The sequence below is a fragment of the Carcharodon carcharias genome, chromosome 8 (genome assembly GCF_017639515.1).
Source record: "Carcharodon carcharias isolate sCarCar2 chromosome 8, sCarCar2.pri, whole genome shotgun sequence".
NCBI lineage: Eukaryota > Metazoa > Chordata > Chondrichthyes > Lamniformes > Lamnidae > Carcharodon > Carcharodon carcharias.
In genome coordinates, this window is record NC_054474.1 from 145224270 (window position 1) to 145296358 (window position 72089).

Consider the following 72089-nt stretch of genomic DNA (forward strand, 5'->3'; position numbering starts at 1 on the left):
TTCACTTGCATTGTACACAGTCCCAATGGATCCAAACCCCTTCCCATTCACTCCCCTTGTACACAATCACAATGCAGCCAAACGCCTTCCCATTAACTCTCATGTACACAATCCAAATGGATCAAACCACTTCCCATTGACTCCCATTGTACACACTCTCATTGTACACACTCCCAAAGGATCAGATCCTCATCCCATTTCAAATCCATTGTGCACAATCCCAGTGGAACCAAACCCCTTCACATTCACTCTACTTTTATACAACCCCAATGGATCAATCAACTTTGCCTACACTCCCGAAGTACAAAATCCCAAAAGAGCCAATGCCGTTCCCATTCACTCCCATGGTGCACAACCCCAATGGACCCAAACTCCTTACCATTTGCTCCCATTGAACAAAATCCAAATGGACACAAACTCCATTCCCATTCACTCCCATTGTACACAATCCCAATGGAGCTAATGCCTTTCCCATTCACTCCCATTGTGCACAACGCCAATGGACCCAAACCCCTTCCCATTCACTCCCATTGTACACAATCCCAATCGACCCAAACCCCTACCCATTCACTCTCTTTGTACCCAATCCCAATAGACCCAAACGTCTTCCCATTCACTCTCATTGTACACAATCGCAATGGCCAAACGCCTCCAATTTACTCCCAGTGTACCCACTCCCAATAGACCCAAATCCCTTCCCATTCACTCCCCTTGTACACAAACCCAATGCACACAAACCACTTCCTATTCACTCTCATTATACACAATCCCAAAGGACACAAGACCCTTCCATTTGACGCCCTTTGAGCACAGATCCAATGGAGCCAATCCCCTTCCCATTCACCCCCATTTTACACAATCCCAATGGATCCAAATCCTTTCCCATTCACTCCAATTGTACACAATCCTAATGGACCCAAAACCATTCCCATTCACTCCGATTGTGCACAATCCCAATGGAACTAAACCCCTTCCCATTCACTCCCATTGTACACTATCCCAATGCACCCAAACCCCTTCCCATTCAATCCCATTGTACACAATCCCAATGGACCCAAACCCCTTCTCATTTACTCTCATTGTACACAATCCCAATGGACCCAAGACCCTTCCCACTGACTCCCATTGAGCACACACCTAATGGAACCAAAACCCTTCCCATTCACTCTCATTGTACAGAATCGGAATGGACCCAAACCCCTTCCCATTCACTCGCATTGTACACAATCCCAAAGGACACAAGACCCTTCCCATTCACTCCCATTGAGTACAAACCCAATGGAGCCAAACCCTTCCCATTCACTCTCATTGTACACAATCCCAATGGACCCAAGACCCTTTGATTGACACCCATTTTACACAAGCCCAATGGACCCAAACCCCTTCCCATTCACACCCATTGTACACAATCCCAATGGACCCAAACCCCTTCCCATTCGCTCTCATGTACACAATCCAAATGGATCAAACCAATTCCCTTTGACTCCCAAGTATAAACTCCCAATGGATAAAATCATCATCCCATTTCCCATCCATTGTGCACAATCCGAGTGGAATGAAACCCCTTCCCATTCACTGCAGTTTTATACAACCCCAATGGACCAAACCCTTTAGCCTTGTCTGCTGAAGTACAGAATCCCAATGGAGCAAAGCCCTTCCCATTCACTCCCGTTGTACACAATCCCAATGGACCAAAACCCCTTCCCATTCACTCCCATTGTAAACAATCCCAATGGACCCTAAAACGTTCCCATTCACTCTTATTGTACACAATCCAAATGGAACCAAACCCCTTCCCATCCACTACCATTGTACACAATCCCAATGGACCCAAACCGCTTCCCATTCAATCCCATTGTACAAAATCCCGAGGAATCAAACCCCATCTCTTTCACTCCCATTGTACCCAATCCCAATGGACATAGACCCATTCCCATTCACTCTCGTTGTATACAATCCCAAGAGACCCAAACCCCTACCCTTTCACTCTCATTGTACCCAATCCCAATGGGCGCAAACCCCTTCCCATTCACTCCCATTGTACACAATCCCAATAGATCCAAACAACTTCCCATTCGCTCTCAAGTACACAATCCAAATGGATCAAACCAATTCCCATTTACTCCCATTGTTTAAACTCCCAATCGATCAAATCATCATCCCATTTCCCATCCATTGTGCACAGTCCGAGTGGAATGAAACCCCTTCCCATTCACTCCCGTTGTAGACAATCCCAATGGACCCAAACACCTTCCCAATCACTCCCTTGTAAACAATCCCAATGGACCTAAAAACGTTCCCATTCACTCCCTTTGTACACAATCCCAATGGAACCAAACCCCTTCCCATCCACTCCCATTGTACAGTATCCCAGTGGACCGAAACCCCTTCACATTCACTCCCATTGAACACAATCCCAATGGCCCAAACCGCTTCCCTTTCACTCCCATTGTACACAATCCCTATGCATCAAACGCCATCTTATTCACTCCCAATGTACCCAATCCCAATGGACCCTGGCCCGTTCCCATTCACTCTCGTTGTATACAATCCCAAGAGAACCCAAGCCCTACCCATTCACTCTCATTGTACCCAATCCCAATGGACCCAAACCTCTTTCATTCACTCTCATTGTACACAATCCCAATGGACCCAAACCCCTTCCCATTCACTCCCAGTGTTCCCACTCCCAATGGACCCAAACCCCTTCCCATTCACTGCCCTTGTACACAATCCCAATGGACACAAACCACTTCCTGTTCACTCCGATTGTACACAATCCCAATAGACCAAATCCCATTCCATTTCAATCCCATTGTACACAATCTAAATGGATCATACCATGCCTCATTGACTCCGATTGTACATAGTCCAATGGAATAAACCCAACCCCATTCACTCCAATTGTACACAATCCCAATGGATCAAAAACTTCCCATTTCACTCCCATTGTACACAATCCAAATGGATCAAACTCCTTCCCATCTACCCCAATTGCACACAATCACAATGGATCCAAACACCTCTCCACACACTCCCATTGTGCACGATGCCTCAGGGATTGAAGCAGTTCACATTCATTCCCATTGTACAGAACCCCAATGGATAAAAAACTTTTCATTTAGCACCATTGTACACAACCCCAATACAGCCAATACCCTTCCCATTCACTCTCATTGTACGCAAACCCAAATGAACTAAACACCTTCCCATTCACTCCCCTTGTAAACAATCCCAATGGACCAAACCCAATCCCATTTGCTCCCATTGTACACAATCCAAATGGAACCAAACCCCTTCCCATTCACTCCCATTGTACACAGACCCAATGTATCTGGACTCTTTGCCATCCACGACCATTGTACACAATCCCAAAGGATCAAATCCCTTCCCATTTACTCCCATTGTACACAATCCCAATGGATCAAAGACCTTCCCATTCAATCCCATTGCAAACTGTCCCAATAATTCAAAACACATTCCCATTCATTCCCATTGTACACAGTCCCATTGGATCTAAACTCATTCACATCCACTATCGTTGCATACAATCCCAATGGATCCAAACCCTTCCCATTCACTCCCATTGTACACAGTCCCATTGGATCTAAACTCATTCACATCCAATATCGTTGCATACAATCCCAATGGATCCAAACCCTTCCCATTCACTTGCATTGTACACAGTCCCAATGGATCCAAACCCCTTCCCATTCACTCCCCTTGTACACAATCACAATGCAGCCAAACGCCTTCCCATTAACTCTCATGTACACAATCCAAATGGATCAAACCACTTCCCATTGACTCCCATTGTACACACTCTCATTGTACACACTCCCAAAGGATCAGATCCTCATCCCATTTCAAATCCATTGTGCACAATCCCAGTGGAACCAAACCCCTTCACATTCACTCTACTTTTATACAACCCCAATGGATCAATCAACTTTGCCTACACTCCCGAAGTACAAAATCCCAAAAGAGCCAATGCCGTTCCCATTCACTCCCATGGTGCACAACCCCAATGGACCCAAACTCCTTACCATTTGCTCCCATTGAACAAAATCCAAATGGACACAAACTCCATTCCCATTCACTCCCATTGTACACAATCCCAATGGAGCTAATGCCTTTCCCATTCACTCCCATTGTGCACAACGCCAATGGACCCAAACCCCTTCCCATTCACTCCCATTGTACACAATCCCAATCGACCCAAACCCCTACCCATTCACTCTCTTTGTACCCAATCCCAATAGACCCAAACCTCTTCCCATTCACTCTCATTGTACACAATCGCAATGGCCAAACGCCTCCAATTTACAACCAGTGTACCCACTCCCAATAGACCCAAATCCCTTCCCATTCACTCCCCTTGTACACAAACCCAATGGACACAAACCACTTCCTATTCACTCTCATTATACACAATCCCAAAGGACACAAGACCCTTCCATTTGACGCCCTTTGAGCACAGATCCAATGGAGCCAATCCCCTTCCCATTCACCCCCATTTTACACAATCCCAATGGATCCAAATCCTTTCCCATTCGCTCCAATTGTACACAATCCTAATGGACCCAAAACCATTCCCATTCACTCCGATTGTGCACAATCCCAATGGAACTAAACCCCTTCCCATTCACTCCCATTGTACACTATCCCAATGCACCCAAACCCCTTCCCATTCAATCCCATTGTACACAATCCCAATGGACCCAAAATCCTTCTCATTTACTCTCATTGTACACAATCCCAATGGACCCAAGACCCTTCCCACTGACTCCCATTGAGCACACACCTAATGGAACCAAAACCCTTCCCATTCACTCTCATTGTACAGAATCGGAATGGACCCAAACCCCTTCCCATTCACTCGCATTGTACACAATCCCAAAGGACACAAGACCCTTCCCATTCACTCCCATTGAGTACAAACCCAATGGAGCCAAACCCTTCCCATTCACTCTCATTGTACACAATCCCAATGGACCCAAGACCCTTTGATTGACACCCATTTTACACAAGCCCAATGGACCCAAACCCCTTCCCATTCACACCCATTGTACACAATCCCAATGGACCCAAACCCCTTCCCATTCGCTCTCATGTACACAATCCAAATGGATCAAACCAATTCCCTTTGACTCCCAAGTATAAACTCCCAATGGATAAAATCATCATCCCATTTCCCATCCATTGTGCACAATCCGAGTGGAATGAAACCCCTTCCCATTCACTGCAGTTTTATACAACCCCAATGGACCAAACCCTTTAGCCTTGTCTGCTGAAGTACAGAATCCCAATGGAGCAAAGCCCTTCCCATTCACTCCCGTTGTACACAATCCCAATGGACCAAAACCCCTTCCCATTCACTCCCATTGTAAACAATCCCAATGGACCCTAAAACGTTCCCATTCACTCTTATTGTACACAATCCAAATGGAACCAAACCCCTTCCCATCCACTACCATTGTACACAATCCCAATGGACCCAAACCCCTTCCCATTCAATCCCATTGTACAAAATCCCGAGGAATCAAACCCCATCTCTTTCACTCCCATTGTACCCAATCCCAATGGACATAGACCCATTCCCATTCACTCTCGTTGTATACAATCCCAAGAGACCCAAACCCCTACCCTTTCACTCTCATTGTACCCAATCCCAATGGGCGCAAACCCCTTCCCATTCACTTCCATTGTACACAATCCCAATAGATCCAAACAACTTCCCATTCGCTCTCAAGTACACAATCCAAATGGATCAAACCAATTCCCATTTACTCCCATTGTTTAAACTCCCAATCGATCAAATCATCATCCCATTTCCCATCCATTGTGCACAGTCCGAGTGGAATGAAACCCCTTCCCATTCACTCCCGTTGTAGACAATCCCAATGGACCCAAACACCTTCCCAATCACTCCCTTGTAAACAATCCCAATGGACCTAAAAACGTTCCCATTCACTCCCTTTGTACCCAATCCCAATGGACCCTGGCCCGTTCCCATTCACTCTCGTTGTATACAATCCCAAGAGAACCCAAGCCCTACCCATTCACTCTCATTGTACCCAATCCCAATGGACCCAAACCTCTTTCATTCACTCTCATTGTACACAATCCCAATGGACCCAAACCCCTTCCCATTCACTCCCAGTGTTCCCACTCCCAATGGACCCAAACCCCTTCCCATTCACTGCCCTTGTACACAATCCCAATGGACACAAACCACTTCCTGTTCACTCCGATTGTACACAATCCCAATAGACCAAATCCCATTCCATTTCAATCCCATTGTACACAATCTAAATGGATCATACCATGCCTCATTGACTCCGCTTGTACATAGTCCAATGGAATAAACCCAACCCCATTCACTCCAATTGTACACAATCCCAATGGATCAAAAACTTCCCATTTCACTCCCATTGTACACAATCCAAATGGATCAAACTCCTTCCCATCTACCCCAATTGCACACAATCACAATGGATCCAAACACCTCTCCACACACTCCCATTGTGCACGATGCCTCAGGGATTGAAGCAGTTCACATTCATTCCCATTGTACAGAACCCCAATGGATAAAAAACTTTTCATTTAGCACCATTGTACACAACCCCAATACAGCCAATACCCTTCCCATTCACTCTCATTGTACGCAAACCCAAATGAACTAAACACCTTCCCATTCACTCCCCTTGTAAACAATCCCAATGGACCAAACCCAATCCCATTTGCTCCCATTGTACACAATCCAAATGGAACCAAACCCCTTCCCATTCACTCCCATTGTACACAGACCCAATGTATCTGGACTCTTTGCCATCCACGACCATTGTACACAATCCCAAAGGATCAAATCCCTTCCCATTTACTCCCATTGTACACAATCCCAATGGATCAAAGGCCTTCCCATTCAATCCCATTGCAAACTGTCCCAATAATTCAAAACACATTCCCATTCATTCCCATTGTACACAGTCCCATTGGATCTAAACTCATTCACATCCACTATCGTTGCATACAATCCCAATGGATCCAAACCCTTCCCATTCACTTGCATTGTACACAGTCCCAATGGAGCCAAACCCTTCCCATTCACTCTCATTGTACACAATCCCAATGGACCCAAGACCCTTTGATTGACACCCATTTTACACAAGCCCAATGGACCCAAACCCCTTCCCATTCACACCCATTGTACACAATCCCAATGGACCCAAACCCCTTCCCATTCGCTCTCATGTACACAATCCAAATGGATCAAACCAATTCCCTTTGACTCCCAAGTATAAACTCCCAATGGATAAAATCATCATCCCATTTCCCATCCATTGTGCACAATCCGAGTGGAATGAAACCCCTTCCCATTCACTGCAGTTTTATACAACCCCAATGGACCAAACCCTTTAGCCTTGTCTGCTGAAGTACAGAATCCCAATGGAGCAAAGCCCTTCCCATTCACTCCCGTTGTACACAATCCCAATGGACCAAAACCCCTTCCCATTCACTCCCATTGTAAACAATCCCAATGGACCCTAAAACGTTCCCATTCACTCTTATTGTACACAATCCAAATGGAACCAAACCCCTTCCCATCCACTACCATTGTACACAATCCCAATGGACCCAAACCGCTTCCCATTCAATCCCATTGTACAAAATCCCGAGGAATCAAACCCCATCTCTTTCACTCCCATTGTACCCAATCCCAATGGACATAGACCCATTCCCATTCACTCTCGTTGTATACAATCCCAAGAGACCCAAACCCCTACCCTTTCACTCTCATTGTACCCAATCCCAATGGGCGCAAACCCCTTCCCATTCACTCCCATTGTACACAATCCCAATAGATCCAAACAACTTCCCATTCGCTCTCAAGTACACAATCCAAATGGATCAAACCAATTCCCATTTACTCCCATTGTTTAAACTCCCAATCGATCAAATCATCATCCCATTTCCCATCCATTGTGCACAGTCCGAGTGGAATGAAACCCCTTCCCATTCACTCCCGTTGTAGACAATCCCAATGGACCCAAACACCTTCCCAATCACTCCCTTGTAAACAATCCCAATGGACCTAAAAACGTTCCCATTCACTCCCTTTGTACACAATCCCAATGGAACCAAACCCCTTCCCATCCACTCCCATTGTACAGTATCCCAGTGGACCGAAACCCCTTCACATTCACTCCCATTGAACACAATCCCAATGGCCCAAACCGCTTCCCTTTCACTCCCATTGTACACAATCCCTATGCATCAAACGCCATCTTATTCACTCCCAATGTACCCAATCCCAATGGACCCTGGCCCGTTCCCATTCACTCTCGTTGTATACAATCCCAAGAGAACCCAAGCCCTACCCATTCACTCTCCTTGTACCCAATCCCAATGGACCCAAACCTCTTTCATTCACTCTCATTGTACACAATCCCAATGGACCCAAACCCCTTCCCATTCACTCCCAGTGTTCCCACTCCCAATGGACCCAAACCCCTTCCCATTCACTGCCCTTGTACACAATCCCAATGGACACAAACCACTTCCTGTTCACTCCGATTGTACACAATCCCAATAGACCAAATCCCATTCCATTTCAATCCCATTGTACACAATCTTAATGGATCATACCATGCCTCATTGACTCCGATTGTACATAGTCCAATGGAATAAACCCAACCCCATTCACTCCAATTGTACACAATCCCAATGGATCAAAAACTTCCCATTTCACTCCCATTGTACACAATCCAAATGGATCAAACTCCTTCCCATCTACCCCAATTGCACACAATCACAATGGATCCAAACACCTCTCCACACACTCCCATTGTGCACGATGCCTCAGGGATTGAAGCAGTTCACATTCATTCCCATTGTACAGAACCCCAATGGATAAAAAACTTTTCATTTAGCACCATTGTACACAACCCCAATACAGCCAATACCCTTCCCATTCACTCTCATTGTACGCAAACCCAAATGAACTAAACACCTTCCCATTCACTCCCCTTGTATTCAATCCCAATGGACCAAACCCAATCCCATTTGCTCCCATTGTACACAATCCAAATGGAACCAAACCCCTTCCCATTCACTCCCATTGTACACAGACCCAATGTATCTGGACTCTTTGCCATCCACGACCATTGTACACAATCCCAAAGGATCAAATCCCTTCCCATTTACTCCCATTGTACACAATCCCAATGGATCAAAGACCTTCCCATTCAATCCCATTGCAAACTGTCCCAATAATTCAAAACACATTCCCATTCATTCCCATTGTACACAGTCCCATTGGATCTAAACTCATTCACATCCACTATCGTTGCATACAATCCCAATGGATCCAAACCCTTCCCATTCACTTGCATTGTACACAGTCCCAATGGATCCAAACCCCTTCCCATTCACTCCCCTTGTACACAATCACAATGCAGCCAAACGCCTTCCCATTAACTCTCATGTACACAATCCAAATGGATCAAACCACTTCCCATTGACTCCCATTGTACACACTCTCATTGTACACACTCCCAATGGATCAGATCCTCGTCCCATTTCAAATCCATTGTGCACAATCCCAGTGGAACCAAACCCCTTCACATTCACTCTACTTTTATACAACCCCAATGGATCAATCAACTTTGCCTACACTCCCGAAGTACACAATCCCAAAAGAGCCAATGCCGTTCCCATTCACTCCCATGGTGCACAACCCCAATGGACCCAAACTCCTTACCATTTGCTCCCATTGAACAAAATCCAAATGGACCCAAACTCCATTCGCATTCACTCCCATTGTACACAATCCCAATGGAGCTAATCCCTTTCCCATTCACTCCCATTGTGCACAACGCCAATGGACCCAAACCCCTTCCCATTCACTCCCATTGTACACAATCCCAATCGACCCAAACCCCTACACATTCACTCTCTTTGTACCCAATGCCAATGGACCCAAACCTCTTCCCATTCACTCTCATTGTACACAATCGCAATGGCCAAACCCCTCCAATTTACTCCCAGTGTACCCACTCCCAATAGACCCAAACCCCTTCCCATTCACTCCCCTTGTACACAAACCCAATGGACACAAACCACTTCCTATTCACTCTCATTATGCACAATCCCAAAGGACACAAGACCCTTCCATTTGACGCCCTTTGAGCACAGATCCAATGGAGCCAATCCCCTTCCCATTCACCCCCATTTACACAATCCCAATGGATCCAAATCCGTTCCCATTCACTCCCACTGTACACAATCCCAATGGACCCAAAACCATTCCCATTCACTCTGATTGTACACAATCCCAATGGAGCCAAACCCCTTCCCATTCACTCCCATTGTACACTATCCCAATGCATCCAAAGCCCTTCCCATTCAATCCCATTGTACACAGTCCCAATAGACCCAAACCCCTTCTCATTCACTCTCATTGTACACAGTCCCAATGGACCCAAGACCCTTCCCTTTCACTCCCATTGAGCACACACCTATTGGACACAGAACCCTTCCCATTCACTCTGTACAGAATCCCAATGGACCCAAACCCCTTCCCTTTCACTCTCATTGTACACAATCCCAATGGACACAAGACCATTCCCTTTCACTCCCATTGAGTACAAACACAATGGAGCCAAACCCTTCCCATTCACTCTCATTGTGCACAATCCAAATGGACCCAAGACCCTTCCCATTGAAACCCATTTTACACAAGCACAATGGACCAAAGCCCATTCCCTTTCACTCCATTGTACACATTCCCAATGGACCCAAACCCCTTCCCATTCGCTCTCATGTACAAAGTCCAAATGGATCAAACCAATTCCCATTGACTCCCATTGTATAAACTCCAAATGGATCAAATCATCATCCTATTTCCCAGCCATTGTGCACAATCCGAGTGGAATGAAACCCGTTCCCATTCACTGCAGTTTTATACAACCCCAATGGACCAAACCCTTTAGCCTTGTCTGCTGAAGTACAGAATCCCAAAGGATCAAAGCCCTTCCCATTCACTCCCGTTGTACACAATACCAATGGACCCAAACGCCTTCCCAATCACTCCCATTGTAAACAATCCCAATGGACCCAAAAACGTTCCCATTCACTCTTATTGTGCACAATTCAAATGGAACCGAGCCCCTTCCCATCCACTCCCATTGTACACAATCCCAATGGACCCAAACCCCTTCTCATTCACTCCCATTGCGCACAATCCCAATGGACCCAAACCGATTCCCATTCACTCCCATTGTACACAATCCCGATGGATCAAACCCCATCTCTTTCACTCCCATTGTACCCAATCCCAGTGGACCCAGACCCATTCCCATTCACTCTCGTTGTATACAATCCCAAGAGAACCAAACCCCTACCCATTCAATCTCATTGTACCCAATCCCAATGGACACAAACCTCTTCCCTTTCACTCTCATTGTACACAATCCCAATGGACCCAAACCCCTTCGGTTAAACTCCCAGTGTTCCCACTCCCAATGGACCCAAACCCATTCCCATTCTCTCCCATTGTACACATTCCCAATGGACCCAAACCCCTTCCCATTCGCTCTCATGTACACAATCCAAATGGATCAAACCAATAACCATTGACTCCCATTGCATGAACTCCCAATGGATCAAATCATCATTCCATTTCCCATCCATTGTGCACAATCCGCATGGAATGAAACCCCTTCCCATTCACTGCAGTTTTATACAAAGCCAATGGACCAAACCCTTTTGCCTTCACTGCTGAAGTACAGAATCGGAAAGGAGCAAAGCCCTTCCCATTCACTCCCGTTGTACACAATCCCAATGGACCCAAAACGAATTCCCATTCACTCCCATTGTATACAATCCCAATGGACGCAAAAACGTTCCCATTCACTCTTATTGTACACAATCCCAATGGAACAAAACCCCTTCCCATCCACTCCCATTGTACACAATCCCAATGGACCCAAACCCCTTCCCATTCACTCCCATTGTACACAATCCCGATGGATCAAAACCCTTCTCATTCACTCCCATTGTACCCAATGCCAATGGACCCAAACCTCTTCCCATTCACTCTCATTGTACAGAATCCCAATGGACCCAAACCCCTTCCCGTTCACTCCCAGTGTTCCCACTCCCAATGGACCCAAACCCCTTCCCATTCACTGCCCTTGTACACAAACCCAATGGAGACAAAACACTTCCTATTCACTCCGATTGTACACAATCCCAATGGACCAAATCCCATTCCTTTTCAATCCCATCGTACACAATCTAAACGGATCATGCCATGCCCCATTGACTCCGATTGTACATAATCCCAATGGAATAAACCCAACCCCATTTGCTCCCATTGTACACAATCCAAATGGAACCTAACCCCTTCCCATTCACTCCCATTGTACACAGACCCAATGTATCTGGACTCCTTCCCATCCACGACCATTGTACACAATCCCAATGGATCAAATCCCTTCCCATTTACTCCCATTGTACACAATCCCAATAGATCAAAGACCTTCCCATTCACTCCCATTGCACACTGTCCCAATAATTCCAAACACATTCCCATTCACTCCCATTGTACACAGTCCCATTGCATCTCAGCTCATTCCCATCCAATATCATACAAAATCCCAATGGATCCAACACCTTCCCATTCACTTGCATTGTACACAATCCCAATGCACCCAAACCCCTTCCCATTAACTCTCATGCACACAATCCAAATGGACCCAAGGCCCTTCCCATTGACACCCATTTTACACCAGCCCAATGGACACAAACCCCTTCCCATTCACTTCCATTGTACACAATCCCAATGGATCCAAACCCCTTCCCATTCACTATCATGTACACAATCCAAATGGATCAAACCAATTCCCATTGACTCCCATTGTTTAAACTCCCAATGGATCAAATCATCATCCCATTTCCCATCCATTGTGCACAATCCGAGTGGAATGAAACCCCTTCCCATTCACTCCCGTTGTAGACAATCCCAATGGACCCAAACACCTTCCCAATCACTCCCTTGTAAACAATCCCAATGTACCTAAAAACGTTCCCATTCACTCTTATTGTAAACAATCCCAATGGAAACAAGCCCCTTCCCATCCACTCCCATTGTACACAATCCAAGTGGACCAAAACCCCTTCTCATTCACTCCCATTGCACACAATCCCAATGGACCCAAACCGCTTCCCATTCAATCCCATTCTACACAATCCCAATGGATCAAACCCCATCTTATTCACTCCCAATGTACCCAATCCCAATGGACCCTGACCCGTTCCCATTCACTCTCGTTGTATACAATCCCAAGAGAACCAAAGCCCTACCCATTCACTCTCAGTGTTCCCAATCCCAATGGACCCAAACCTCTTTCATTCACTCTCATTGTACACAATCCCAATGGACCCAAACCCCTTCCCATTCACTCCCAGTGTTCCCACTACCAATGGACACAAACCCCTTCCCATTCACTGCCCTTGTACACAATCCCAATGGACACAAACCACTTCCTATTCACTCCGATTGTACACAATCCCAATCGACCAAATCCCATTCCATTTCAATCCCATTGTACACAATCTAAATCGATCATACCATGCCTCATTGACTCCGATTGTACATAATCCCAATGGAACAAAGCCAACCCCATTCACTCCAATTGTACACAATCCCAATGGATCAAAAACTTCCCATTTCACTCCCATTGTACACAATCCAAATGGATCAAACTCCTTCCCATCTACCCCAATTGCACACAATCACAATGGATCCAAACACCTCTCCACACACTCCCATTGTGCACGATGCCTCAGGGATAGAAGCATTTCACATTCATTCCCATTGTACAGAACCCCAATGGATAAAACACTTTTCATTTAGCACCATTGTACACAACCCCAATACAGCCAATACCCTTCCCATTCACTCTCATTGTACGCAATCCCAATTGACCTAAACCCCTTCCCATTCACTCCCCTTGTACACAATCCCAATGGAACCAAACCCTTTCTTATTCACTCCGATTGTACACAATCCCAATAGACCAAATCCCATTCCCATTCACTCTCATTGTACACAAACCCAATGGACACAAACCACTTCCTATTCACTCCGATTGTACACAATCCCAATAGACCAAATCCCATTCCATTTCAATCCCATTGTACACAATCTAAAGGCATCATACCATGCCTCATTTACTCCGATTGTACATAATCCCAATGGAATAAACCCAACCCCATTCACTTCCATTGTACACATTCCCAATGGATCAAATACTTCCCATTTCACTCCCATTGTACACAATCCAAATGGATCAAACTCCTTCCCATTACCCCAATTGCACACAATCACAATGGATCCAAACACCTCTCCACTCACTCCCATTGTGCACGATGCCTCAGGGATAGAAGCAGTTCACATTCATTCCCATTGTACAGAACCCCAGTGGATCAAACACTTTTCATTTAGCACCATTGTACACAACCCCAATACAGCCAATACCCTTCCCATTCACTCTCATTGTACGCAATCCCAATTGACCTAAACCCCTTCCCATTCACTCCCCTTGTACACAATCCCAATGGAACCAAACCCTTTCTTATTCACTCCGATTGTACACAATCCCAATAGACCAAATCCCATTCCCATTCACTCGCATTGTACACAATATAATTGGATCAAACCATGGCCCAGATTGCACATAATCCCAAAGGACCCAAAACAATCCCATTTGCTCCAATTGTACACAATCCAAATGGAACCAAACCCCTTCCCATTCACTCCCATTGTACACAGACCCAATGTATCTGGACTCTTTGCCATCCACGACCATTGTACACAATCCCAATGGATCAAATCCCTTCCCATTTACTCCCATTGTACACAATCCCAATGGATCAAAGACCTTCCCATTCAATCCCATTGCACACTGTCCCAATAATTCCAAACACATTCCCATTCACTCCCATTGTACACAGTCCCATTGGATCTAAACTCATTCACATCCAATATCGTTGCATACAATCCCAATGGATCCAAACCCTTCCCATTCACTTGCATTGTACACAGTCCCAATGGATCCAAACCCCTTCCCATTCACTCCCCTTGTACACAATCACAATGCAGCCAAACGCCTTCCCATTAACTCTCATGTACACAATCCAAATGGATCAAACCACTTCCCATTGACTCCCATTGTACACACTCTCATTGTACACACTCCCAAAGGATCAGATCCTCATCCCATTTCAAATCCATTGTGCACAATCCCAGTGGAACCAAACCCCTTCACATTCACTCTACTTTTATACAACCCCAATGGATCAATCAACTTTGCCTACACTCCCGAAGTACAAAATCCCAAAAGAGCCAATGCCGTTCCCATTCACTCCCATGGTGCACAACCCCAATGGACCCAAACTCCTTACCATTTGCTCCCATTGAACAAAATCCAAATGGACACAAACTCCATTCCCATTCACTCCCATTGTACACAATCCCAATGGAGCTAATGCCTTTCCCATTCACTCCCATTGTGCACAACGCCAATGGACCCAAACCCCTTCCCATTCACTCCCATTGTACACAATCCCAATCGACCCAAACCCCTACCCATTCACTCTCTTTGTACCCAATCCCAATAGACCCAAACCTCTTCCCATTCACTCTCATTGTACACAATCGCAATGGCCAAACCCCTCCAATTTACTCCCAGTGTACCCACTCCCAATAGACCCAAATCCCTTCCCATTCACTCCCCTTGTACACAAACCCAATGGACACAAACCACTTCCTATTCACTCTCATTATACACAATCCCAAAGGACACAAGACCCTTCCATTTGACGCCCTTTGAGCACAGATCCAATGGAGCCAATCCCCTTCCCATTCACCCCCATTTTACACAATCCCAATGGATCCAAATCCTTTCCCATTCACTCCAATTGTACACAATCCTAATGGACCCAAAACCATTCCCATTCACTCCGATTGTGCACAATCCCAATGGAACTAAACCCCTTCCCATTCACTCCCATTGTACACTATCCCAATGCACCCAAACCCCTTCCCATTCAATCCCATTGTACACAATCCCAATGGACCCAAACCCCTTCTCATTTACTCTCATTGTACACAATCCCAATGGACCCAAGACCCTTCCCACTGACTCCCATTGAGCACACACCTAATGGAACCAAAACCCTTCCCATTCACTCTCATTGTACAGAATCGGAATGGACCCAAACCCCTTCCCATTCACTCGCATTGTACACAATCCCAAAGGACACAAGACCCTTCCCATTCACTCCCATTGAGTACAAACCCAATGGAGCCAAACCCTTCCCATTCACTCTCATTGTACACAATCCCAATGGACCCAAGACCCTTTGATTGACACCCATTTTACACAAGCCCAATGGACCCAAACCCCTTCCCATTCACACCCATTGTACACAATCCCAATGGACCCAAACCCCTTCCCATTCGCTCTCATGTACACAATCCAAATGGATCAAACCAATTCCCTTTGACTCCCAAGTATAAACTCCCAATGGATAAAATCATCATCCCATTTCCCATCCATTGTGCACAATCCGAGTGGAATGAAACCCCTTCCCATTCACTGCAGTTTTATACAACCCCAATGGACCAAACCCTTTAGCCTTGTCTGCTGAAGTACAGAATCCCAATGGAGCAAAGCCCTTCCCATTCACTCCCGTTGTACACAATCCCAATGGACCAAAACCCCTTCCCATTCACTCCCATTGTAAACAATCCCAATGGACCCTAAAACGTTCCCATTCACTCTTATTGTACACAATCCAAATGGAACCAAACCCCTTCCCATCCACTACCATTGTACACAATCCCAATGGACCCAAACCCCTTCCCATTCAATCCCATTGTACAAAATCCCGAGGAATCAAACCCCATCTCTTTCACTCCCATTGTACCCAATCCCAATGGACATAGACCCATTCCCATTCACTCTCGTTGTATACAATCCCAAGAGACCCAAACCCCTACCCTTTCACTCTCATTGTACCCAATCCCAATGGACGCAAACCCCTTCCCATTCACTCCCATTGTACACAATCCCAATGGACCCAAATCCCTTCCCATTCGCTCTCATGTACACAATCCAAATGGATCAAACCAATGACCATTGACTCCCATTGTATCAACTCCCAATGGATCAAATCATCATCCCATTTCCCATCGATTGTGCACAATCCGAGTGGAATGAAACCCCTTCCCATTCACGGCAATTTAATACAACCCCAATGGACCAAACCCTTTAGCCTTCACTGCTGAAGTACAGAATCCCAATGGAGCAAAGCCCTTCCCATTCACTCCCGTTGTACACAATCCCAATGGACCCAAACCCCTTCCCAATCACTCCCATTGTAAACAATCCCAATGGACCAAAACACGTTCCCATTCACTCTTATTGTACACAATCCCAACGGAACCAAATCCCTTCCAATCAGCTCCCATTGTAAAAAATCCCAATGGACCCTAAAACGTTCCTATTCACTCTTACTGTACACAATCCCAACGGAACCAAACCCCTTCCCATCCATTCCCTTTGTACACAATCCCAATGGACCCAAACCCCTACCCATTCACTCTCATTGTACCCAATCCCAATGGACCCAAACCTCTTCCTATTCACTCTCATTGTACACAATCCCAATGGACCCAAACCGCTTCCCATTCACTCCCATTGTACACAATCCCAATGGATCAAACCCCATCTTATTCACTCCCAATGTACCCAATCCCAATGGACCCTGACCCGTTCCCATTCACTCTCGTTGTATACAATCCCAAGAGAACCAAAGCACTACCCATTCACTCTCATTGTAGCCACTCCCAATGGACCCAAACCTCTTTCATTCACTCTCATTGCACACAATCCCAATGTACCCAAACCCCTTCCCATTCACTCCCAGTGTTCCCACTCCCAATGGACCCAAACCCCTTCCCATTCACTGCCCTTGTACACAATCCCAATGGACCCAAAGCCCTTCCTTTTCACTCTCTTTGAACACAATCCCAATGGACCTAAACCCCTTCCCATTCACTCCCCTTATACACAATCCCAATGGAACCAAACCACTTCTTACTCACTCCGATTGTACACAATCCCAATAGACCAAATCCCATTCCATTTCAATCCCATTGTACACAATCTAAAGGGATCATACCATGCCTCATTGACTCCGATTGTACATAATCCCAATGGAATAAACCCAACCCCATTCACTCCAATTGTACACAATCCCAATGGATCAAAAACTTCCCATTTCACTCCCATTGCACACAATCCAAATGGATCAAACTCCTTCCCATCTACCCCAATTGCACACAATCACAATGGATCCAAACACCTCTCCACACACTCCCTTTGTGCACGATGCCTCAGGGATAGAAGCATTTCACATTCATTCCCATTGTACAGAACCCCAATGGATAAAACACTTTTCATTTAGCACCATTGTACACAAACCCAATACAGCCAATACCCTTCCCATTCACTCTCATTGTACGCAATCCCAATTGACCTAAACCCCTTCCCATTCACTCCCCTTGTACACAATCCCAATGGAACCAAACCCTTTCTTATTCACTCCCATTGTACACAATCCCAATGGAGCTAATCCCTTTCCCATTCACTCCCATTGTGCACAACGCCAATGGACCCAAACCCCTTCCCATTCACTCCCATTGTACACAATCCCAATCGACCCAAACCCCTACACATTCACTCTCTTTGTACCCAATCCCAATGGACCCAAACCTCTTCCCATTCACTCTCATTGTACACAATCGCAATGGCCAAACCCCTCCAATTTACTCCCAGTGTACCCACTCCCAATAGACCCAAACCCCTTCCCATTCACTCCCCTTGTACACAAACCCAATGGACACAAACCACTTCCTATTCACTCTCATTATACACAATCCCAAAGGACACAAGACCCTTCCATTTGACGCCCTTTGAGCACAGATCCAATGGAGCCAATCCCCTTCCCATTCACCCCCATTTTACACAATCCCAATGGATCCAAATCCTTTCCCATTCACTCCAATTGTACACAATCCTAATGGACCCAAAACCATTCCCATTCACTCCGATTGTGCACAATCCCAATGGAACTAAACCCCTTCCCATTCACTCCCATTGTACACTATCCCAATGCACCCAAACCCCTTCCCATTCAATCCCATTGTACACAATCCCAATGGACCCAAACCCCTTCTCATTTACTCTCATTGTACACAATCCCAATGGACCCAAGACCCTTCCCACTGACTCCCATTGAGCACACACCTAATGGAACCAAAACCCTTCCCATTCACTCTCATTGTACAGAATCGGAATGGACCCAAACCCCTTCCCATTCACTCGCATTGTACACAATCCCAAAGGACACAAGACCCTTCCCATTCACTCCCATTGAGTACAAACCCAATGGAGCCAAACCCTTCCCATTCACTCTCATTGTACACAATCCCAATGGACCCAAGACCCTTTGATTGACACCCATTTTACACAAGCCCAATGGACCCAAACCCCTTCCCATTCACACCCATTGTACACAATCCCAATGGACCCAAACCCCTTCCCATTCGCTCTCATGTACACAATCCAAATGGATCAAACCAATTCCCTTTGACTCCCAAGTATAAACTCCCAATGGATAAAATCATCATCCCATTTCCCATCCATTGTGCACAATCCGAGTGGAATGAAACCCCTTCCCATTCACTGCAGTTTTATACAACCCCAATGGACCAAACCCTTTAGCCTTGTCTGCTGAAGTACAGAATCCCAATGGAGCAAAGCCCTTCCCATTCACTCCCGTTGTACACAATCCCAATGGACCAAAACCCCTTCCCATTCACTCCCATTGTAAACAATCCCAATGGACCCTAAAACGTTCCCATTCACTCTTATTGTACACAATCCAAATGGAACCAAACCCCTTCCCATCCACTACCATTGTACACAATCCCAATGGACCCAAACCCCTTCCCATTCAATCCCATTGTACAAAATCCCGAGGAATCAAACCCCATCTCTTTCACTCCCATTGTACCCAATCCCAATGGACATAGACCCATTCCCATTCACTCTCGTTGTATACAATCCCAAGAGACCCAAACCCCTACCCTTTCACTCTCATTGTACCCAATCCCAATGGACGCAAACCCCTTCCCATTTACTCCCATTGTACACAATCCCAATGGACCCAAATCCCTTCCCATTCGCTCTCATGTACACAATCCAAATGGATCAAACCAATGACCATTGACTCCCATTGTATCAACTCCCAATGGATCAAATCATCATCCCATTTCCCATCGATTGTGCACAATCCGAGTGGAATGAAACCCCTTCCCATTCACGGCAATTTAATACAACCACAACGGACCAAACCCTTTAGCATTCACTGCTGAAGTACAGAATCCCAATGGAGCAAAGCCCTTCCCATTCACTCCCGTTGTACACAATCCCAATGGACCCAAACCCCTTCCCAATCACTCCCATTGTAAACAATCCCAATGGACCAAAACACGTTCCCATTCACTCTTATTGTACACAATCCCAACGGAACCAAATCCCTTCCAATCAGCTCCCATTGTAAAAAATCCCAATGGACCCTAAAACGTTCCTATTCACTCTTACTGTACACAATCCCAACGGAACCAAACCCCTTCCCATCCATTCCCTTTGTACACAATCCCAATGGACCCAAACCCCTACCCATTCACTCTCATTGTACCCAATCCCAATGGACCCAAACCTCTTCCTATTCACTCTCATTGTACACAATCCCAATGGACCCAAACCGCTTCCCATTCACTCCCATTGTACACAATCCCAATGGATCAAACCCCATCTTATTCACTCCCAATGTACCCAATCCCAATGGACCCTGACCCGTTCCCATTCACTCTCGTTGTATACAATCCCAAGAGAACCAAAGCACTACCCATTCACTCTCATTGTAGCCACTCCCAATGGACCCAAACCTCTTTCATTCACTCTCATTGCACACAATCCCAATGTACCCAAACCCCTTCCCATTCACTCCCAGTGTTCCCACTCCCAATGGACCCAAACCCCTTCCCATTCACTGCCCTTGTACACAATCCCAATGGACCCAAAGCCCTTCCTTTTCACTCTCTTTGAACACAATCCCAATGGACCTAAACCCCTTCCCATTCACTCCCCTTATACACAATCCCAATGGAACCAAACCACTTCTTACTCACTCCGATTGTACACAATCCCAATAGACCAAATCCCATTCCATTTCAATCCCATTGTACACAATCTAAAGGGATCATACCATGCCTCATTGACTCCGATTGTACATAATCCCAATGGAATAAACCCAACCCCATTCACTCCAATTGTACACAATCCCAATGGATCAAAAACTTCCCATTTCACTCCCATTGTACACAATCCAAATGGATCAAACTCCTTCCCATCTACCCCAATTGCACACAATCACAATGGATCCAAACACCTCTCCACACACTCCCTTTGTGCACGATGCCTCAGGGATAGAAGCAGTTCACATTCATTCCCATTGTACAGAACCCCAATGGATAAAACACTTTTCATTTAGCACCATTGTACACAAACCCAATACAGCCAATACCCTTCCCATTCACTCTCATTGTACGCAATCCCAATTGACCTAAACCCCTTCCCATTCACTCCCCTTGTACACAATCCCAATGGAACCAAACCCTTTCTTATTCACTCCCATTGTACACAATCCCAATGGAGCTAATCCCTTTCCCATTCACTCCCATTGTGCACAACGCCAATGGACCCAAACCCCTTCCCATTCACTCCCATTGTACACAATCCCAATCGACCCAAACCCCTACACATTCACTCTCTTTGTACCCAATCCCAATGGACCCAAACCTCTTCCCATTGACTCTCATTGTACACAATCGCAATGGCCAAACCCCTCCAATTTACTCCCAGTGTACCCACTCCCAATAGACCCAAACCCCTTCCCATTCACTCCCCTTGTACACAAACCCAATGGACACAAACCACTTCCTATTCACTCTCATTATACACAATCCCAAAGGACACAAGACCCTTCCATTTGACGCCCTTTGAGCACAGATCCAATGGAGCCAATCCCCTTCCCATTTTACACAATCCCAATGGATCCAAATCCTTTCCCATTCACTCCAATTGTACACAACCCTAATGGACCCAAAACCATTCCCATTCACTCCGATTGTGCACAATCCCAATGGAACTAAGCCCCTTCCCATTCACTCCCATTGTACACTATCCCAATTCACCCAAACCCCTTCCCATTCAATCCCATTGTACACAATCCCAATGGACCCAAACCCCTTCTCAATCACTCTCATTGTACACAATCCCAATGGACCCAAGACCCGTCCCACTGACTCCCATTGAGCACACACCTAATGGACCTTAAAACCTTCCCATTCACTCTCATTGTACAGAATCGGAATGGACCCAAACCCCTTCCCATTCACTCGCATTGTACACAATCCCAAAGGACACAAGACCCTTCCCATTCACTCCCATTGAGTACAAACCCAATGGAGCCAAACCTTTCCCATTCACTCTCATTGTACACAATCCCAATGGACCCAAGACCCTTTGATTGACACCCATTTTACACAAGCCCAATGGACCCAAACCCCTTCCCATTCACTCCCATTGTACACAATCCCAATGGACCCAAACCCCTTCCCATTCGCTCTCATGTGCACAATCCAAATGGATCAAACCAATTCCCATTGACTCCCAAGTATAAACTCCCAATGGATAAAATCATCATCCCATTTCCCATCCATTGTGCACAATCCGAGTGGAATGAAACCCCTTCCCATTCACTGCAGTTTTATACAACCCCAATGGACCAAACCCTTTAGCCTTGTCTGCTGAAGTACAGAATCCCAATGGAGCAAAGCCCTTCCCATTCACTCCCGTTGTACACAATCCCAATGGACCAAAACCCCTTCCCATTCACTCCCATTCTAAATAATCCCAATGGACCCTAAAACGTTCCCATTCACTCTTATTGTACACAATCCAAATGGAACCAAACCCCTTCCCATCCACTACCATTGTACACAATCCCAATGGACCCAAACCCCTTCCCATTCACTCCCATTGTACAAAATCCCGATGGATCAAACCCCATCGCTTTCACTCCCATTGTACCCAATCCCAATGGACATTGACCCATTCCCATTCACTCTCGTTGTATACAATCCCAAGAGACCCAAACCCCTACCCTTTCACTCTCATTGTACCCAATCCCAATGGACGCAAACCCCTTCCCATTTACTCCCATTGTACACAATCCCAATGGACCCAAATCCCTTCCCATTCGCTCTCATGTACACAATCCAAATGGATCAAACCAATAACCATTGACTCCCATTGTATCAACTCCCAATGGATCAAATCATCATCCCATTTCCCATCGATTGTGCACAATCCGCGTGGAATGAAACCCCTTCCCATTCACTGCAGTTTTATACAACCCCAATGGACCAAACCCTTTAGCCTTCACTGCTGAAGTACAGAATCCCAATGGAGCAAAGCCCTTCCCATTCACTCCCGTTGTACACAATCCCAATGGACCCAAACCCCTTCCCAATCACTCCCATTGTAAACAATCCCAATGGACCCAAACACGTTCCCATTCACTCTTATTGTACACAATCCCAACGGAACCAAACCCCTTCCCATCAACTCCCATTGTAAAAAATCCCAATGGACCCTAAAACGTTCCTATTCACTCTTATTGTACACAATCCCAACGGAACCAAACCCCTTCCCATCCATTCCCTTTGTACACAATCCCAATGGACCCAAACCCCTACCCATTCACTCTCATTGTACCCAATCCCAATGGAACCAAACCTCTTCCTATTCACTCTCATTGTACACAATCCCAATGGACCCAAACCGCTTCCCATTCACTCCCATTGTACACAATCCCAATGGATCAAACCCCATCTTATTCACTCCCAATGTACCCAATCCCAATGGACCCTGGCCCGTTCCCATTCACTCTCGTTGTATACAATCCCAAGAGAACCAAAGCCCTACCCATTCACTCTCATTGTACCCAAACCCAATGGACCCAAACCCCTTCCCATTCACTCCCAGTGTTCCCACTCCCAATGGACCCAAACCCCTTCCCATTCACTGCCCTTGTACACAATCCCAATGGACACAAACCACTTCCTATTCACTCCGATTGTACAAAATCCCAATACACCAAATCCCATTCCATTTCAATCCCATTGTACACAATCTAAAGGGATCATACCATGCCTCATTGACTCCGATTGTACATAATCCCAATGGAATAAACCCAACCCATTCACTCCAATTGTACACAATCCCAATGGATCAAAAACTTCCCATTTCACTCCCATTGTACACAATCCAAATGGATCAAACTCCTTCCCATCTACCCCAATTGCACACAATCACAATGGATCCAAACACCTCTCCACACACTCCCATTGTGCACGATGCCTCAGGGATAGAAGCAGTTCACATTCATTCCCATTGTACAGAACCCCAATGGATAAAACACTTTTCATTTAGCACCATTGTACACAAACCCAATACAGCCAATACCCTTCCCATTCACTCTCATTGTACGCAATCCCAATTGACCTAAACCCCTTCCCATTCACTCCCCTTGTACACAATCCCAATGGAACCAAACCCTTTCTTATTCACTCCGATTGTACACAATCCCAATAGACCAAATCCCATTCCCGTTCACTCTCATTGTACACAATATAATTGGATCAAACCATGGCCCATTGACTCAGATTGTACATAATCCCAATGGACCAAACCCAATCCCATTTGCTCCCATTGTACACAATCCAAATGGAACCAAACCCCTTCCCATTCACTCCCATTGTACACAGACCCAATGTATCTGGACTCTTTGCCGTCCACGACCATTGTACACAATCCCAAAGGATCAAACCCCTTCCCATTTACTCCCATTGTACACAATCCCAATGGATCAAAGACCTTCCCATTCAATCCCATTGCACACTGTCCCAATAATTCCAAACACATTCCCATTCACTCCCATTGTACACAGTCCCATTGGATCTAAACTCATTCACATCCACTATCGTTGCATACAATCCCACTGGATCCAAACCCTTCCCATTCAATTGCATTGTACACAGTCCCAATGGATCCAAACCCCTTCCCATTCACTCCCCTTTTACACAATCACAATGCAGCCAAACGCCTTCCCATTAACTCTCATGTACACAATCCAAATGGATCAAACCACTTCCCATTGACTCCCATTGTACACACTCTCATTGTACACACTCCCAATGGATCAGATCCTCGTCCCATTTCAAATCCATTGTGCACAATCCTAGTGGAACCAAACCCCTTCACATTCACTCTAATTTTATACAACCCCAATGGATCAATCAACTTTGCCTACACTCCCGAAGTACACAATCCCAAAAGAGCCAATGACGTTCCCATTCACTCCCATGGTGCACAACCCGAATGGACCCAAACTCCTTACCATTTGCTCCCATTGAACAAAATCCAAATGGACCCAAACTCCATTCCCATTCACTCCCATTGTACACAATCCCAATGGAGCTAATCCCTTTCCCATTCACTCCCATTGTACACAATCCCAATGGAACCAAATCCCTTCCCATTCACTCCCATTGTACACAATCCCAATCGACCCAAACCCCTACCCATTCACTCTCTTTGTACCCAATCCCAATGGACCCAAACCTCTTCCCATTCACTCTCATTGTACACAATCGCAATGGCCAAACCCCTCCAATTTACTCCCAGTGTACCCACTCCCAATAGACCCAAACCCCTTCCCATTCACTCCCCTTTTACACAAACCCAATGGACACAAACCACTTCCTATTCACTCTCATTATACACAATCCCAATGGACACAAGACCCTTCCATTTGACGCCCTTTGAGCACAGATCCAATGGAGCCAATCCCCTTCCCATTCACCCCCATTTTACACAATCCCAATGGATCCAAATCCTTTCCAATTCACTCCAATTGTACACAATCCTAATGGACCCAAAACCATTCCCATTCACTCCGATTGTGCACAATCCCAATGGAACTAAACCCCTTCCCATTCACTCCCATTGTACACTATCCCAATGCACCCAAACCCCTTCCCATTCAATCCCATTGTACACAATCCCAATGGACCCAAACCCCTTCTCATTCACTCTCATTGTACACAGTCCCAATGGACCCAAGACCCTTCCCATTGACTCCCATTGAGCACACACCTAATGGACCCAAAACCCTTCCCATTCACTCTCATTGTACAGAGTCCCAATGGACCCAAACCCCTTCCCATTCACTCTCATTGTACACAATCCCAAAGGACACAAGACCCTTCCCATTCACTCCAATTGAGTACAAACCCTATGGAACCAAACCCTTCCCATTCACAGTTATTGTACACAATCCCAATGGACCCAAGACCCTTTGATTGACACCCATTTTAAACAAGCCCAATGGACCCAAACCCCTTCCCATTCACTCCCATTGTACACAATCCCAATGGACCCAAACCCCTTCCCATTCGCTCTCATGTACACAATCCAAATGGATCAAACCAATTCCCATTGACTCCCAAGTATAAACTCCCAATGGATAAAATCATCATCCCATTTCCCATCCATTGTGCACAATCCGAGTGGAATGAAACCCCTTCCCATTCACTGCAGTTTTATACAACCCCAATGGACCAAACCCTTTAGCCTTGTCTGCTGAAGTACAGAATCCCAATGGAGCAAAGCCCTTACCATTCACTCCCGTTGTACACAATCCCTATGGACCAAAACCCCTTCCCATTCACTCCCATTGTAAACAATCCCAATGGACCCTAAAACGTTCCCATTCACTCTTATTGTACACAATCCAAATGGAACCAAACCCCTTCCCATCCACTCCCATTGTACACAATCCCAATGGACCCAAACCCCTTCCCATTCACTCCCATTGTGCAATATCCTGATGGATCAAACCCCATCTCTTTCACTCCCATTGTACCCAATCCCAATGGACCTAGACCCATTCCCATTCACTCTCGTTGTATACAATCCCAAGAGACCCAAACCTCTACCCATTCACTCTCATTGTACCCATTCCCAATGGACGCAAACCCCTTCCCCTTCACTCCCATTGTACACAATCCCAATGGACCCAAACCCCTTCCCATTCGCTCTCATGTACACAATCCAAATGGATCAAACCAATAACCATTGACTCCCATTGTATCAACTCCCAATGGATCAAATCATCATCCCATTACCCATCGATTGTGCACAATCCGCGTGGAATGAAACCCCTTCCCATTCACTGCAGTTTTATACAACCCCAATGGACCAAACCCTTTAGCCTTCACTGCTGAAGTACAAAATCCCAATGGATCAAAGCCCTTCCCATTCACTCCCGTTGTACACAATCCCAATGGACCCAAACCCCTTCCCAATCACTCCCATTGTAAACAATCCCAATGGACTAAAACACGTTCCCATTCACTCTTATTGTACACAATCCCAACGGAACCAAAACCCTTCCCATCCACTCCCTTTGTACGCAATCCCAATGGACCCAAACCCCTACCCAGTCAATCTCATTGTACCCAATCCCAATGGACCCAAACCTCTTCCCATTCACTCTCATTGTACACAATCCCAATGGACCCAAACCGCTTCCCATTCACTCCCATTGTACACAATCCCAATGGATCAAACGCCATCTTATTCACTCCCAATGTACCCAATCCCAATGGACCCTGACCCGTTCCCATTCTCTCTCGTTGTACACAATCCCAAGAGAACCGAAACCCCTACCCATTCACTCTCATTGTACCCAATCCCAATGGACCCAAACCTCTTTCATTCACTCTCATTGTACACAATCCCAATGGACCCAAACCACTTCCCATTCACTCCCAGTGTTCCCAATCCCAATGGACCCAAACCCCTTCCCATTCACTGCCCTTGTACACAATCCCAATGGACACAAACCACTTCCTATTCACTCCGATTGTACACAATCCCAATAGACCAAATCCCATTCCATTTCAATCCCATTGTACACAATCTAAATGGATCATACCATGCGTCATTGACTCCGATTGTACATAATCCCAATGGAATAAACCCAACCCCATTCACTCCAATTGTACACAATCCCAATGGATCAAAAACTTCCCATTTCACTCCCATTGTACACAATCCAAATGGATCAAACTCCTTCCCATCAACCCCAATTGCACACAATCACAATGGATCCAAACACCTCTCCACACACTCCCATTGTGCACGATGCCTCAGGGATAGAAGCAGTTCACATTCATTCCCATTGTACAGAACCCCAATGGATAAAACACTTTTCATTTAGCACCATTGTACACAACCCCAATCCAGCCAATACCCTTCCCATTCACTCTCATTGTACGCAATCCCAATTGACCTAAACCCCTTCCCATTCACTCCCCTTGTAAACAATCCCAATGGAACCAAACCCTTTCTTATTCACTCCGATTGTACACAATCCCAATAGACCAAATCCCATTCCCATTCACTCTCATTGTACACAATACAATTGGATCAAACCATGGCCCATTGACTCAGATTGTACATAATCCCAATGGACCAAACCCAATCCCATTTGCTCCCATTGTACACAATCCAAATGGAACCAAACCCCTTCCCATTCACTCCCATTGTACACAGACCCAATGAATCTGGACTCTTTGCCATCCACGACCATTGTACACAATCCCAAAGGTTCAAATCCCTTCCCATTTACTGCCATTGTACACAATCGCAATGGATCAAAGACCTTCCCATTCAATCCCATTGCACACTGTCCCAATAATTCCAAACACATTCCCATTCACTCCCATTGTACACAGTCCCATTGGATCTAAACTCATTCACATCCACTATCGTTGCGTACAATCCCAATGGATCCAAACCCTTCCCATTCACTTGCATTGTACACAGTCCCAATGGATCCAAACCCCTTCCCATTCACTCCCCTTGTACACAATCACAATGCAGCCAAACGCATTCCCATTAACTCTCATGTACACAATCCAAATGGATCAAACCGCTTCCCATTGACTCCCATTGTACACTCTCTCATTGTACACACTCCCAATGGATCAGATCCTCATCCCATTTCAAATCCATTGTGCACAATCCCACTGGAACCAAACCCCTTCACATTCACTCCAGTTTTATACAACCCCAATGGATCAATCAACTTTGCCTACACTCCCGAAGTACACAATCCCAAAAGAGCCAATGCCGTTCCCATTCACTCCCATGGTGCACAACCCCAATGGACCCAAGCTCCTTACCATTTGCTCCCATTGAACAAAATCCAAATGGACCCAAACTCCATTCCCATTCACTCCCATTGTACACAATCCCAATGGAGTTAATCCCTTTCCCATTCACTCCCATTGTGCACAACTCCAATGGACCCAAACCCCTTCCCATTCACTCCCATTGTACACAATCCCAATCGATCCAAACCCCTACCCATTCACTCTCTTTGTGCCCAATCCCAATGGACCCAAACCTCTTCCCATTCACTCTCATTGTACACAATCGCAATGGCCAAACCCCTCCAATTTACTCCCAGTGTACCCACTCCCAATAGACCCAAACCCCTTCCCATTCACTCCCCTTGTACACAAACCCAATGGACACAAACCACTTCCTATTCACTCTCATTATACACAATCCCAAAGGACACAAGACCCTTCCATTTGACGCCCTTTGAGCACAGATCCAATGGAGCCAATCCCCTTCCCATTCACCCCCATTTTACACAATCCCAATGGATCCAAATCCTTTCCCATTCACTCCAATTGTACACAATCCTAATGGACCCAAAACCATTCCCATTCACTCCGATTGTGCACAATCCCAATGGAACTAAACCCCTTCCCATTCACTCCCATTGTACACTATCCCAATGCACCCAAACCCCTTCCCATTCAATCCCATTGTACACAATCCCAATCGACCCAAACCCCTTCCCATTCACTCTCATTGTACACAATCCCAATGGACCCAAGACCCTTCCCATTGACTCCCATTGAGCACACACCTAATGGAGCCAAAACCCTTCCCATTCACTCTCATTGTAAAGAATCCCAATGGACCCAAACCCCTTCCCATTCACTCTCATTGTACACAATCCCAAAGGACACAAGACCCTTCCCATTCACTCCCATTGAGTACAAACCCAATGGAGCCAAACCCTTCCCATTCACTCTCATTGTACACAATCCCAATGGACCCAAGACCCTTTGATTGACACCCATTTTACACAAGCCCAATGGACCCGAACCCCTTCCCATTCACTCCCATTGCACACAATCCCAATGGACCCAAACCCCTTCCCATTCGCTCTCATGTACACAATCCAAATGGATCAAACCAATTCCCATTGACTCCCAAGTATAAGCTCCCAATGGATAAAATCATCATCCCATTTCCCATCCATTGTTCACAATCCGAGTGGAATGAAACCCCTTCCCATTCACTGCAGTTTTATACAACCCCAATGGACCAAACCCTTTAGCCTTGTCTGCTGAAGTACAGAAACCCAATGGAGCAAAGCCCTTCCCATTCACTCCCGTTGTACACAATCCCAATGGACCAAAACCCCTTCCCATTCACTCCCATTGTAAACAATCCCAATGGACCCTAAAACGTTCCCATTCACTCTTATTGTACACAATCCAAATGGAACCAAACCCCTTCCCATCCACTCCCAATGTACACAATCCCAATGGACCCAAACCCCTTCTCATTCACTCCCATTGCTCACAATCCCAATGGACCCAAACCGCTTCCCATTCACTCCCATTGTACAAAATCCCGATGGATCAAACCCCATCTCTTTCACTCCCATTGTACCCAATCCCAATGGACCTAGACCCATTCCCATTCACTCTCGTTGTATACAATCCCAAGAGACCCAAACCCCTACCCATTCACTCTCGTTGTACCCACTCCCAATGGACGCAATCCCCTTCCCATTCACTCCCATTGTACACAATCCCAATGGACCCAAACCCCTTCCCATTCGCTCTCATGTACACAATCCAAATGGATCAAACCAATAACCATTGACTCCCATTGTATCAACTCCCAATGGATCAAATCATCATCCCATTGCCCATCGATTGTGCACAATCCGCGTGGAATGAAACCCCTTCCCATTCACTGCAGTTTTATACAACCTCAAAGGACCAAACCCTTTAGCCTTCACTGCTGAAATACAGAATCCCAACGGAGCAAAGCCCTTCCCATTCACTCCCGTTGTACACAATCCCAATGGACCCAAACCCCTTCCCAATCACTCCCATTGTAAACAATCCCAATGGACCAAAACACGTTCCCATTCACTCTTATTGTACACAATCCCAATGGAACCAAACCCCTTCCCAATCACTCCCATTGTAAACAATCCCACTGGACCCAAAAACGTTCCTATTCACTCTTATTGTACACAATCCCAACGGAACCAAACCCCTTCCCTTCCACTCCCTTTGTACACAATCCCAATGGACCCAAACCCCTACCCATTCACTCTCATTGTACCCAATCCTAATGGACCCAAACCTCTTCCCATTCACTCTCATTGTACACACTCCCAATGGATCCAAACCCCTTCCCATTCACTCCCAGTGTACCCACTCCCAGTGGACACAAAGCAGTTCCTATTCACTCCGAATGTACACAATCCCAATAGACCAAATCCCATTCCATTTCAATCCCATTGTACACAATCTAAATGGATCATACCATGCCCCATTGACTCCGAATGTACATAATCCCAATGGAATAAACCGAACCCCATTCACTCCCTTTGTACAAAATCCCAATGGATCAAAAACTTCCCATTTCACTCCCATTGTACACAATCCAAATGTATCAAACTCCTTCCCATCTACCCGAATTGCACGCAATCACAATGGATCCAAACACCTCTCCACACACTTCCATTGTGCACGATACCTCAGGGATAGAAGCAGTTCACATTCATGCCCATTGTACAGAACCCCAATGGATCAAACACTTTTCATTTAGCACCATTGTACACAACCCCAATACAGCCAATACCCTTCCCATTCACTCTCATTGTACGCTATCCCAATTGACCTAAACCCCTTCCCATTCACTCCCCTTATACACAATCCCAATGGAACCAACCCAATCCCATTTGCTCCCATTGTACACAATCCAAATGGAACCAAACCCCTTTCCATTCACTCCCATTGCACACTTCCCAATGTATCTGGACTCCTTCCCATCCACGCCCATTGTACGCAATCAAAATGGATCAAACACCTTCCCTTTCACTCTCATTGCACAATGTCCCAATAAATCCAAACACATTCCCATTCACTCCCATTGTACACAGTCCCATTGAATCAAAACTCATTCCCATCCACTCTCGTTGTGCACAATCCCAATGGATCCAACCCCTTCCCATTCACTTGCATTAACACAGTCCCAATGGATCCAAACCCCTTCCCATTCACTCCCCTTGTACACAATCCCAAAGCACCCAAACCCCTTCCATTTAACTCTCATGTACACAATCCAAATGGATCAAACCATTTCCCATTGACTCCCATTGTACACACTCGCATTGTACACACTCCCAATGGATCAAATCCTCATCCCATTTCCCATCCAGTGTGCACAATCCCAGTGGAACCAAACCCCTTCACATTCACTGCATCTTCATACAACCCCAATGGAGCAATCCCCTTTGCCTACCGCCCCGAAGTACACAATCCCAAAAGAGCCAATGCCCTTCCCATTTGCTCCCATTGAACAAAATCCAAATGGACTCAAACCCCAGTCCCATTCACTCCCATTGTACACAATCCCAATGGAGCTAATTCCTTTCCCATTCACTCCCATTGTGCACAATCCCAATGGACACAAACCACTTCCTATTCACTCCAATTGTACACAATCCCAATAGACCAAATCCCATTCCGTTCAATCCCATTGTACACCATCTAAATGGATCAAACCATGCCCAATTGACTCCGATTGTACATAATCCCCATGGAACAAACCCAATGCCATTCATTCCCATTGTACACAGTCCCAAAGGATCAAACCCTTTCACATTTCACTCCGATTTTGCACAATCCAAATGGATGAAACTCCTTCCCATGTACCCCAATTGCACACAATCACAATGGATTCAAACACCTCTCCAAACAGTCCCATTGTGCTCGATGCCTATGGGATAGAAGCAGTTCACATTCATTCCCATTGTACAGAACCCCAATGCATCAAACAATTTTCATTTAGCACCATTGTACACAACCCCAATGCAGCCAATCCCCTTTCCATTCAGCCCCATTTTACACAATCACAATGGACCCAAACCCCTTCCCATTCACTCACATTGTACACAATCCCAATGGACCCACGACCTTTCCAATTGACTCCCATTGAACACCAACCAAATGGAGCCAGTCCCCTTCCCATTCAGCCCCATTTTACAGAATCCCAATGGACCCAAACCCCTTCCCACTCATTCTCATTGAACACAATCCCAATGGACCCAAGACGCTTCCCATTGACTTCCATTGATCACAAACCCAATGGAGCCAAACCCTTCACATTGACTCTCATTCTGCACAGTCCCAATGTACCCAAGACCATGGATCAAACTACAATGGATCAAACTCCAATTTAAACCAATCCCAATGGACCCAAAACCGTTCCCATTCACTCCCATTGTACACAATCCCAATGGATCAATCCCCTTCCCATTCACTCCCATTGTACACAGACCCACTGGATAAAAAGTCATTTCCATCCACTATCGTTGTACACAATCCCAATGGATCAAACCCCTTCCCATTCACTTGCATTGTACACAGTCCCTTTGGATACAAACCCCTTCCCATTCACTCCCCTTGTACAGAATCCCAATGGACCGAAACCCCTTCCCATTCGCTATCATGTACACAATCCAAATGGATCAAACCAATTCCCATTGACTCCCATTGTATAAACTCCCAATGGAACAAATCATCATCCCATTTCCCATCCATTGTGCATAATCCGAGTGGAATGAAACCCCATCCCATTCACTGCAGTTTTATACAACCTCAATGGACGAAACCCTTTAGCCTTCACTGCTGAAGTACAGAATCCAAATGGAGCAAAGCCCTTCCCTTTCACTCGCGTTGTACAATCCCAATGGACCCAAACCCCTTACCATTTGCTCCCATTGTACAAAATCGAAATGGACCCAAACCCCAGACCTAATCAATCGCATTGTACACAATCCCAATGGAGCTAATCCGTTTCCCATTCACTCCTATTGTGCACAATGCCAAAGGACCCACACGCCTTGCCATTCATTCCCATTGTACACAATCCCAAAGGACCCAAAAACGTTCCCAATCACTCTTATTGTACACAATCCCAATGGAACCAAACCGCTTCCCATTCACTCCCATTGTACACAATCCCAATGGACCCAAACCCTTCCCATTCACTCCCATTGCACACATTCCGAATGGAACCAAACCACTTTCCATTCACTCCCATTGTACACAATGCCAATAGACCAAATCCCATTCCCATTCACTCCTATTCTACACAATCTAAATGGATCAAGCCAGGCCCCATTCATGCCGAATGTACATAATCCCAATGGAACAAACCCAATATCATTTGCTCCCATTGTTCCCAAATTAAATGGAACCAAACCCCTTCCCATTCACTCCCAGTGTACACTGTCCCAATAATTCCAAAAATCTTCCCATTAAATCGCATTGTAGACAGTCCCAATGGATCTAAACTCCTTCCCATTCACTACCATTGTATACAATCCCAATGGACCCAAACCCCTCCTTATTCACTCCCATTGTACACAATCACAATGGATCAAACCCCTTCTCAACCTCTCCCATTGTACCCAATCCCAATGGACACAAACCCGTTCTCATTCACTCTCATTGTATACAATCCCAAGGGAACCAAACCCCCACCAATTCAGTCTCATTGTACCCAATCCCAATGGATCCAAACCTCTTCCCTTTCACTCCCATTGTACACAATCTCAAAGGACCCAAACCCCTTCCCATTCACTCCCAGTGTACCCACTCCCAATGGACCCAAACCCATTCCCATTCACTGCCCTTGTACACATCCCCAATGGACACAAACCACTTGCTATTTACTCTCATTGTACACAATACCAATAGACCAAATGCAATTCCCTGTCAATCCGATTGTGCACACTCTAAATGGATCAAACCATGCCCCATTGACTCCGATTGTACATAATCCCAATGGAATAAACCCAATCCCATTCACTCCCATTGTACACAATCCCAATGGATCAAAAACTTCCCATTTCACTCCCATTGTACACAATCCAAATGGATCAAACTCTGTCCCATCTACCCCAATTGAACAGAATCACAATGGATCCAAATCGCTCTCCTCACACGCCCATTGTGCACGATGCCTATGGGATAGGAGCAGTTCACATTCATTCCCATTGTACAGATCCCCAATTGATCAAACACTTTTCATTTAGCACCATTGTACACAAACCCAAAGCAGCCAATCCCCTTTCCATTCACTCCCATTGTACACAATCCCAATGGACCAAAGACCACTCGCATTGACCCCCAATGAACACAAACCCAATGGAGCCAGTCCCCTTCCCATTGAGCCCCATTTTACACAATCCCAGTGGACCCAAACCCCTTCCCATTCACTCTCATTGTACACAATCCAAATGGACCCAAGACCCTTTCAATTGACTCCCAGTTTACACAATCCCAATGGACCCAAACCCCTTCCCATTCACTCCAATTGTAAACAATCCCAAAGGACACAAAACCGTTCCAATTCACTCCCATTCTATACAATCCCAATGGATCAAACCCCTTCCCATTCATTCCCATTTAAGCCAATCCCAATGGACCCAAAACAGCTCCCATTCAGTCCCATTGTACACAATACCAATAGACCAAATCCCATTCCCATTCACTCCCATTGTACACAATCTAAATGGATCAAACCATGTCCCATTGATTCCGAATGTACGCAATCCCAATAGAACAAAACCAATCTCATTTGCTCCCATTGTATACAATCAAAATGGAAGCAAACCCCTTCTCATTCACTCCCATTGTACACAGCACCAATGGATCCAAACTCCTTCCCATTCATTACCATTGTACACCATCCTAATGGACCCAAACCCCTTCTTATTCACTCCCATTGTAAAGAGTCCCAGTGGATCAAAACCCTTCTCATTCAGTCCCATTGTACCCAAACCCAACCGACCCAAAACCATTACCATTTACTCACATTGTACATAATCCCAAAGGACCCAAAACCATTCTCATTTAGTCCCATTGGACCATATCCCAATGGACCCAAACCCGTTCCCATTCACTCTCATTGTACACAATCCGAATGGACCCAAACCCCTTCCCATTCACTCTCATTGTAACCAATTCCAATGGACCCAAACCCCTTCCCTTTAACTGTCATTGTACACAATCCCAATGGATCCAAACCCCTTCCCGTTCACTCCCATAGTACCGACCCCCAATGGACCCAAAGCCCTTCATTTTCACTCTCTTTGTACACAATCCCAATGGACCTAAACCCCTTCCCATTCACTCCCCTTATACACAATCCCAATGGAACCAAACCCCTTCTTATTCACTCCGATTGTACACAATCCCAATAGACCAAATCCCATTCCCATTCACTCCCATTGTACTCAATCTAAATTGATCAAACGATGGCCCATTGACACCGATTGTACATAATCCCAATGAACCAAACCCAATCCCATTTGCTCCCATTGTACACAATCCAAATGGAACCTAACCCCTTCCCATTCAATCCCATGGTACACAGTCCAAATGTATCTGGACTCCTTCCCTTCCACGACCATTGTACACAATCCCAATGGATCAAATCCCTTCCCATTTACTCCCATTGTACACAATCCCAATGGATCAAACACCTTCCCTTTCACTCCCCTTGAACACAATCCCTATGCACCCAAACCCCTTCCCAAAAACTCTCATGTACACAATCCAAATGGATCAAACCACTTCCCTTTGACTCCCATTGTACACACTCTCATTGTACACACTCCCAATGGAACAAATCGTCATCCCATTTCCCATCCATTGTGCACAATCCCAGTGGATCCAAACCCCTTCACATTCACTCCAGTTTTATACAACCCCAATGGATAAAACCCCTTTGACTACACTCCCGAAGTACTCAATCCCAAAAGAGCCAATGCCCTTCCCATTCACTCCCATGGTGCACAAACCCAATGGACCCAAACCGCTTCCAATTCACTCCTAGTGTACCCACTCCCAATAGACCCAAACCCCTTCCCATTCACTCCCCTTGTACACATTCCCAATGGACCCAAACCACTTCCTATTCACTCCGATTGTACACAATCCCAATAGACAAAATCCCATTCCGTTCAATTCCATTGTACACAATCTAAATGGATCAAACCATGCCCCATTTACTCCGATTGTACATAATCCCAATGGAATAAACTCAATCCCATTCACTCCCATTGTACACAATCCCAACGGATCAAAACCTTCCCCTTCACTCCCATTGTACAAAGTCCCAAAGGATCAAACCCTTTCCCATTTCAATCCCATTGTACACAATCTAAATGGATCAAACTCATTCCCTTCTACCCCAATTGCACACAATCACAATGGATCCAAACACCTCTCCACACACTCCCATTGTGCACGATGCCTATGGGATTGAAGCATTTCACATGCATTCCCATTGTACAGAACCCCAGTGGATCAAAAACTTTTCATTTAGCACCATTGTACACAACCCCAAAGCAGCCAATCCCCTTTCCATTCACTTCCATTGTACATAACCCGAATTGACCCTTACCCCTTCCCATTTGCTCTCATTTTACGCAAACCAAATGGACCCAAGACCACTCCCATTGACTCCCATTGAACACAAACCCAATGGAGCTAATCCACTTCCCATTCAGCCGCATTTTACACAGTCCCAATGGACCCAAACCCCTTCCCATTCGTTCACATTGTAAACAATCTCAATGGACCCAAGTCCCTTCCCATTGACTCCCATTGAGCACAAACCCAATGGAGCCAAACCCTTCCCATTCACTCTCATTGTACACAATCCCAATGGACCCAAGACCCTTTCCATTGACTCCCATTTTACACAATCCCAGTGGACCCAAACCCCTTCCCATTCTCTCCGATTGTACACATTCCCAATGGACCCAAAACTATTCCAATTCACTCCCATTGTACACAATCCCAATGGATCAATTCCCTTCCCATTCACTCCCATTGTACCAAATTTCAATGGACACAAAACCGTTCCAATTCAGTCCCATTGTACACAATCCCAATGGACTCAAAACTCTTCCCATTCACTCACAATGTACAAAATCCCAATGGACCCAAAACCATTCCAATTCATTCCCACTATACCCACTCTCAATGGACCAAAACCCCATCCCATTCACTCCCATTGTACACAGAGCCATTGGATCCAAACTCATTCCCATCCACTATCGTTGTACACAATCCTAAAGGAACAAACCCTTCCCATTCACATGCATTGTACACAGTCCCAAATTATCCAAACTCTTTCCCATTCACTACCATTGTACACAATCCCAATGGATCAAATCCTTTCCCATTTACTCACATTGTACACAATCCCAATGGATCAAACACCTTCCCTTTCACTCTCATTGCACAATGTCCCAATAATTCCAAACACAATCCAATTCACACCCATTGTACACAGTCCCATTGGATCCAAACTCATTCCCATCCACTATCGTTGTACACAATCCCAATGGATCCCATCCCTTCCAATTCACTTGCATTGTACACAGTCCCAATGGATCTAAACCCCTTCCCATTCACTCCCCTTGTACACAATCCCAATGCACCCAAACCCCTTCCCAAAAACTCTCATGTACACAATCCAAATGGATCAAACCACTTCCCTTTGACTCCCATTGTACACACTCTCATTGTAGACACTCCCAATGGATCAAATCCTCATCCCATTTCCCATCCATTGTGCGCAATCACAGTGGATCCAAACGCCTTCACATTCACTCCAGTTTTATACAACCCCAAAAGATAAAACCCCTTTGCCTACACTCCCGAAGTACACAATCCCAAAAGAGCCAATGCCCTTCCCATTCACTCCCATGGTGCACAAACCCAATGGATCCAAACCCCTTCCAATTCACTCCTAGTGTACCCACTCCCAATAGACCCAAACCCCTTCCCATTTACTCCCCTTGTACACAATCCCAATTGACCCAAACCACTTCCTATTCACTCCGATTGTACACAATCCCAATAGACCAAAGCCCATTCCGTTCAATTCCATTGTACACAATCTAAATGGATCAAACCATGCCCCATTGACGCCGATTGTACATAATCCCAATGGAATAAACTCAATCCCATTCACTCCCATTTTACACAATCCCAACGGATCAAAACCTTCCCCTTCACTCCCATTGTACAAAGTCCCAAATGGATCAAACCCTTTCCCATTTCATTCCCATTGTACACAATCTAAATGGATCAAACTCCTTCCCATCTACCCCAATTGCACACAATCACAATGGATCCAAACACCTCTCCACACACTCCCATTGTGCACGATGCCTATGGGATAGAAGCATTTCACATTCATTCCCATTGTACAGAACCCCAATGGATCAAACACTTTTCATTTAGCACCATTGTACACAACCCCAAAAGCAGCCAATCCCCTTTCCATTCACTCCCATTGTACTTAAAACGAATTGACCCTAACCCCTTCCCATTTGCTCTCATTGTACGCAATCCAAATGGACCCAAGACCACTCCCATTGACTCCCAGTGAACACAAACCCAATGGAGCTAATCCACTTCCCATTCAGCCGCATTTTACACAATACCAATGGACCCAAACCCCTTCCCATTCATTCTCATTGTACACAATCTCAATGGACCCAAGTCCCTTCCCACTGACTGCCATTGAGCACAAACCCAATGGAGCCAAACCCGTCCCATTCACTCTCATTGTACTCAATCCCAATGGACCCAAGACCATTTCCATTGACTCCCATTTTACACACTCCCAGTGGACCCAAACCCCTTCCCATTCTCTCCGATTGTACACAATCCCAATGGACACAAAACTATTCCAATTCACTCCCATTGTACACAATCCCAATGGATCAATTCCCTTCCCATTCACTCCCATTGTACCAAATCTCAATGGACACAAAACCGTTCCAATTCAGTCCCATTGTACACAATCCCAATGGACACAAAACTCTTCCCATTCACTCACATTGTACAAAATCCCAATGGACCCAAAACCATTCCCATTGCCTCCCATTATACCCACTCCCAATGGACCCAAACCCTTTCCATTCACTCCCATTGTACACAGACACACTGGATAAAAAGTCATTCCCATCCACTATCGTTGTACACAATCCCAATGGATCAAACCCCTTCCCATTCACTTGCATTGTACACAGTCCCTTTGGATACAAACCCCTTCCCATTCACTCCCCTTGTACAGAATCCCAATGGACCGAAACCCCTTCCCATTCGCTCTCATGTTCACAATCCAAATGGATCAAACCAATTCCTATTGACTCCCATTGTATAAACTCCCAATGGATCAAATCATCATCCCATTTCCCATCCATTGTACACAATCCGAGTGGAATGAAACCCCTTCCCATTCACTGCAGTTTTATACAACCCCAATAGACCAAACCCTTTAACCTTCACTGCTGAAGTACAGAATCCCAATGCAGCAAAGCCCTTCCCATTCACGCCTGTTGTACACAATCCCAATAGACCCAAACCCCTTACCTATTGCTCCCATTGTACAAAATCCAAATGGACCCAAACCCCAGTCCTATTCAATCCCATTGTACACAATCCCAATGCAGCTAATCCCTTTCCCATTCAATCCCATTGTGCACAACCCCAAAGGACCCAAACCCCTTGCCATTCACTCCCATTGTACACAAACCCAATGGACCAAAAAACGTTCCCATTCACTCTTATTGTACACAATCCCTATGGAACCAAATCCCTTCCCATTCACTCCCATTGTACACAATCTAAATGGATCAAACCATGGCCATTGACTCCGAATGTAAATAATCCCAATGGACCAAACCCAATCCCATTTGCTCCCATTGTACACAATCCAAATAGACCAAATCCCATTCCCATTCACTCCCATTCTACACAATCTAAATGGATCAAACCATGCCCCATTGATTCCGATTGTACATAATCCCAATGGAACAAACCCAATCCCATTTGCTCCCATTGTACACAGTCCCAATGGATATGGACTCCTTCCCATCTATGACCGTTGTACACAATCCCAATGGATCAAACCCCTTCTGAATCACTCCCATTGTAGGCAATCCCAATGGACACAAACCCGTTCCCGTTCAGTCTCATTGTATACAATCCCAAGGGAACCAAAACCCCACCAATTCAGTCTCATTGTGCCCAATCCCAATGGACCAATCCTCTTCCCTTTCACTCTCATTGTACACAATCTCAAAGGAACCAAACCCCTTCCCATTCACTCCCAGTGTACCCACTCCCAATGGACCCAAAGCCATTCCCATTCACTGCCCTTGTACACATCCCCAATGGACACAAACCACTTGCTAATCACTTTCATTGTACACAATCCCAATAGACCAAATGCCATTCCCTGTCAATCCGATTGTGCACACTCTAAATGGATCAAACCATACCCCATTGACTCCGATTGTACATTATTCCAATGAAATAAACCCAATCCCATTCACTCCCATGGTACACAATGCCAAAGGATCAAAAACTTCCCATTTTACTCCCATTGTACACAATCCAAATGGATCAAACTCCTTCCCATCTGCCCCAATTACACACAATCACAATGGATCCAAACACCTCTCCACACACTCCCATCGTGCACAATGCCTATGGGATAGAAGCAGTTCACATTCATTCCCATTGTACGGAACCCCAATGGATCAAACACTTTTCATTTAGCACCATTGTACACAACCCCAAAGCAGCCAATCCCCTTTCCATTCACTCCCATTGTACGCAGTACCAATGGACCCAAGACTACTCCCATTGACTCCCATTGAACACAAACCCAATGGAGGCAGTCCCCTTCCCATTCAGCCCCATTTTACACAATCCCAATGGACCCAAACCACTTCCCATTCATTCTCATTGTACACAATCCCAAGGACACAAGACCCTTCCCATTGACTCCCACTGAGCACAAACCCAATGGAGCCATCCCTTCCCATTCACTCTCATTGTACACAATCCTAATAGACCCAAGACCCTTTCAATTGACTCCCATTTTACACAATCCCAGTGGACCCAAACCCCTTCCCATTCACTCCAATTGTACACAATCCCAATGGTCACAAAACGGTTCCAATTCACTCCCATTCTATACAATCCCAATGGATCAAACCCCTTCTCATTCACTGCCATTTAAGCCAATCCCAATGGACCCAAAACCGTTCCCATTCACTCCGATTGTACACAATCCCAATAGACCAAATCCCATTCCCTTTCACTCCCATTGTACACAATCTAAATGGATCAAACCATGCCCCAATGATTCCGATTGTACATAATCCCAATGGAACAAACCCAATCCCATTTGCTCCCATTGTACACAATCCAAATGGAACCAAACCCCTTCCCATTCACTCCCATTGTACACAGTCCCAATGGATATGGACTCCTTCCCATCCACGACGGTTGTAAACAATCCCAATGGATCAAATCCCTTCCCATTTACTCCCATTGTACACAATCCGAATGGATCAAAAACCTTCCCATTCACTCCCATTTACACTGTCCCAATAATTCCAAAAACCTTCCCATTCACTCCTATTGTACACAGCCCCAATGGATCCAAACCCCTTCCCATTCACTACCATTGTACACCATCCCAATGGACCCTAACCCCTTCCTATTCACTCCCATTGTAAAGAGTCCCAGTGGATCAAATCCCTTCTCATTCAGTCCCATTGTACCCATACCCAACGGAACCAAAACCATTCCCATTTACTCACATTGTACATAGTCCCAATGGACCCAAATCCATTCTCATTTGGTCCCATTGTACCCTATCCCAATGGACCCAAACCCGTTCCCATTCACTCTCATTGTACACAAGCCCAATGGAAACAAACCCTTCCCATTCACTCTCTTTGTATCCAATTCCAATGGACCCAAACCCCTTCCCATTCACTGTCATTGTACACAATCCCAATGGACCCAAACCCCTTCCCGTTAACTCCCATTGTACCCACTCCCAATGGACCCAAAGCATTTCCTTTTCACTCTCTTTGAACATAATCCCAATGGACCCAAACCCCTTCCCATTCGCTCTCATGTACACAATCCAAATGGATCAAACCAATTCCTATTGACTCCCATTGTATTATCTCCCAATGGATCAAATCATCATCCCATTTCCCATCCATTGTGCACAATCCGAGTGGAATGAAACCGCCTCCCATTCACTGCAGTTTTATACAACCCCAATAGACCAAACCCTTTTGCCTTCACTGCTGAAGTACAGAATCCCAATGGAGCAATGCCCTTCCCATTCACTCCCGTTGTACTCAATCCCAATGGACCCAAACCCCTTAACATTTGCTCCCATTGTACAAAATCGACATGGACCCAAACCCCAGTCCTATTCAATCCCATTGTACACAATCCCAGTGCAGCTAATCCCTTTCCCATTCACTCCCATTGTGCACAACCCCAAAGGACCCAAACCCATTGCCATTCACTGCCATTGTACAAAATCCCAATGGACCCAAAAACATTCCCATTCAATCTTATTGTACACAATCCCTATGGAACCAAACGCCTTCCCATTCACTCCCCTTATAAACAATCCCAATGGAACCAAACCCCTTCTTATTCACTCCGATTGTACACAATCCCAATAGACCAAATCCCATTCCCATTCACTCCCATTGTACACAATCTAAATGGAACAAACCATGTACCATTGACACCGATTGTACATAATCCGAATGGACCAAGCCCAATCCCATTTGCTCCCATTGTACACAATCCAAATGGAACCAAACCCCTTCCCATTCACTCGCATGGTACACAGACCCAATGTATCTGGACTCCTTCCCATCCACGGCCATTGTACACAATCCCAAAGGATCAAATCCCTTCCCATTTACTCCCATTGTACACAATCCCAATGGATCAAACACCTTCCCTTTCACTCTCATTGCACAATGTCCCAATAATTTCAAACACATTCCCATTCACTCCCATTGTACACAGTCCCATTGGATCCAAACTCATTCCCATCCACTATCGTTGTACACAATCCCAATGGATCCCATCCCTTCCCATTCACTTGCATTCTACACAGTCCCAATGGATCTAAACCCCTTCCCATTACCTCCCCTTGTACACAATCCCAATGCACCCAAACCCCTTCCCAAAAACTCTCATGTACACAATCCAAATGGATCAAACCACTTCCCTTTGACTCCCATTGTACACACTCTTTTGTACACACTCCCAATGGATCAAATCCTCATCCCATTTCCCATCCATTGTGCACAATCCCAGTGGATCCAAACCCCTTCACATTCACTCCAGTTTTATACAACCCCAATGGATAAAACCCCTTTGCCTTCACTCCCGAAGTCCACAATCCCAAAAGAGCCAATGCCCTTCCCATTCACTCCCATGGTGCACAAACCCAATGGACCCAAACCCCTTCCAATTCACTCCTAGTGTACCCACTCCCAACAGACCCAAACCCCTTCCCATTCACTCCCTTTGTACACAATCCCAATGGACCCAAACCACTTCCTATTCACTCCGATTGTACACAATCCCAATGGACCAAATCCCATTCCGTTCAATGCCATTGTACACAATCTAAATGGATCAAACCATGCCCCATTGACTCCGATTGTACATAATCCCAATGGAATAAGCTCAATCACATTCACTCCCATTGTACACAATCCCAACGGATCAAAACCTTCCCCTTCACTCCCATTGTACACAGTCCCAAAGGATCAAACCCTTTCCCATTTCACTCCCATTGTACACAATCTAAATGGATCAAATTCCTTCCCATCTACCCCAATTGCACACAATCACAATGGATCCAAACACCTCTCCACACACTCCCATTGTGCACGATGCCTATGGGATAGAAGCATTTCACATTCATTCCCATTGCACAGAACCCCAATGGATCAAACACATTTCATTTAGCACCATTGTACACAACCCCAAAGCAGCCAATCCCCTTTCCTTTCACTCCCATTGTACATAACCCGAATTGACCCTAACCCCTTCCCATTTGCTCTCATTGTACGCAATCCAAATGGACCCAAGACCACTCCCATTGACTCCCATGGAACACAAACCCAATGGAGCTAATACACTTCCCATTCAGCCGCATTTTACACAATCCCAATGGACCCAAACCCCTTCCCATTCATTCTCATTGTACACAATCTCAATGGACCCAAGTCCCTTCCCATTGACTCCCATTGCGCACAAACCCAATGGAGCTAAAACCTTCCCATTCACTCTCATTGTACACAATCCCAATGGACCCAAGACCCTTTCCATTGACTCCCATTTTACACAATTCCAGTGGACCCAAACCCCTTCCCATTCTCTCCGATTGTACACAATCCCAATGGACACAAAACTATTCCAATTCACTCCCATTCTATACAATCCCAATGGATCAATTCCCTTCCCATTCACTCCCAATGTACCAAATCTCAATGGACACAAAACCGTTCCATTCAGTCCCATTGTACACAATCCCAATGGACTCAAAACTCTTCCCATTCACTCACATTGTACAAAATCCCAATGGACCCAAAACCATTCCCATTCACTCACATTATACCCACTCCCAATGTACCCAAACCCCTTCCCATTCAATCCCATTGTGCACAGACACACTGGATAAAAAGTCATTCCCATCCACTATCGTTGTACAATATCCCAATGGATCAAACCCCTTCCCATTCACTTGCATTGTACACAGTCCCTTTGGATACAAAACCCTTCCCATTCACTCCCCTTGTACAGAATCCCAATGGATCCAAACCCCTTCCCATTCGCTCTCATGTTCACAATCCAAATGGATCAAACCAATTCCTATTGACTCCCATTGTATAAATTCCCAATGGATCAAATCATCATCCCATTTCCCATCCATTGTACACACTCCGAGTGGAATGAAACCCCTTTCCATTCACTGCAGTTTTATACAACCCCAATAGACCAATCCCTTTAGCCTTCACTGCTGAAGTACAGAATCCCAATGGAGCAAAGCCCTTTCCATTCACTCCCGTTGTACACAATCCCAATGGACCCAAACGCCTTACCATTTGCTCCCATTGTACAAGATCGAAATGGACCCAAACCCCAGTCCTATTCAATCCCATTGTACACAATCCCAATGCAGCTAATCCCTTTCCCATTCACTCCCATTGTGCACAATCCCAATGGACCAAAAAACGTTCCCATTCACTCTTAATGTACACAATCCCTATGGAACCAAACCCCTTCCCATTCACTCCCATTGTACACAATCTAAATGGATCAAACCATGGCCCATTGACTCCGAATGTAAATAATGCCAATGGACCAAACCCAATCCCATTTGCTCCCATTGTACACAATCCAAATGGAACCAAACCCCTTCCCATTCACTCCCATTGTACACAGTCCCAATGTATCTGGACTCCTTCCCATCCACGACCATTGTACACAATCCCAAAGGAACAAATCCCTTCCCATTCACTCTCATTGCACACTGTCCTAATAATTCCAAACACATTCCCATTCACTCCCATTGTACACAGTCCCATTGGATCCAAACTCATTCCCGTCCACTATCGTTGTACACAATCCCAATGGAAGAACCCCTTCCCATTCACTTGCATTGTACACAATCCCAATGGATCCAAACTCCTTCCAATTCACTACCATTGTCCACAATCCCAAAGGACCCAAACCCATTCCCATTCACTGCCCTTGTACACATCCCCAATGGACACAAACCACTTGCTAATCACTCTCATTGTACACAATCCCAATAGACCAAATGCCATTCCCTGTCAATCCAATTGTGCACACTCTAAATGGATCAAACCATACCCCATTGGTTCCGATTGCACATAATCCCAATGGAATAAACCCAACCACATTCACTCCCATTGTACACAATCCCAATGGATCAAAAACTTCCCATTTCACTCCCATTCTACACAATCCAAATGGATCAAACTCCTTCCCATCTACCGCAATTGCACACAATCACAATGGATCCAAACACCTCTCCACACACTCCCATCGTGCACGATGCCTATGGGATAGAAGCAGTTCACATTCATTCCCTTTGTACGGAACCCCAATGGATCAAACACTTTTCATTTAGCACCATTGTACACAACCCCAAAGCAGCCAATCCCCTTACCTTTCACTCCCATTGTACGCAATAAAATGGACCCAAGACCACTCCCATTGACTCCCATTGAACACAAACCCAATGGAGCCAGTCCCCTTCCCAATCAGCCCCATTTTACACAATCCCAATGGACCCAAAGCACTTCCCATTCATTCTCATTGTACACAATCCCAAGGACACAAGACCCTTCCCATTGACTCCCACTGAGCACAAACCCAATGGAGACATCCCTTCCCATTCACTCTCATTGTACACAATCCCAATGGACCCAAGACCCTTTCAATTGACTCCCATTTTACACAATCCCAGTGGACCCAAACCCCTTCCCATTCACTCCAATTGTACACAATCCCAATGGACCCAAAACCGTTCCAATTCACACCCATTCTATACAATCCCAATGGATCAAACCCCTTCTCATTCACTCCCATTTAAGCCAATCCCAATGGACCCACAACCGTTCCCAATCACTCCCATTGTACACAATCCCAATAGACCAAATCCCATTCCCTTTCACTCCCATTGTACACAATCTAAATGGATCAAACCATGCCCCATTGATTCCGATTGGACATAATCCCAATGGACAAAACACAATCCCATTTGCTCCCATTGTACACAATCCCAATGGACCAAAAAACGTTCCCATTCACTCTTATTGTACACAATCCCTATGGAACCAAACCCCTTCCCATTCACTCCCATTGTACACAATCTAAATGGATCAAACCATGGCCCATTGACTCCGAATGTAAATAATTCCAATGGACCAAACACAATCCCATTTGCTCCCATTGTACACAATGCAAATGGAACCAAACCCCTTCCCATTCACTCCCATTGCACACAGTCCCAATGTATCTGGACTCCTTCCCATCCACGATCATTGTACAAAATCCCAAAGGATCAAGTCCCTTCCCATTTACTCCCATTGTACACAATCCCAATGGATCACACACCTTCCCATTCACTCTCATTTCACACTTTCCTAATAATTCCAAACACATTCCCATTCACTCCCATTGTACACAGTCCCAATGGATCCAAACCCATTCCCATCCACAATCGTTGTACACAATCCCAATGGAACAACCCCTTCCCATTCACTTGCATTATACACAGTCCCAATGGATCCAAACTCCTTCCTATTCACTACCATTGTAAACAATCCCAATGGACCCAAACCCCTCCTTATTCACTCCCATTGTACACAATCCCAAAGGATCAAACCCCTTCTCATTCACTCCCATTGTACGCAATCCCAATGGACACAAACCCGTTCCAATTCACTCTCATTGTATACAATCCCAAGAGAACCAAAACCCCACCAAATCAGTCTCAGTGTGCCCAATCCCAAAGGACCCAAACCTCTTCCCTTTCACTCTCATTGTACACAATCTCAAAGGACCCAAACCCCTTCCCATTCACTCCCAGTGTACCCACTCCCAATGGACCCAAACCCATTCCCATTCACTGCCCTTGTGCACATCCCCAATGGACACAAACCACTTGCTAATCACTCTCATTGCACACAATCCCAATAGACCAAATGCCATTCCCTGTCAATCCGAATGTGCACACTCTAAATGGATCAAACCATGCCCCATTGACTCCAATTGTACATAATCCCAATGGAATAAACCCAATCCCATTCACTCCCATTGTACACAATTCCAATGGATCAAAAACTTCCCATTTCACTCCCATTCTACACAATCCAAATGGATCAAACTCCTTCCCATCTACCCCAATTGCACACAATCACAATGGATCCAAACACCTCTCCACACACTCCCATTGTGCACGATGCCTTTGGGATAGAAGCAGTTCACATTCATTCCCATTGTACGGAACCCCAATGGATCAAACACTTTTCATTTAGCACCATTGTACACAACCCCAAAGCAGCCAATCCCCTTTGCATTCACTCCCATTGTACGCAATCCCAAAGCACCCAAGACCACTCCCATTGACTCCCATTGAACACAAACCCAATGGAGCCAGTCCCATTCCCATTCAGCCCCATTTTACACAATCCCAATGGACCCAAACCACTTCCCATTCATTCTCATTGTAAACAATCCCAAGGACACAAGACCCTTCCCATTGACTCCCAATGAGCACAAAACCAATGGAGCCATCCCTTCCCATTCACTTTCATTGTGCATAATCCAAATGGACCCAAGACCCTTTCAATTGACTCCCATTTTACACAAATCCAGTGGACCCAAGCCCCTTCCCATTCACTCCAATTGTACACAATCCCAATGGACAAAAAACCGTTCCAATTCACTACCATTCTATACAATCCCAAAGGATCAAACCCCTTCTCATTCACTCCCATTTAAGCCAATCCCAATGGACCCAAAACTGTTCCCATTCACTCCCATTGTACACAATCCCAATAGACCAAATCCCATTCCCTTTCACTCCCATTGTACACAATCTAAATGGATCAAACCATGCCCCATTGATTCCGATTGTACATAATCCCAATGAAACAAACCCAATCCCATTTGCTCCCATTGTACACAATCCAAATGGAACTAATCCTCTTCCCATTCACTCCCATTGTACACAATCCCAATGGATCAAACCCCTTCTCAATCACTCCCATTGTACCCAATGCCAATGGACACAAACCCGTTCCCATTCACTCTCATTGTATACAATCCCAAGGGAACCAAAACCCCACCAATTCAGTCTCATTGTGCCCAATCCCAAAGGACACAAACCTTTTCCCTTTCACTCTCATTGTACACAATCTCAAAGGAAGCAAACCCCTTCCCATTCACTCCCAGTGTACCCACTCCCAATGGACCAAAACCCATTCCCATTCACTGCCCTTGTACACATCCCCAATGGACACAAACCACTTGCTAATCACTCTCCTTGTAAACAATCCCAATAGACCAAATGCCATTCCCTGTCAATCCGATTTTGCACACTCTAAATGTATCAAACCATGCCCCATTGACTCCGATTGTACATAATCCCAATGGAATAAACCCAATCCCATTCACTCCCATTGTACACAATCCCAATGGATCAAAAACTTCCCATTTCACTCCCATTCTACACAATCCAAATGGATCACACTCCTTCCCATCTACCCCAATTGCGCACAATCACAATGGTTCCAAACACCTCTCCACACACTCCCATTGTGCACGATGCCTATGGGATAGAAGCAGTTCACATTCATTCCCATTGTACGGAACCCCAATGGATCAAACACTTTTCATTTAGCACCATTGTACACAACCCCAAAGCAGCCAATCCCCTTTGCATTCACTCCCATTGTACGCAATCCCAATGCACCCAAGACCACTCCCATTGACTCCCATTGAACACAAAGCCCAATGGAGCCAGTCCCCTTCCCATTCAGCCCCATTTTACACAATCCCAATGGACCCAAACCACTTCCCATTCATTCTCATTGTAAACAATCCCAAGGACACAAGACCCTTCCCATTGACTCCCAATGAGCACAAAACCAATGGAGCCATCCCTTCCCATTCACTTTCATTGTGCATAATCCAAATGGACCCAAGACCCTTTCAATTGACTCCCATTTTACACAAATCCAGTGGACCCAAGCCCCTTCCCATTCACTCCAATTGTACACAATCCCAATGGACAAAAAACCGTTCCAATTCACTACCATTCTATACAATCCCAAAGGATCAAACCCCTTCTCATTCACTCCCATTTAAGCCAATCCCAATGGACCCAAAACTGTTCCCATTCACTCCCATTGTACACAATCCCAATAGACCAAATCCCATTCCCTTTCACTCCCATTGTACACAATCTAAATGGATCAAACCATGCCCCATTGATTCCGATTGTACATAATCCCAATGAAACAAACCCAATCCCATTTGCTCCCATTGTACACAATCCAAATGGAACTAATCCTCTTCCCATTCACTCCCATTGTACACAATCCCAATGGATCAAACCCCTTCTCAATCACTCCCATTGTACCCAATGCCAATGGACACAAACCCGTTCCCATTCACTCTCATTGTATACAATCCCAAGGGAACCAAAACCCCACCAATTCAGTCTCATTGTGCCCAATCCCAAAGGACACAAACCTTTTCCCTTTCACTCTCATTGTACACAATCTCAAAGGAAGCAAACCCCTTCCCATTCACTCCCAGTGTACCCACTCCCAATGGACCAAAACCCATTCCCATTCACTGCCCTTGTACACATCCCCAATGGACACAAACCACTTGCTAATCACTCTTCTTGTAAACAATCCCAATAGACCAAATGCCATTCCCTGTCAATCCGATTTTGCACACTCTAAATGTATCAAACCATGCCCCATTGACTCCGATTGTACATAATCCCAATGGAATAAACCCAATCCCATTCACTCCCATTGTACACAATCCCAATGGATCAAAAACTTCCCATTTCACTCCCATTCTACACAATCCAAATGGATCACACTCCTTCCCATCTACCCCAATTGCGCACAATCACAATGGTTCCAAACACCTCTCCACACACTCCCATTGTGCACGATGCCTATGGGATAGAAGCAGTTCACATTCATTCCCATTGTACGGAACCCCAATGGATCAAACACTTTTCATTTAGCACCATTGTACACAACCCCAAAGCAGCCAATCCCCTTTCCATTCACTCCCATTGAACGCAATCCCAATGGACCCAAGACCACTCCCATTGACTCCCATTGAACACAAAGCCAATGGAGCCAGTCCCCTTCCCATTCAGCCCCATTTTACACAATCCCAAAGGACCCAAACCACTTCCCATTCATTCGCATTGTACACAATCCCAAGGACCCAAGACCCTTCCCATTGACTCCCACTGAGCACAAAACCAATGGAGCCATCCCTTCCCATTCACTCTCATTGTACACAATCCAAATTGACCCATGACCCTTTCAATTGACTCCCATTTTACACAATCCCAGTGGACCCAAACCCCTCCCCATTCACTCCAATTGTACACAATCCCAATGGACACAAAACCGTTCCAATTCACTCCCATTCTATACAATCCCAATGGATCAAACCCCTTCTCATTCACTCCCTTTTAAGCCAATCCCAATTGCCCCAAAACCGTTCCCTTTCACTCCCATTGTACACAATCCCAATGGACCGAATCCCATTCCCATTCACTCCCATTGTACACAATCTAAATGGATCAAACCATGCCACATTGATTCTGATTGTACATAATCCCAATGGAACAAACCCAATCCCATTTGCTCCCATTGTACACAATCAAAATGTAACCAATCCCCTTCCCATTCACTCCCATAGTACACAGTCCCAATGGATATGGACTCCTTCCCATCCACGACCGTTGTACACAATCCCAATGCATCAAATCCCTTCCCATTTACTGCCATTGTACACAATGCGAATGGATCAAAAACCTTCCCATTCACTTGCATTGTACACAGTCCCAATGGATCTAAACCCCTTCACATTACCTCCCCTTGTACACAATCCCAATGCACCCAAACCCCTTCCCAAAAACTCTCATGTACTCAATCCAAATGGATCAAATCACTTCCCTTTGACTCCCATTGTACACACTCTTTTGTAAACACTCCCAATGGATCAAATCCTCATCCCATTTCCCATCCATTGTGCACAATCCCAGTGGATCCAAACCCCTTCACATTCACTCCAGTTTTATACAACGCCAATGGATAAAACCCCTTTGCCTACACTCCCGAAGTCCACAATCCCAAAAGAGCCAAAGCCATTCCCATTCACTCCCATGGTGCAAAAACCCAATAGACCCAAACCCCTTCCAATTCACTCCTAGTGTACCCACTCCCAATAGACCCAAACCCCTTCCCATTCACTCCCTTTGTACACAATCCCAATGGACCCAAACCACTTCCTATTCACTCCGATTGTTCACAATCCCAATAGACCAAATCTCATTCCGTTCAATTCCATTGTACACAATCTAAATGGATCAAACCATGCCCCATTGACTCCGATTGTACATAATCCCAATGGAATAAACTCAATCACATTCACTCCCATTGTACACAATCCCAACGGATCAAAACCTTCCCCTTCACTCCCATTGTACACAGTCCCAAAGGATCAAACCCTTTCCCATTTCACTCCCATTGTACACAATCTAAATGGATCAAATTCCTTCCCATCTGCCCCAATTGCACACAATCACAAGGGATCCAAACACTTCTCCACACACTCCCATTGTGCACGAAACCTATTTCACATTCATGCCCATTGTACCGAACCCCAATGGATCAAACACATTTCATTTAGCACCATTGTACACAACCCCAAAGCAGCCAATCGCCTTTCCATTCACTCCCATAGTACATAACCCGAATTGACCCTAACCCCTTCCCATTTGCTCTCATTGCACGCTATCCAAATGGACCCAAGACCACTCCCATTGACTCCCATTGAACACAAAACCAATGGAGTTAATCCACTTCCCATTCAGCCGCATTTTACACAATCCCAATGGACCCAAACCCCTTCCCATTCATTCTCATTGTACACAATCTCAATGGACCCAAGTCCCTTCCCATTGACTCCCATTGAGCACAAACCCAATGGAGCCAATACCTTCCCTTTCACTCTCATTGTACACAATCCCAATGGACCCAAGACCCTTTCCAATGACTCCCATTTTACACAATTCCAGTGGACCCAAACCCCTTCCCATTCTCTCCGATTGTACACAATCCCAATGGACACAAAACTATTCCAATTCACTCCCATTGTACACAATCCCAATGGATCAATTCCCTTCCCATTCACTCCCATTGTACCAAATCTCAATGGACACAAAACCGTTCCAAAACAGTCCCATTGTACACAATCCCGATGGACTCAAAACTCTTCCCATTCACTCACATTGTACAAAATCCCAATGGACCCAAAACCATTCCCATTCACTCCCATTATACCCACTCCCAATGGACCCAAACACCTTCCCATTCACTCCCATTGTACACAGACACACTGGATAAAAAGTCATTCCCATCCACTATCGTTGTACAAAATCCCAATGGATCAAACCCCTTCCCATTCACTTGCATTGTACACAGTCCCTTTGGATACAAAACCCTTCCCATTCACTCCCCTTGTACAGAATCCCAATGGATCCAAACCCCTTCCCATTCGCTCTCATGTACACAATCCAAATGGATCAAACCATTTCCTATTGACTCAAATTGTATAAATTCCCAATGGATCAAATCATCATCCCATTTTCCATCCATTGTACACACTCCGAGTGGAATGAAACCCCTTTCCATTCACTGCAGTTTTATAAAACCCCAATAGACCAATCCCTTTAGCCTTCACTGCTGAAGTACAGAATCCCAATGGAGCAAAGCCCTTCCCATTCACTCCCGTTGTACACAATCCCAATGGACCCAAACGCCTTACCATTTGCTCCCATTGTACAAAATCGAAATGGACCCGAACCCCAGTCCTATTCAATCCCATTGTACACAATCCCAATGCAGCTAATCCCTTTCCCATTCACTCCCATTGTGCACAATCCCAATGGACCAAAAATCGTTCCCATTCACTCTTATTGTACACAATCCCTATGGAACCAAACCCCTTCCCAATCACTCCCATTGTACACAATCTAAATGGATCAAACCATGGCCCATTGACTCCGAATGTAAATAATGCCAATGGACCAAACCCAATCCCATTTTCTCCCATTGTACACAATCCAAATGGAACCAAACCCCTTCCCATTCACTCCCATTGTACACAGTCCCAATGTATCTGGACTCCTTCCCATCCACGACCATTGTACACAATCCCAAATGATCAAATCCCTTCCCATTTACTCCCATTGTACGTAACCCCAATGGATCACACACCTTCCCATTCAATCTCATTGCACACTGTCCTAATGATTCCAAACACATTCCCATTCACTCCCATTGTACACAGTCCCATTGGATACAAACTCATTCCCGTCCACTATTGTTGTACTCAATCCCAATGGAACAACCCGTGCCCATTCACTTGCATTGTACACAGTCCCAATGGATCCAAACTCCTTCCAATTCACTACCATTGTCCACAATCCCAAAGGACCCAAACACATTCCCATTCACTGCCCTTGTACACATCCCCAATGGACACAAACCACTTGCTAATCACTCTCATTGTACACAATCACAATAGACCAAATGCCATTCCCTGTCAATCCGATTGTGCACACTCTAAATGGATCACACCATACCCCATTGACTCCGATTGTACATAATACCAATGGAATAAACCCAATCCCATTTCACTCCCATTGTACACAATCCAAATGGATCAAACTCCTTCCCATCTACACCAATTGCACACAATCACAATGGATCCAAACACCTCTCCACACACTCCCATCGTGCACGATGCCTATGGGATAGAAGCAGTTGACATTCATTCCCTTTGTACGGAACCCCAATGGATCAAACACTTTTCATTTAGCACCATTGTACACAACCCCAAAGCAGCCAATCCCCTTTCCATTCACTCCCATTGTACGCAATACAATGGACCCAAGACCACTCCCAATGACTCCCATTGAACACAAACCCAATGGAGCCAGTCCCCTTCCCATTCAGCCCCATTTTGCACAATCCCAATGGACCCAAACCACTTCCCATTCATTCTCATTGTACACAATCCCAAGGACACAAGACCCTTCCCATTGACTCCCACTGAGCACAAACCCAATGGAGCCATCCCTTCCCATTCACTCTCATTGTACACAATCCCAATGGACCCAAGACCCTTTCAATTGACTCCCATTTTACACATTCCCAGTGGACCCAAACCCCTTCCCATTCACTCCAATTGTACACAATCCCAATGGACACAAAACCGTTCCAATTCACACCCATTCTATACAATCCCAATGGATCAAACCCCTTCTCATTCACTCCCATTTAAGCCAATCCCAATGGAACAACAACCGTTCCCATTCACTCCCTTTGTACACAATCCCAATAGACCAAATCCCATTCCCTTTCACTCCCATTGTACACAATCTAAATGGATCAAACCATGCCCCATTGATTCCGATTGGACATAATCCCAATGCAACAAACCCAATCCCATTTGCTCCCATTGTACACAATCCCAATGGACCAAAAAACTTTCCCATTCACTCTTATTGTACACAATCCCTATGGAACCAAACCCCTTCCCATTCAATCCCATTATACACAATCTAAATGTATCAAACCATGGCCCATGGACTCCGAATGTAAATAATGCCAATGGACCAAACACAATCCCATTTGCTCCCATTGTACACAATCCAAATGGAACCAAACCCCTTCCCATTCACTCCCATTGTATACAGTCCCAATGTATCTGGACACCTTCCCATCCACGACCATTGTACAAAATCCCAAAGGATCAAATCGCTTCCCATTTACTTCCATTGTACTCAATCCCAATGGATCAGACACCTTCCCATTGACTCTCATTGCACACTTTCCTAATAATTCCAAACACATTCCCATTCACTCCCATTGTACACAGTCCCATTGGATCCAAACCCATTCCCATCCACAATCGTTGTACACAATCCCAATGGAACAACCCCTTCCCATTCACTTGCATTGTACACAGTCCCAATGGATCCAAACTCCTTCCAATTCACTACCATTGTAAACAATCCCAATGGACCCAAGCCCCTCCTTATTCATTCCCATTGTACACAATCCCAATGGATCAAAAACTTCCCATTTCACTCCCATTGTACACAATCCAAATGGATCAAACTCCTTCTCATCTACCCCAATTGCACACAATCACAATGGATCCAAACACCTCTCCACACACTCCCATTGTGCACGATGCCTATGGGATGGAAGCAGTTCACATTCATTCCCATTGTACGGAACCCCAATTGATCAAGCACTTTTCATTTAGCACCATTGTACACAACACCAAAGCAGCCAATCCCCTTTCCATTCACTCCCATTGTACGCAATCCCAATGGACCCAAGACCACTCCCATTGACTCCCATTGAACACAAACCCAATGGAGCCAGTCCCATTCCCATTCAGCCCCATTTTAAACAATCCCAATGGACCCAAACCACTTCCCATTCATTCTCATTGTACACAATCCCAAGGACCCAAGACCCTTCCCATTGACTCCCACTGAGCACAAACCCAATGGAGCCATCAATTCCCATTCACTCTCATTGTACATAATCCAAATGGACCCAAGACCCTTTCAATTGACTCCCATTTTACACAATCCCAGTGGACCCAAGCCCCTTCCCATTCACTCCAATTGTACACAATCCCAATGGACAAAAAACCGTTCCAATTCACTCCCATTCTATACAATCCCAATGGATCAAATCCCTTCTCATTCACACCCATTTAAGCCAATCCCAATGGACCCAAAACCGTTCCCATACACTCCCATTGTACACAATCCCAATAGACCAAATCCCATTCCCTTTCACTCCCATTGTACACAATCTAAATGGATCAAACCATGCCCCATTGATTCAGATTGTACATAATCCCAATGGAACAAACCCAATCCCATTTGCTCCCATTGTACACAATCCAAATGGAACCAATCCCCTTCCCATTCACTCCCATTGTACACAATCCCAATGGATCAAACCCCTTCTCAATCACTCCCATTGTACCCAATCCCAATGGACACAAACCCGTTCCCATTCACTCTCATTGTATACAATCCCAAGGAACCAAAACCCCACCACTTCAGTCTCATTGTGCCCAATCCCAAAGGACACAAACCTCTTCCCTTTCACTCTCATTGTACACAATCTCAAAGGACCCAAACCCCTTCCCATTCACTCCCAGTGTACCCACTCCCAATGGACCCAAACCCATTCCCATTCACTGCCCTTGTACACATCCCCAATGGACACAAACCACTTGCTAATCACTCTCATTGTACACAATCCCAATAGACCAAATGCCATTCCCTGTCAATCCGATTGTGCACACTCTAAATGTATCAAACCATGCCCCATTGACTCCGATTGTACATACTCCCAATGGAATAAACCCAATCCCATTCACTCCCATTGTACACAATCCCAATGGATCAAAAACTTCCCATTTTACTCCCATTGTACACAATCCAAATGGATCAAACTCCTTCCCATCTACCCCAATTGCACACAATCACAATGGTTCCAAACACCTCTCCACACACTCCCATTGTGCACGATGCCTATGGGATAGAAGCAGTTCACATTCATTCCCATTGTACGGAACCCCAATGGATCAAACACTTTTCATTTAGCACCATTGTACACAACCCCAAAGCAGCCAATCCCCTTTCCATTCACTCCCATTGTACACAATCCCAATGGACCCAAGACCACTCCCATTGACTCCCATTGAACACAAACCCAATGGAGACAGTCCCCTTCCCATTCAGCCCCATTTTACACAATCCCAATGGACCCAAACCACTTCCCATTCATTCTCATTGTACACAATCCCAAGGACCCAAGACCCTTCCCATTGACTCCCACTGAGCACAAACCCAATGGAGCCATCCCTTCCCATTCACTCTCATTGTACGCAATCCAAATTGACCCATGACTCTTTCAATTGACTCTCATATTACACAATCCCAGTGGACCCAAACCACTTCCCATTCACTCCAATTGTACACAATCCCAATGGACAAAAAACCGTTCCAATTCACTCCGATTCTATACAATCACAATGGATCAAACCCCTTCTCATTCACTCCCATTTAAGCCAATCCCAATGGACCCAAAGCCGTTCCCATTCACTCCCATTGTACACAATCCCAATCGACCAAATCCTATTCCCTTTCACTCCCATTGTCCACAATCTAAATCGATCAAACCATGCCCCAATGATTCCGATTGTACATAATCCCAATGGAACAAACCCAATCCCATTTGCTCCCATTGTACACAATCCAAATGGAACCAATCCCCTTCCCATTCACTCCCATTGTACACAGTCCCAATGGATATGGACTCCTTCCCATCCACGACCATTGTACACAATCCCAATGGATCAAATCACTTCCCATTTACTCCCATTGTACACAATCCGAATGGATCAAAAACCTTCCCATTCAATCCCATTGTACACTGTCCCAATAATTCTAAAAACCTTTCATTCACTCCCATTGTACACAGCCCCAAAGGGTCCAAACTCCTTCCCATTCACTACCATTGTCCACCATCCCAATGGACCCAAACCCCTTCCTATTCACTCCCATTGTAAAGAGTCCCAGTGGATCAAAACCCTTCTCATTCAGTCCCATTGTACCCATACCCAACGGAACCAAAACCATTCCCATTTACTCACATTGTACATAATCCCAATTGACCCAAACCATTCTCAATTAGTCCCTTTGTACCCTATCCCAATAGACCCAAAAGCGTTCCCATTCACTCTCATTGTACACAATCCCAATGGACCCAAACCCCTTCCCGTTAGCTCCCATGGTACCCACTCCCAATGGACCCAAAGCACTTCCTTTTCACTCTCTTTCAACACAATCCCAATGGACCTAAACCCCTTCCCATTCACTCCCCTTATACACAATCCCAATGGAACCAAACCCCTTCTTATTCACTCCGATTGTACACAATCCCAATAGACCAAATCCCATTCCCATTCACTCCCATTGTACACAATCTAAATGGATCAAACCATGGCCCATTGACACCAATTGTACATAATCCCAATGGACCAAACCCAATCCCATTTGCTCCCATTGTACACAATCCAAAGGGAACCAAACCCCTTCCCATTCACTCCCATGGTACACAGTCCCAATGTATCTGGACTCCTTCCCTTCCACGACCATTGTACACAATCCCAAAGGATCAAATCCCTTCCCATTTACTCCCATTGTACACAATCCCAATGGATCAAACACCTTCCCTTTCACTCTCATTGCACAATGTCCCAATAATTCCAAACACATTCCCATTCACTCCATTGTACACAGTCCCATTGGATCCAAACTCATTCCCATCCACTATCGTTGTACACAATCCCAATGGATCCCATCCCTTCCCATTCACTTGCATTCTACACAGTCCCAATGAATCTATACCCCTTCCCATTCACTCCCCTTGTACACAATCCCAATGCACCCAAACCCCTTCCCAAAAACTCTCATGTACACAATCCAAATGGATCAAACCACTTCCCTTTGACTCCCATTGTACACACTCTCATTGTACACACTCCCAATGGATCAAATCCTCATCCCATTTCCCACCCATTGTGCACAATCCCAGTGGATCCAAACCCCTTCACATTCACTCCAGTTTTATACAACACCAATGGATAAAGCCCCTTTGACTACACTCCCGAAGTCCACAATCCCAAAAGAGCCAATGCCCTTCCCATTCACTCCCATGGTGCACAAACCCAATAGATCCAAACCGCTTCCAATTCACTCCTAGTGTACCCACTCCCAATTGACCCAAACCGCTTCCAATTCTCTCCCCTTGTACACAATCCCAATGGATCAAACACCATCCCATTCACTCTCATTGCACACTGTCCCAATAATTCCAAACACATTCCCATTCACTCCCATTGTACACAGTCCCATTGGATCCAAACTCATTCCCATCCACTATCGTTGTACACAATCCCAATGGAACAACCCCCTCCCATTCACTTGCATTGTACACAGTCCCAATGGATCCAAACTCCTTCCCATTCACTACCATTGTACACAATCCCAATGGACCCAAACCCCTCCTTATTCACTCCCATTGTACACAATCCCAATGGATCAAACCCCTTCTCAATCACTCCCATTGTACGCAATCCCAATGGACACAAACCCGTTCCCATTCACTCTCATTGTATACAATCCCAAGGGAACCAAAACCCCACCAATTCAGTCTCATTGTGCCCAATCCCAAAGGACACAAACCTCTTCCCTTTCACTCTCATTGTACACAATCTCAAAGGACCCAAACCCCTTCCCATTCACTCCCAGTGTACCCACTCCCAATGGAAACAAACCCATTCCCATTCACTGCCCTTGTACACATCCCCAATGGACACAAACCACTTGCTAATCACTCTCATTGTACACAATCCCAATAGACCAATTGCCATTCCCTGTCAATCCGAATGTGCACACTCTAAATGGATCAAACCATGCCCCATTGACTCCGATTGTACATAATCCCAATGGAATAAACCCAATCCCATTCACTTCCATTGTACACAATGCCAATGGATCAAAAACTTCCCATTTTACTCCCATTGTACACAATCCAAATGGATCAAACTCCTTCCCATCTACCCCAATTGCACACAATCACAATGGTTCCAAACACCTCTCCACACACTCCCATTGTGCACCATGCCTATGGGATAGATGCAGTTCACACTCATTCCCATTGTACGGAACCCCAATGGATCAAACACTTTTCATTTAGCACCATTGTACACAACCCCAAAGCAGCCAATCCCCTTTCCATTCACTCCCATTGTACGCAATCCCAATGGACCCAAGACCACTCCCATTGACTCCCATTGAACACGAACCCAATGGAGCCAGTCCCATTCCCATTCAGCCCCATTTTACACAATCCCAATGGACCCAAGCCACTTCCCATTCATTTACATTGTACACAATCCCAAGGACCCAAGTCCCTTCCCATTGACTCCCACTGAGCACAAACCCAATGGAGCCATCCCTTCCCATTCACTCTCATTGTACACAATCCAAATGGACACAAGACCCTTTCAATTGACTCCCATTTTACACAATCCCAGTGGACCCAAAACCCTTCCCATTCACTCCAATTGTACACAATCCCAATGGACACAAAACCGTTCCAATTCACTCCCATTCTATACAATCCCAGTGGATCAAACCCCTTCTCATTCACTCCCATTTAAGCCAATCCCAATGGACCCAAAACCGTTCCCATTCACTCCCACTGTACACAATCCCAATAGAACAAATCGCATTCCCTTTCACTCCCATTGTACACAATCTAAATGGATCAAATCATGCCACATTGATTCTGATTCTACATAATCCCAATGGAACAAACCCAATCCCATTTGCTCCCATTGCACACAATCCAAATGTAACCAAACCACTTCCCATTCACTCCCATTGTACACAGTCCCAATGGATATGGACTCCTTCCCATCCACGACCGTTGTACACAATCCCAATGGATCAAGTCCCTTCCCATTTACTCCCATTGTACACAATCCAAATGGATCAAAAACCTTCCCAATCACTCCCATTGTTCACTGTCCCAATAATTCCAAAAACCTTCCCATTCACTCCCATTGTACACAGCCCCAATGGATCCAAACTCCTTCCCATTCACAACCATTGTACACCATCCCAATGGACCCAAACCCCTTCCTATTCACTCCCATTGTAAAGAGTCCCAGTGGATCAAAACCCTTCTCATTCAGTCCCATCGTACCCATACCCAACGGAACCAAAACCATTCCCATTTACTCACATTGTACATAATCCCAATGGACCCAAACCATTCTCATTTAGTCCCTTTGTACCCTATCCCAATAGACCCAAACCCGTTCCCATTCACTCTCATTGTACACAATCCCAATGGAACCAAACCCCTTCCCGTTAACTCCCATTGTACCCACTCCCAATGGACCCAAAGCCCTTCCTTTTCACTCTCTTTGAACACAATCCCAATGGACCTAAACCGCTTCCCATTCACTCCCCTTATACACAATCCCAATGGAACCAAACCCCTTCTTACTCACTCCGATTGTACACAATCCCAATAGACCAAATCCCATTCCCATTCACACCCATTGTACACAATCTAAATGGATCAAACCATGGCCCATTGACACCGATTGTACATAATCCCAATGGACCAAACCCAATCCCATTTGCTCCCATTGTACACAATCCAAATGGAACCAAACCCCTTCCCATTCACTCCCATGGTACACAGTCCCAATGTATCTGGTCTCCTTCCCATCCACAACCATTGTACACAATCCCAATCGATCAAATCCCTTCCCATTTACTCCCATTGTACACAATCCCAATGGATCAAACACCTTCCCTTTCACTCTCATTGCACAATGTCCCAATAATTCCAAACACATTCCCATTCACTCCATTGTACACAGTCCCATTGGATCCAAACTCATTCCCATCCACTATCGTTGTACACAATCCCAATGGATCCCATCCCTTCCCGTTCACTTGCATTCTACACAGTCCCAATGGATCTATACCCCTTCCCATTCACTCCCCTTGCACACAATCCCACTGCACCCAAACCCCTTCCCAAAAACTCTCATGGACACAATCCAAATGGATCAAACCACTTCCCTTTGACTCCCATTGTACACACTCTCATTGTACACACTCCCAATGGATCAAATCCTCATCCCATTTCCCATGCATTGTGCACAATCCCAGTGGATCCAAACCTCTTCACATTCACTCCAGTTTTATACAACACCAATGGATAAAGCCCCTTTGACTACACTCCCGAAGTCCACAATCCCAAAAGAGCCAATGCCCTTCCCATTCACTCCCATGGTGCACAAGCCCAATAGATCCAAACCCCTTCCAATTTACTCCTAGTGTACCCACTCCCAATAGACCCAAACCGCTTCCAATTCTCTCCCCTTGTACACAATCCCAATGGACCCAAACCACTTCCTATTCACTCCCATTGTACACAATCCCAATGGATCAAACACCTTCCCATTCACTCTCATTGCACACTGTCCCAATAATTCCAAACACATTCCCATTCACTCCCATTGTACACAGTCCCATTGGATCCAAACTCATTCCCATCCACTATCGTTGTACACAATCCCAATGGAACAACCCCCTCCCATTCACTTGCATTGTACACAGTCCCAATGGATCCAAACCCCTTCCCATTCACTACCATTGTACACAATCCCAATGGACCCAAACCCCTCCTTATTCACTCCCATTGTACACAATCCCAATGGATCAAACCCCTTCTCAATCACTCCCATTGTACGCAATCCCAATGGACACAAACCCGTTCCCATTCACTCTCATTGTATACAATCCCAAGGGAACCAAATCCCCACCAATTCAGTCTCATTGTGCCCAATCCCAAAGGACACAAACCTCTTCCCTTTCACTCTCATTGTACACAATCTCAAAGGACCCAAACCCCTTCCCATTCACTCCCAGTGTACCCACTCCCAATGGAAACAAACCCATTCCCATTCACTGACCTTGTACACATCCCCAATGGACACAAACCACTTGCTAATCACTCTCATTGTAAACAATCCCAATAGACCAAATGCCATTCCCTGTCAATGCGAATGTGCAGACTCTAAATGGATCAAACCATGCCCCATTGACTCCGATTGTACATAATCCCAATGGAATAAACCCAATCCCATTCACTCCCATTGTACACAATCCCAATGGATCAAAAACTTCCCATTTTAATCCCATTGTACACAATCCAAATGGATCAAACTCCTTCCCATCTACCCCAATTGCACACAATCACAATGGTTCCAAACACCTCTCCACACACTCCCATTGTGCACCATGCCTATGGGATAGATGCAGTTCACACTCATTCCCATTGTACGGAACCCCAATGGATCAAACACTTTTCATTTAGCACCATTGTACACAACCCCAAAGCAGCCAATCCCCTTTCCATTCACTCCCATTGTACGCAATCCCAATGGACCCAAGACCACTCCCATTGACTCCCATTGAACACAAACCCAATGGAGCCAGTCCCATTCCCATTCAGCCCCATTTTACACAATCCCAATGGACCCAAACCACTTCCCATTCATTTTCATTGTACACAATCCCAAGGACCCAAGTCCCTTCCCATTGACTCCCACTGAGCACAAACCCAATGGAGCCATCCCTTCCCATTCACTCTCATTGTACACAATCCAAATGGACACAAGACCCTTTCAATTGACTCCCATTTTACACAATCCCAGTGGACCCAAACCCCTTCCCATTCACTCCAATTGTACACAATCCCAATGGACACAAAACCGTTCCAATTCACTCCCATTCTATGCAATCCCAATGGATCAAACCCCTTCTCATTCACTCCCATTTAAGCCAATCCCAATGGACCCAAAACCGTTCCCATTCACTCCCACTGTACACAATCCCAATAGAACAAATCGCATTCCCTTTCACTCCCTTTGTACACAATCTAAATGGATCAAACCATGCCACATTGATTCTGATTGTACATAATCCCAATGGAACAAACCCAATCCCATTTGCTCCCATTGCACACAATCCAAATGTAACCAATCCTCTTCCCATTCACTCCCATTGTACACAGTCCCAATGGATATGGACTCCGTCCCATCCACGACCATTGTACACAATCCCAATGGATCAAGTCCCTTCCCATTTACTCCCATTGTACACAATCCAAATGGATCAAAAACCTTCCCAATCACTCCCATTGTACACTGTCCCAATAATTCCAAAAACCTTCCCATTCACTCCCATTGTACACAGCCCCAATGGATCCAAACTCCATCCCATTCACAACCATTGTACACCATCCCAATGGACCCAAACCCCTTCCTATTCACTCCCATTGTAAAGAGTCCCAGTGGATCAAAACCCTTCTCATTCAGTTCCATCGTACCCATACCCAACGGAACCAAAACCATTCCCATTTACTCACATTGTACATAATCCCAATGGACCCAAACCATTCTCATTTAGTCCCTTTGTACCCTATCCCAATAGACCCAAACCCGTTCCCATTCACTCTCATTGTACACAATCCCAATGGAACCAAACCCCTTCCCGTTAACTCCCATTGTACCCACTCCCAATGGATACAAAGCCCTTCCTTTTCACTCTCTTTGAACACAATCCCAATGGACCTAAACCCCTTCCCATTCACTCCCCTTACACACAATCCCAGTGGAACCAAACCCCTTCTTACTCACTCCGATTGTACACAATCCCAATAGACCAAATCCCATTCCCATTCACTCCCATTGTACACAATCTAAAAGGATCAAACCATGGCCCATTGACACCGATTGTACATAATCCCAATGGACCAAACCTAATCCCATTTGCTCCCATTGTACACAATCCAAATGGAAGCAAACCCCTTCCCATTCACTCCCATGATACACAGTCCCAATGTATCCGGACTCCTTCCCATCCACGACCATTGTACACAATCCCAATGGATCGAATCCCTTCCCAATTACTCCCATTGTACACAATCCCAATGGATCAAACACCTTCCCTTTCACTCTCATTGCACAATGTCCCAATAATTCCAAACACATTCCCATTCACTCCCATTGTACACAGTCCCATTGGATCCAAACTCATTCCCATCCACTATCGTTGTACACAATCCCAATGCAACAAACCCCTCCCATTCACTTGCATTGTACACAGTCCCAATGGATCCAAACTCCTTCCCATTCACTACCATTGTACACAATCCCAATGGACCCAAACGCCTCCTTATTCACTCCCATTGTACACAATCCCAATGGATCAAACCCCTTCTCAATCACTCCCATTGTACCCAATGCCAATGGACACAAACCCGTTCCCATTCACTCTCATTGTATACAATCCCAAGGGAACCAAAACCCCACCAATTCAGTCTCATTGTGCCCAATCCCAAAGGACACAAACCTCTTCCCTTTCACTCTCATTGTACACAATCTCAAAGGACCCAAACCCCTTCCCATTCACTCCCAGTGTACCCACTCCCAATGGACCCAAACCCATTCCCATTCACTGCCCTTGTACACATCCCCAATGGACACAAACCACTTGCTAATCACTCTCATTGTACACAATCCCAATAGACCAAATGCCATTCCCTGTCAATCCGATTGTGCACACTCTAAATGGATCAAACCATGCCCATTGACTCCGATTGTACATAATCCCAATGGAATAAACCCAATTCCATTCACTCCCATTGTACACAATCCCAATGGATCAAAAACTTCCCATTTCACTCCCATTCTACACAATCCAAATGGATCAAACTCCTTCCCATCTACCCCAATTGCACACAATCACAATGGTTCCAAACACCTCTCCACACACTCCCATTGTGCACGATGCCTATGGAATAGAAGCAGTTCACATTCATTCCCATTATACGGAACCCCAATGGATCAAACACTTTTCATTTAGCACCATTGTACACAACCCCAAAGCAGCCAATCCCCTTTCCATTCACTCCCATTGTACGCAATCCCAATGGACCCAAGACCACTCCCATTGACTCCCATTGAACACAAACCCAATGGAGCCAGTCCCCTTCCCATTCAGCCCCATTTTACACAATCCCAATGGACCCAAACCCCTTCCCATTCATTCTCATTGTACACAATCCCAAGGACCCAAGACCCTTCCCATTGAATCCCACTGAGCACAAACCCAATGGAGCCATCCCTTCCCATTCACTCTCATTGTACACAATCCCAATGGACCCAAGACAATTTCAATTGACTCCCATTTTACACAATCCCAGTGGACCCAAACCCCTTCCCATTCACTCCAATTGTACACAATCCCAATGGACCCAAAACCGTTCCAATTCACTCCCATTCTATACAATCCCAATGGATCAAACCCCTTCTCATTCACTCCCATTTAAGCCAATCCCAATGGACCCAAAACCGTTCCCATTCACTCCCATTGTACACAATCCCAATAGACCAAATCCCATTCCCTTAAACTCGCATTGTACACAATCTAAATGGATCAAACCATGCCCCAATGATTCCGATTGTACATAATCCCAATTTAACAAACCCAATCCCATTTGATCCCATTGTACACAATCCAAATGGAAACAATCCCATTCCCATTCACTCCCATTGTACACAGTCCCAATGGATATGGACTCCTTCCCATCCACGACCGTTGTACACAATCCCAATGGATCAAATCCCTTCCCATTTACTCCCACTTTACACAATCCGAATGGATCAAAAACCTTCCCATTCACTCCCATTGTACACTGTCCCAATAATTCCAAAAACCTTCCCATTCACTCCCATTGTACACAGCCCCAATGGATCCAAACTCCTTCCCATTCACTACAATTGTACACAATCCCAATGGACCCAAACCCCTTCCCGTTAACTCCCATTGTACCCACTCCCAATGGACCCAAAGCCCTTCCTTTTCACTCTCTTTGTACACAATCCCAATGGACCTAAACCCCTTCCCATTCACTCCCCTTATACACAATCCCAATGGAACCATCCCCCTTCTTATTCACTCCGATTGTGCACAATCCCAATAGACCAAATCCCATTCCCATTCACTCCTTTTGTACACAATCTAAATGGATCAAACCATGGCCCATTGACACCGATTGTACATAATCCCAATGGACCAAACCCAATCCCATTTGCTCCCATTGTACACAATCCAAATGGAAGCAGTCCCCTTCCCATTCACTCCCATGGTACACAGTCCCAATGTATCTGGACTCCTTCCCATCCACGACCATTGTACATAATCTCAATGGATCAAATCCCTTCCAATTTACTCCCATTGTACACAATCCAAGTGGATCAAACACCTTCCCATCTACCCCAATTGCACACAATCACAATGGTTCCAAACACCTCTCCACACACTCCCATTGTGCACGATGCCTATGGAATAGAAGCAGTTCACATTCATTCCCATTGTACGGAACCCCAATGGATCAAACACTTTTCATTTAGCACCATTGTACACAACCCCAAAGCAGCCAATCCCCTTTCCATTCACTCCCATTGTACGCAATCCCAATGGACCCAAGACCACTCCCATTGACTCCCATTGAACACAAACCCAATGGAGCCAGTCCCCTTCCCATTCAGCCCCATTTTACACAATCCCAATGGACCCAAACCACTTCCCATTCATTCTCATTGTACACAATCCCAAGGACCCAAGACCCTTCCCATTGAATCCCACTGAGCACAAACCCAATGGAGCCATCCCTTCCCATTCACTCTCATTGTACACAATCCCAATGGACCCAAGACCCTTCCAATTGACTCCCATTTTACACAATCCCAGTGGACCCAAACCCCTTCCCATTCACTCCAATTGTACACAATCCCAATGGACACAAAACCGTTCCAATTCACTCCCATTCTATACAATCCCAATGGATCAAACCCCTTCTCATTCACTCCCATTTAAGCCAATCCCAATGGACCCAAAACCGTTCCCATTCACCCCCATTGTACACAATCGCAATCGACCAAATCCCATTCCCTTAAACTCGCATTGTACACAATCTAAATGGATCAAACCATGCCCCAATGATTCCGATTGTACATAATCCCAATTTAACAAACCCAATCCCATTTGATCCCATTGTACACAATCCAAATGGAAACAATCCCATTCCCATTCACTCCCATTGTACACAGTCCCAATGGATATGGACTCCTTCCCATCCACGACCGTTGTACACAATCCCAATGGATCAAATCCCTTCCCATTTACTCCCACTTTACACAATCCGAATGGATCAAAAACCTTCCCATTCACTCCCATTGTACACTGTCCCAATAATTCCAAAAACCTTCCCATTCACTCCCATTGTACACAGCCCCAATGGATCCAAACTCCTTCCCATTCACTACAATTGTACACAATCCCAATGGACCCAAACCCCTTCCCGTTAACTCCCATTGTACCCACTCCCAATGGACCCAAAGCCCTTCCTTTTCACTCTCTTTGTACACAATCCCAATGGACCTAAACCCCTTCCCATTCACTCCCCTTATACACAATCCCAATGGAACCATCCCCCTTCTTATTCACTCCGATTGTGCACAATCCCAATAGACCAAATCCCATTCCCATTCACTCCTTTTGTACACAATCTAAATGGATCAAACCATGGCCCATTGACACCGATTGTACATAATCCCAATGGACCAAACCCAATCCCATTTGCTCCCATTGTACACAATCCAAATGGAAGCAGTCCCCTTCCCAATCACTCCCATGGTACACAGTCCCAATGTATCTGGACTCCTTCCCATCCACGACCATTGTACATAATCTCAATGGATCAAATCCCTTCCAATTTACTCCCATTGTACACAATCCAAATGGATCAAACACCTTCCCATCTACCCCAATTGCACACAATCACAATGGTTCCAAACACCTCTCCACACACTCCCATTGTGCACGATGCCTATGGAATAGAAGCAGTTCACATTCATTCCCATTGTACGGAACCCCAATGGATCAAACACTTTTCATTTAGCACCATTGTACACAACCCCAAAGCAGCCAATCCCCTTTCCATTCACTCCCATTGTACGCAATCCCAATGGACCCAAGACCACTCCCATTGACTCCCATTGAACACAAACCCAATGGAGCCAGTCCCCTTCCCATTCAGCCCCATTTTACACAATCCCAATGGACCCAAACCACTTCCCATTCATTCTCATTGTACACAATCCCAAGGACCCAAGACCCTTCCCATTGAATCCCACTGAGCACAAACCCAATGGAGCCATCCCTTCCCATTCACTCTCATTGTACACAATCCCAATGGACCCAAGACCCTTCCAATTGACTCCCATTTTACACAATCCCAGTGGACCCAAACCCCTTCCCATTCACTCCAATTGTACACAATCCCAATGGACACAAAACCGTTCCAATTCACTCCCATTCTATACAATCCCAATGGATCAAACCCCTTCTCATTCACTCCCATTTAAGCCAATCCCAATGGACCCAAAACCGTTCCCATTCACCCCCATTGTACACAATCGCAATCGACCAAATCCCATTCCCTTAAACTCCCATTGTACACAATCTAAATGGATCAAACCATGCCCCAATGATTCCGATTGTACGTAATCCCAATTTAACAAACCCAATCCCATTTGCTCCCATTGTACACAATCCAAATGGAAACAATCCCATTCCCATTCACTCCCATTGTACACAGTCCCAATGGATATGGACTCCTTCCCATCCACGACCGTTGTACACAATCCCAATGGATCAAATCCCTTCCCATTTACTCCCATTTTACACAATCCGAATGGATCAAAAACCTTCCCATTCACTCCCATTGTACACTGTCCCAATAATTCCAAAAACCTTCCCATTCACTCCCATTGTACACAGCCCCAATGGATCCAAACTCCTTCCCATTCACTACAATTGTACACCATCCCAATGGACCCAAACCCCTTCCCGTTAACTCCC